This window comes from Malus domestica, chromosome 08 (genome assembly GCF_042453785.1).
Source record: "Malus domestica chromosome 08, GDT2T_hap1".
In the NCBI taxonomy this organism is placed as follows: domain Eukaryota; kingdom Viridiplantae; phylum Streptophyta; class Magnoliopsida; order Rosales; family Rosaceae; genus Malus; species Malus domestica.
Window position 1 is genome coordinate 25,441,704 of NC_091668.1, and position 58,650 is coordinate 25,500,353.

Below are 58,650 nucleotides of genomic sequence, written 5' to 3' on the forward strand. Positions count from 1 at the left end.
CCAATTATAATAATATATTTGATGGGTTGTTTAGGTTAACAAAAACTTAAGCAAAATGGTATAATGTTTTAAATGCAAAAATGCTGATGTGGACAAAGTCAAGAGACTTATGTCAAAAACTGAAAACAAATAAAACAAATAAAGTTTGAATAAAAAAAATGTTGTGAACAAGGGATAGATTGTAATTTTACCTTAAGATAATAATAAGTCAGCATGATGGCATATGAGGTAAATATGGTCAAAACTCAAACCCCATTACCAATCTACATGGCATGTGTTTCAACCTAATGGTTTGTGACTGGAGTTGGAGAGATTTTTCAATTTGTCTGGAATACGAATCGGTACAGCATATATAATTATATAACTAGAGAATTTTCTATTTTTCAAATATTTTCATACTTGTATAATGATATATGACATTGTGTTCGTATTTCAAGCCAACTAAAAATTCTATCATGGAGTTGATCCTAAATGATATGGAGCAGAACCGCATTTCATAGATTATTAAAAGTTGAAAACATCATTTGATGTGGTCTAACTTTATTACATAAGATTAATCAAAGGGTGAACAACACGCAATGTTTGCAAGCCTCGACACTAAAACCCTACCATATGGTTCGAGGCTGAATCATAAAAACAAACCATAATACAGAAGCAAATTTCAAGGGTAAAATGAACTATTGGACCAAATAGCATTAATTTGGCTCTGATCCGCCGCAAACGGCAGCATATTCATCTCGTATCCACCACCAATCCCTACCATTTGCTGCTGCTGATGATCTTGTGGGACGTTCATCATGTCCATGAAAAACGGCTGCTGCTGCCTTTGAACCGCCGTGCCCACATTATTGTTAAGCTCAAAACCCTGCTGCCTCTCCACTCCACACTCCGCCACAGTTGCGGCAGCTACAGGCAGCGCCGTTGGTTGTAGTTGCACTTGGCTCTTAGAATCCTGTTCATTCAGATTCTTCATCCGGTTGTCGATCTCCTTCAAATTCTGGTCAATCAGCCACCCCAAATCGTTCAAATCAACCATGCTCAAACCGTGGAGCTGGGACTTCCCCATCAGACTCTGGAACATCACTCTCGTCATCTCCTTCTCGCGGTTCTCCTTCCTCTGTTTCTTCAATTGCTCGTTGGCCTTGGTAATCCGCTGCCGCAGGAAACTCTCTTGGTTCACCATTTTTTTGCTCTGCTCCATCTCCGGCATGGTCTTGAACTGTGCGAGAACCAGCTGGACTCCCAACGGCGATGGCCAGAGCTCCGGCTGGGAGTCATACGGGCTGTAAATAATCGCGCACGCCTTAACATCACAAAGGGTGCTGAGTTCACTCACCTTCTTCATCAAACCCTTCTTTCTCTTCTTGAACGTGGCCTTTCGCGCCGAGTCGTTGCTGATGTAGGTCAGTTTCACTTTCGTTCTAGTCATGGTTCGTCGGAGATGAGACGAAAGCACAGACTGGAGAAGAAGGAAGCTTTTGAGGGATGTGATATACCACAAACAGCCTATGCTCTATATATATAGCAAGAAAAGAGCTACATACTTACCCAGGAGATACGGTTTTGAACGAGAATTTAATGCAGGAGATTTTCTGTTGTACGGTACATTGGATGCACAATCATCAATCTACTATATCAGACAAGATTTGTTGAGTTATATATATTTGTAGGATAATATCATATCTGGGGCAGATTTTATTGGCAAAAGAAAATTTGTAATTTGATTCAGAAACTTATAACGTGAGTTGGTTGTGATTTTTTATTTTATTTTTGTTAATATTCATGGGACTTGTTCTTTATATGGATTGATATTGTCTGTTAATTTTCATACATGCATGCATGCAAGCGCGCCAAAGATAGGGATATCTCTGTATTTGGTGATAGATTTTTCAGTGTGATCGTCACACGAGGTGATACATCACGTGTTCCTGGTGTTTCTATATAAATGGTGGATTACGTGGGTTAAAAGTTTAATAACTTAAAAATTAAAATTTTTCACCACTTGCATAAAAACACGGTGTATTTGGTAGTCACTTTTAAGGGAATCCAACCTCAGTCTTGTTTTCGAGTTTTCCCATTTTTATTTTTATTTTTTAATTTCCTTTTGTGCAAATTCTTGTTTAGGAGGATAAGATACTATCCTAATAATTCATATTCTATATCTTGAAAAATTTCTTACGATATTAGCACGTTTACTAAAAAAAAAAAACTTTCAGACGAAGTCCTAATGTTAATTCTCGTATTTTCAAAGTTGTAAGTAGCGTTAAATTCGAATCTAAGTTCTCGTTGTTTAAATTGAAAACACTCTCGTATTATGAAATATCCTGATGATTATCATAAACGAAATACCACAAATTTGAAACTACAAAACAAAAATAAAAATGGGAATCCGAAATTAACCCGGGCCGAGCCCACGCGCCTAACTCGAACCGAGTCGTTCGAGAGCGTCCATGGCGGCTTTCAATCTGGGCTGTACCCTCAGCGCCGCCTCGTAAGCCTTCCTGGCCTCCTCCGTCATCTTCTTCCCCTCGTAGCACTCTCCCAACGTACAAAATGCCTTCACATTCTCCGGACTCAGCTCCACAGCCCGATTCAAATCCTCGATCACCGGGTCAACCTGAGCTTTCCGGTTCATCGACAGCATGATCTCCGCCCTCTTGACGACCGCATCGCCGCGCTCCTCGTCGGTCAGGCTTTTGCGGCAGAGAGGGGACAGCGCGACCTCGATGGCGTCGAGTGCGGAGGTCTTGAATCCCTGGGCGTCGAGGGCGAGGGATTTGAGGATGTGGGCTGCGGCGTCCTTGGGGACGAGCGCGATGGCCTTTTCGGCCTCGTCGAGGGCCTGCTGGGAGAGGGAGGCGGAGGAGGCGAGGGAGTCGGCGGATCGGGACTGGGCGAGGAGCTGGGCCCCGAGGACGAAGTGGCGCTTGGCCCGGGCGGCGGTTTTGTTACGGAAGCGGTACCGGAGTTTAGCGAAGAGCTTCTGGGGGATGTTGTGGATGGTGAGGAAGGCGACGACGACGAAGAGGATTAGGCCGGCTTGGAGAAGAATGTCCTTGGCTATTCGGGACTTGTCGATCGGAGCCGATTCCTCTGTTTGGGAATTGATGTATCGGAGTTGGGATTGAAGGAAATCCATGAGTGGGTGTTTGGGAATTGGGTTTAGGGAGGATTGGTAGATATGGGGAAATTGAGAAGGGAGAGAGGGAAGGGGGAGACCGATGACGGGGTCGACTATTTTGACCATCTAGAAATTGCGACTTGGCTTTTGGGATATTAATGAAGCCGCCTTCTTATTGGTGTTTGCATTGCCTGCCTTACTTGCTTCAACCTTTCCACCGACGAATGACTATTCTTTAAATAACTGAAAATTTAACCTTACCCCTCAATACTCCCCTGTTTTTTGCCTATAACACATTATATTATATTTATCCAAATAAAACGCAATGGTTAGAATCTAACTAAGCAACTTATCAAATTAAGTTTGTGTGTTAATTTTTTAATTTTTTGAATTCCTAAAATACCCCCATTTAAGCTAGTATGAAAATGCCTTGTAATTTCGTTTTAATTTACGTGCATTGAATTCGGCAAGGTCTTCTAGCCATGAAATTTCAATTTGAACATACCTAAATTAGTGTTTAGTTTCAACAATATCTATTTTTTAATTTTATGAAAATAATTTACCTGTTGTATAATTATATGAAAATAATTTACCTACTATAAAAATAACTTACCTATGGTTTAATTTCTAATTTCTATGAAAATAATGTACCTATTTTTCAATTTTTACAAAGTTAATGTACCTACTTTTATAATTTTTAACAAAATTAATTTACCTACTTCTTTTTTATGGTACTAGTATACATAATATGTGGAAGATGGTTTTTTTTTTCTTTTTCTTTTTTCTTAAAAATGAGGACAACTAGTGACAAGCCATGGTTTTCTACTTCTTTCGGCCCGAATAGGCTATGGAGAAATTTACCATATCCATGACCACAATCAGGTAGACTCATGACTCACCAGCTCGGAGCATCAAACCCGAGACCTCCCACATTTATTTATTTAGCGAAGAGCCGCAATCCGCACCCTTACCGCTGGGTTACTTGGTGAGAGGTTTGGTGGCATAAAATTAAGTTATATTAAACAAATTAAATGTCCGAAGAAAAAGTATAAGAGGTTTGCTAGCATGATTTTGTAAATAAATACAAATTCATGGACATCTTTTATCCAACATGACAACATATTTAAAATCTGGGTTTTATTTAAAGTTTAAGAGCTCCAAGGGCCTAAATGTAAAGAAACTAAATATAAATAACTCTTTAAGTCATTTGATTACCATGTGAGTAATTTGTAGCTCACATTCTCTTTTTATTTTGACAGGATAACCGTCAGTTTCTTTGATTCATATAAACATAGCTAAAATATGAACCAATAAAAACATGAATAAAAGGAAGGAGGACGGATTAATTTGGATAATAATAATACATCAACAGCACGCTTTGATAATTTATCTAGTAAATCCCTCTTCCTTTCCTTCAGCACAATATACCCTTTGATATTTCGGGTACATTGTTAAACCATATGCTATACTGGCACTAGAAACTCAAATTAACGCGGAAGGAAATGTATTTAACTTCGGCTTATTTGACGGTCATCGGGTTAAGCAAGAAACGCGTATATATAATTGCCAAGAACCAAAGAAGCTCGGTCAGTTGTAGAAATTCGACTGCCGAAGTATAACGGTCTCAGGTATAACGGTCTCAGGTCCGGGCAGAGGGGGATGTTCCGCCCACCGGTACCAACTGCAGAGGAGACTTTAGCAACCTCTTTAGCGACTCAACTATGCTAGCAAAAGACGGGCGCTGGGCTGGATCACTGCGAAGAAAATAGACAAACATCACGAACTAAACATGTAAACGAACAAGATTCCACAGGTGCTACTATTTTGACGTCCCAAAGATCGTTTTTGTTGTATGTCTACATAAGTACGCAAGGAGATGTAAGGGCCAGTTAGTCGCATTCTATGTTCGACACTACGTGTGGAAAAGAGAGTAGTGTCTTGGCTCCCAGCATACACTTTCCGATCAGGTTATCCGTAATGTATATTATGACAACGAGTGGGAAGATATCGGGTAGACTTACTCAGCCCAGCAGGATTCCATAAGCGAAGCCAACACTGGGGGAGTATTAGCCGGGATAGCAAGCCTTCTGTTCTGGAAAGCAACGGCTCCAACTACCTGAGAGATTGAACGACGTCTTTTACCATAGTTAATAGGAGGGAAAACAAAGAAAATAGAGAATGAATGTGCAGGACAAGGCTGGAAGAAAGGAGATGCTGATCACGACATGTACCTGGGCGGGGCTAAGACCGTTCCAAGGTTGTTCCATGGTTACAAGTTCCCATAGGATCACTCCGAAACTGTAAACATCAGACTTCTCATTTGAGGGCTCTCCGCGAAGGAATTCTGGAGCCATCCACTCAGGCTGAAAACTAAATTGAGTGAGTTACATGTTGATTGATGCACTGCGAACTAAAATTTAAACCTGCAGAAATATTGATGGAAATACCCGACTTTACATGGGGGTACATACAAAAGAGTTCAGGGTAACTTGCACACAGCATTCATAACGTATATACCAATCCATCGAAACAACTACAACTAATTTGTGAGACAAAACACCAAACAAACATTTCAAGGCGTACATCTCAATCCTAATTCTTGGAAACAATGAATTCGACTACCAGATTATTCATTCACATAATGAAGATTCATCATTGGCTTTAATAAAAGACGATAATGCCTCGTTTGGCACCAGTACTACATTGGGGGCTAAATGTGCAACTGATATTATGTGAATCTGTGCACGATGACACACTCATGTACATGTAGAGAGAGAGAGAGAGAGAGAGAGAGAGAGAGAGAGAGGGAGACTTACTGTTCCAGCAACGGACTTGGATGATATGAAAGTGTTCGCCTTAAATCTGGACAACCCAAAATCGCATACCTAGGAATAAATGAAACAAATTAAGTCCACAAACACCCAACCGGAGAACTCAAGACACAATGGCAACCTCTTTCTTTATCTAAATATACCTTCGCTGTCCAATTTTTATCAACCAACAAATTTGGAGACTTAAGATCCCAATGGACAATAGGAGGGTTAAGACAATGGAGGTAATTGATACCCTTGGCCTGCAGGGAAGATGACGTATATAGTTAACTAACAGAAAACGTAGTTGCCATGTAAGAAGGAAAATGATGATGCTAAATTGCACAAACCACATCTAGTGCCATTCGCAACCGCCTCCTCTGATCCATAAGTTCCCCGGAAGCTGGCCTGTGAATGAGGCGATAAAGACTACCCCTGCTCCACGAATACCAGGATACCAATGGGTTCAGACATAAAAAGGGCTCCAGTATTTGTACACATTTAATTAACTGTCTATAAATAAAATTGGAAAAAAAAAATAGCCGATTACCTTGGCAGATATTCAGTCACTATAGATAGATGAGGACGCTTTGTAACCGCACCCATGAAAAGAACTACGTTTGGATGACGAACACGTTTCATAATTGCAACCTGAATACAATGTGAAGATCAACTTCAGCTAAGAGGCTTCAATGTAAAATGTACATATTTCTGATACGCATAAAAAGGAAACCTACCTCTCGTAAAAAGTCTTTCAATTGATCATCATGGAAATCCTGAACAGTTAGAACCTTAACAGCAACATCCTGTATTGTACCAAAATTAAACTCAATTAGAAGATGAAAAAAAGAACTAGGTTCAAGTACAGAAAACTACGATGGTATATTGCAAAGACAGATGTTCAGCATCCAACTCAAGACATCATGAGAAGAAGGAACAAATTAAGCAGAAAGTTAAATTCTGTTTGATCATCTAAATTGATAAATTGCTTAAGTTCTTCCCCTGAAACACAAATAGTTACTAGACCTGTCCCGAAGATGGAATGAGAAAAAGAAAAGGCACACGGTCCAAACTTTGCAGCCATATGATATTAAGCAATATACCACTCATCAAATTTGTCCTCGTGATCAGACCACACAGATACAGCATATGAAAAGTATGCACGTCATAACCAGCCCACTATTTCTCACATACACAAACAGTCGCCGCCCAATCACAAAAAAGAAAAAACTTACCGATCCATTCCATTCAGCACGATGCACTGTCCCAAATGAGCCTGGAAAGTAGCGAAGTATGAGATTTCAGGTAGAAGGGAAGAGTAGTGATTGATCAAATAAAACCAAGTAAATTTGCATCTGGTTAAAAATAGGGGAGGATAAATACCAGCACCAACACGCTCTTTGATATTCAACTCGTCCCATGAGATCTCAAGCCAGTCCATTGCGAGAGACGGTTCAAGATTCAAGTACCTTGGGGTAGTCACAGCAGTAATTCTACCTTGTTTCACAAGTTCACTATGAACGCCCTCTAGATCTGATTGGCTGTACAAAGTTACTTTAGGTTGCTCAACACTGTTGCTTATAACCTGATTTCTTGATACAACAATCTCCTTTCTGTAAGCTTGTTGTACAACAACATTTTCTTCGCTAAGTCTAGCACATTCCTCTAATGATGCCACAGCAGCAGTAGCAGTAACATCAAGAGCTTCTGAAGCTTCACCCTGGACACAAGGTGGGATGTCACTCTGAACAAGGCAATGCGGAGCGTTTCCTGTCAATTCCAATCGCATCAGAGAAGATTCCAACCCAAATCTAGTTTGATCACCTGGAAGCAAACTGGTTTCCTTGATGATTTGACCTCCCTCCCCACCGTCTGTAAGAGATTGATCTATAAAGATTGAAGAAGCTATCGAGAAAGGATAAAAACGGTACCACATGGATTATGCAAATCATCAAAAGTACAATCAGGTAGCATAATAAACGTTTTCTTCTCCGTATCAATGCACAAAACAAAACAAAAAAACAAAAATCTAACGGTTGTCAGTTTATAATTAGACAAAAATATAATCGTTGTAGCAATAGCACTGCCTCTACCTTGTAGTTCATTCAGATTCCCTTCAATTTCTAGTACTCCAAAATAATTGGAACATGTATTTTCAAGGCTACAAAACATACCTGCATAAAAGGGATCTTCAGGAGGAGCACCCGTGTGCTTTGAGTTTGTGATTTGGCAATATAATTCACTATCCCTGTAAGGTTGTTTGGATTCTTTTAGATGAGAAATTTGAAGTGGTGAAGGTATAGAAGAAAGAGTTCCTCCGTTAATCGAGGAATCTGGACCATGAAGGTTTCCTGGTTCCCCAACTAGATCAACCACATATTCCCTGTTAAAAAAATATATGTATAACCATCATGAAAAACATACGTTAAATTCTGAATTAAACGAACAGTTGGAAACGATAACGTTCTCTTCAACCATGCATGACATGGTACTCAGAATCAAATGCATATTTACACCATAAAAACAACGGGGTGTGACAGGGGGGTAATGTGAACTTATCTGACAACAATCAAGTTAGTTATGAGCCATGGCTAAATCTTTTCAACACCAAAAGTTAAAAAAACAGTGAGACTGAGAAACGGCAGAGTGTTGACCAAGAATTCAGCAAAGATTTAACGCTGCAGAGTGTATAGATGAAAGAAAAAAGATCGATGCCCTTAGATCAAATGAACATAAACTCTAGAAGTAACATTATGGCTAAATATCCGCTCGGGAAATAGATACTACCAAAGCCTAAACAAGGAACTAATTGTCAATATCTACATTTCAGAATGAATTTATATGCTGGATCATGTTTTTAAAAAATAGGAAATAAAATAAAATCTGCCAGCAACAATACTCCGCAACAATTAAAGTTTCTAACCTCAAAACCTTCCTGTTATCTTCAATTTTAACAAGACAAGAGGACCGGTGATCTGCCACACAATACTTGCAACCACGAGCTATGCGACAAGGCAAACCTATGTGGTCTGCCAATTTCTGCACGTTGGAAATATAGAATTGAGTTATAAAGAATAAGAAAACAATAATATCTCATATGGACTTAAAACACCACCAGTCGACAGCACACAAGCACAAATGAAAACAAATTCTGTATCCATTCATTCCGCTTGAAACGACATAAGCAACCCAGTAGGTTCCGATATAACATTATAAAAAGATCGAATATTATGATTTGTACACGATATGCTCAAAGAGTAGATAATGAAGCAAGAAATAACTGAATTCTCGAATGTGTTGCCTTATTTGCAAAGCATTTAAATAGGTGTATGTGCAAAAGGATAGGAATAGGCATGGTCTTCCCCTATAAACCCCATAAAAATTACATCGCCAAGAATTGTGCTAGTACACCTCAAAAGCTACATATACCTTACCGAATGATCAAAGGACGAAAACTCATAGCTCTATATAGTTTAGTTGCATTCTCATGTAAAACGGATGCACCCTGACCACATATTCATATATGTTGAAATATTTGTTGTACAATTAACATGAGTCCTAAATTTTACAACTAAGAGAGTGCCTTCAGAAAACATTAAGGGTGCGTTTGTTGCACCGGACTGTCTCGGACTGGACTAGTTGCAGGGACTAAGCTGGACTGGCTTAGATTAAACTAAGCTGTACTAGCTTAGTGAACCGTTTGGTGCAGTGTCGGACTAAGAAGCAGATAACTAAAAGATTCAAATATTATATTATTTAATCTATATTTATTAATAATTTATTATTAATTTATCATTTTTTTTTGTTTCTATAATCATCTCTCTGTCTGCCAATATTTTTTCATGTTTTTTCATCTTAACCCATTCCTCTTTTTCTCCGCCAATCTCTCCCTCTCCTCTCTGTATCCTGTTTCACCATTTTTTTAGAATTCTCTTCCTCTCCGTATACCTCTTTCTATTTTCCTCTACCCACTCTCTCCCTCCCCTCTTCCACTTTTCCTCATCCACTCTCCCCCTCTTTTCCTTATGCAGAGATTCGCGCAGAGGATTTATCGGAGCTCTCCACCCAGTGCCTTCACCGACTTTCTAGGAAAATGTCAAAACTTTCTGGTGATTTTGCCTTTATATTTTGAATTTGTGTGGGGGTCTGCAGGTGCTTAAATCTGGGGGTTTTGCATTTTTTTGTTTTGAATTTTAGGTTTTGATTTTGAGATTTAGGTAGTGGGTTTGAGATCTGGGCATGGGTAAGGGAGTCGGAGTTGCAGACGGCAAAGGCGTGCAAACGATGTTGGAGACGGGATTAGGAATCCCATGCTTTTTGAGGGGGTCTCACTAGGACGACCTAGCGAAGCACTTAGTCAGAACGAGTCCGACTTAGTCTCATTCAAGTTTAGTCCAACTTGCATCAAACACGGGATTAGTAGTCTTAGCAAAGTAATCCAGTCCAGTGAACTCTAACGAGGGCAAACAAACACGCCCTAAATAAATAAGATATCAACTAACCGGCCCAATGTAAATGAAACTAATTGACAATAGCTTTCAGACAACACTCGTATTTTCTTTTACAGTCATTCAGAACGAAAAGGAGCAGACTATAAACATAAATAGGCAAAAAATGAGGTACAAGTTGTCACCTTGAAAAGAATGGCACGATGCCTGCAAAGCCCCATTGATAGGCTGCCTATGGGGAGCACAATACACTTGTGAAAATCCCTCAATCGCTTGCTAACCACCTTCCAACGCATGTGTAGATCTCCTTGCTCCGCGGGATAATTACCCCTTCAAGTTTAAGCGACTCAGAAACAATATAATTAACGAACCAAACATTGTTCAAGTTAAAAGGGGGGAAAATTGAAACCCACCCCATATAGATTGCGACAAGCTTGCCAAGTTTCTCCACCAACACTAAAGTACTCTCTGTAGTGCAAGATAGTCGCTGTGCTTTATCTTGAAGCTCCTTGAGGCGAACGTCATCATTTTTATCGACAAGAAGCACCTCCATTGATGTCTCACCAGGTTTAACTTCTTTAAGTGACATCAAGGACGGTATTTTTTTACCTTCCTCAACATCATTGCACATCACCCAAAGATATGGATTCATCCCTAAAATGTTGTAGAAACCATCTGATATCTTGTCATTGTAAGACAAGCAGCCACTGACCTGGAAAATGTATGTGAAATTCATACTCACTAAAAATGATCTACAAGGTTAGAAATGTACAAATTCCTTACAGAAGATTGGAATTTAGAAAAATTTCCAATCAAAGTTCCGACCTTCAAGTTCAGAACCAATTCACCAAGATCTTAGTGGCATAAATCAAAGACATAGGTATATAATTTATTGCGCTTTGACAACATAAGTCCCGCAAGTATGCATTTCTCTCTACATACTCGAGTTTATGTACGAATTTTACAAGCGCAGCTGCGCAGCAGAATTGGAAATACTCTATATATTTTTAATTAACTAATTAAGTGATACAAACATCTATTTTCTCTCCCTGGAGCATACAAAGGCTGATTTTGGAATGGACCACAAAATTCTTGGACATATTAGCAATAGAACCATTTTATCAAACAAAAACAACAACAAAGCTGTATCCCACTAATTAAGTGGGGTTGGCCGTCTGAAAATTGAGCTTAGTTTGCACCAAGTCTTTCGTTAGCTCCAAGTAATATATGTCTATTAATGGCCTTATCCAAGAACAAAAATATACAAATAGGATATCCATCCGCAGTTCATGCAAAATTAACCCACATAGGATAAATAGGGATATATATATATATATATATATAGAGAGAGAGAGAGAGAGAGAGAGAGAGAGAGAGAGAGAGAGAGAGAGTGAGAGAGAGAGAGAGTAAACGTACCCAGAGCCGATACGACACCGTCTCAGCATCAGTAACCTCAAGTTGAGTAGTAGTCTCGTGCAAAAGCATTGTTTCAGCACCAAGAGTAGCTTGAGAACAAAGCCTCTTGGCCAAAAGAAGCTGCAAATAATAACTTTGCTTAGACCTCTGAGACAAGCTCACTTTAGCACTCTCCTGTTCCACCTCCTCTTCCTCCACTTCCAAATGCCTCGTCGTCGCTGACGAGTCCTTAACATCCCCAGAGAAGTTCCCATCCAACGTCGTCGTTCCTGAGAACAAGCTCCCTGCGTAGCTACTCCCGCTCGAAACCCTCGGCAGGGACACCTGCCGGTCAAAGCTCTGGTCAACACTCCGGTCTTTGAGCATAGCAGTCGTGGTGGACTCCGGCGCCATCTGCGGTGGGCCAGCCTCAGCCACATGATTATCGTGATCATCATCATGATGATGATGACGACGAGGCAGCAACAGCTCGCGATCCTCGTCAACAAGGTGGCACGAAGAGGACAACCTCCCTGTTACCCTAACGTGACGAGGACGGTGGCCACTACTCGATGGTTTGGATCGAGTACTGGTCCCCTTCTTGTCATGAAGGAACCAGTTGAGAAAGTCGGCCAACTGCGGTGGCTTCCTTTCATCGATGTGGCCCGTGAAGTACTGAACATCGGAAGACAGAGAAGAAGTGGTAGTGGCTGAGGATTTGTCCAAGTTGCTGGTGGCGGTTTTGGGCACCTTTTGTTGGTAATCATCTCTATCTCTGGCCGCAGTTGTGGTGGTGGTGGTAGTGGCAGTGGCAGTGTCGCTGTCTTTGGTTACTTTCTCGTGATCGTGATGATCTTCTTGCAACAGCTGTTTGGACGACGAATCGAACCTTCGATCCGGGAATTGCCTCGGGAAGAAGTAAGTCGTTCTGTGAGGCATTCTTCACGGACCTCCCGACACCCCAACCCAACCAAACCAAATAAAACTAACACACCCCAGAAGTTCAACAGGTCACGTGCCACCTCACGTGCGCAACGCTGACTTTTCCTCCGTCCACACTTTCCGGGCGGCGTCGTTTCTCAATCTCTCAGAAAACACCGAGAAGCAGAAGAAGGATCACAATATATATAGATAAATAAGTGTGTGTGTATATATATATATATATATATTGCTTAAACAACAAAAACAAAAACCCTTCTGACCGTACAATTTCTGCAAATCGCTTCGCATTCAGCTGATGAAGAAATAGCTAATGCTTCTGAATTGAACTGAGCTTTTACAATTAAAGCTGTGTTTTCTGAATTTTGATGAGAAAGATTTGGAAGAGGAATAGCAATGGTGATTTTAGAGAGAGAGAGAGGATGTTGGAGAGTTGGGTGAGTATTTTGCAGCAAATGAGAGAGCAAGTAGGTGATGATGAAGGGTGGGAAATTGAACAAATAATAACAATGATTTGCGATTCTGAGGAGGAAGGCAGATGCTAAAAAGCGCACTTTGGTTGCTTGCACACCTTTTCTAATATGTCTCCACGTCAAATTACAAGCCAAGGAAATCGCGACACGCGGGCCTGTAGACCAGCGCGCTCACTGCCCACCAAGCGTAAGTTAGCGTGCCGGATCGCGGCTGTAACGTGATTAAATATTGCTTGCAGTGTCCACTGTCCGGAAAGAGGAAGGGTGGTATATCACCTTCGCAAACCTGTATGCTAAAATGACGAAATAGCCCTTGTTTTGTTATTATTTTAAGTAATTGTTAATTACATGTTGCATCTTCCATGTTTTGGTTAATTTTTAAAAGGGGAATCGTTGTCCCAATTTTTTTTCATTAAACCATGGAGTTTTGAAATAGAATAAATTTATGTATTCTATCTATTTAACTGTTTAACTCTTTATTAAATCACGACAATCTTTGAGATTTCAGACGTCTTGTGCAAAATTTATAAAAAGCACCTTCTTAAGATAAGTTTTCAACAAAAAGTAAGACAATATATTGATGCTGGAAAATAATGACTCATTGATCGTAAGTTTACAAATGTTATTAAATAACAAGTAAAAAAGAATTACAAACATAACCTTCACTAAATAGTCAAAAACAAGTCAATCTTAAACAACCAAACAAGAAAAATAAAAGTTTACATACTCTAACTTTGAAGTTTCACTTGAATATATGGCATTATTGTATAATAAATTTAAAAGAGAAAAAAAAACTTTTTTAGGGTGTTGTTCTCTAAATATCTCACTCCAAAATTTTTATCTTTAGAAAGAAAAATGCATACACTTATAAGGAGTGCACAATAAGATTTTAAAGTGTTAATAAAAGCAATAATTTTTAATGTAAAGCATTATTACATATAAATATTAGATGATAAAAATTTCTAGGGGCCCTCCAAAGTTAGGGTTCGGTGTGATTGCACCTTTCGCTCCCTCTAACGCGGCCTTTGCATTAAATTAATAATATAGCTGATGCCAAACCTTTTATGAATTGTGTAGAAGTCATACTTATACCATTAGAACCAAAATGTGTGATGGATTGTCAATTTGGAATACGAAGCATTAGTAGAGGAGATGTCGAAACTCCACCATGATGATTAGTTTTGGTTTAATGTAATGCAAGTGGTCATATACGATCACTTATAATGTCTTCAATTTCACATAGAATTACACAGTTAAAATGATGAAAGACATAAATTGATAAGATCTCAAAACTTATGATACAATTTGAAAACATTAAATCTTATAGTTGATTTTGACAATCAATTCAAACCTTTTAAGTTCAAACAAAATTAGCCCTTATATTTTTTATAGGGGTTTTTGGGATATCAAGGCATGTGAGGGAGAGCTGCGGGCATGACTTTTGGGGAGGTTGTTGTTGGAAGTTAATGTGTTTAGGGTTGGTAATCTTTTTCACTTGGTCTGCGTGATGCCCCTTCACTTTATCATCAACTTTCTTTTGTATTTTTCCTTAAACAATCGTTTGCTTCTATTAGGGTTCTAAATTAAAAAACTTTAACAAAAAGCTTAGGGTACGGTTCATTTTAACGAAAAATCACATTTTTACATTAAAAAAATCAATTTTGGTACTGTTCATTTTACCCTTTATTTTATCCTAATCGTTAAAACTCAAAGTTTTAAAACTATTTTCATTAGTTTTCCTTTTAAATTATGGTTTTCCTAGAGTGTACATTAATTTGCAGCTTAGGCATGTATGACTAGTTTGGAGTTAGGGATAAGATTTGGTCCTAAACCAACCAACTTGTGATGAGGATTCTTTCCGGATCCTCTTTGTGGGGATTCTAAAGATTCTCACATTCTAGTCGTTCATCGTATATCGTGCAGTCAGTTTTTGTTAGATATTATTTGTGTTTAATTTTAAATAATAAAATTCAAATTATTACTAACCGCATGATGTATAATAAATAACTAAGATGTGAGAATTTCTAAGATATTCACAATTTAGTTCTGGATGATCCAAATCCACCAATTTGTATATTATTTTGTGTCAGAGCATGGGGAACTGAATCATGTTAATTAAATGATTTTCTTATTTATTTGTTGTATTAATTAATAAAGTTTAAAGTGCTTCATTTGAGCAGGCAATGTGTTTGATATACATGGGTCACACGAAGCAAGCTGGCTATATGCTAAAAAGGTTTGTTGACATCACATGATATGTGAGTCGATGCATTACTATATAAACCTCACATAAGTTGGGTGGTTAACAAAAAAAACAAGAAGATATAATTAACTCACAATTTCTTAATGGAACGAAATCTTATAGTGGTTAAATGAAGGCTTAAATGTTTCTATGAGTTTTTCTGGTCCACAAAAAAAATAGATTGATGCGGTAAAACCACTAACTGATTTCCTTTTTCAAAATAAAAAATAAATAAAATAAAAATCTTACGCATCTCTCATTTTTTATACGTTTTTTTTCTTTCTATCATTTAATAAAGTGGGAGAGGATCTCACTATATCAAGAGTTCGTACAAACCACATATTCTTTATATAAACTTATTGTTGTAAATATTATGTGGATGGTCCACATGAATAGTTTGTTACTATTTATGCACAATATTTTCACTATTCATTTGTGGAAAATTTGTAAAGTGAATAGTGCTTTCTTTTGTTTATATAAAGGAAGAAGAGGAGATGAAGTGAGAAAGGGTTCACGGGAGAAAAGAAGGAAAAGGAAGAAAGGAAGAGAGAGAGAGAGAGGAAAGAAGAGGAAGAGAGGAAAGAAGAGGAAGAGAGGAAGAAGAGGAAGATGAGGGGGAGATAATAGAGAGAGTTATCTTTGTACTCCTATTATTTCAAATTATAATGAAAGCACCACTGCTGCCCTGAGGATGTACTCCAGTCACACTGACTGTAGAGGAACCTCGTAAATTTTGTGTCTTGTTTCATTTATTCCACTGCACCCACAGTCAATTTTACAACACATTATCAGCACGAAAAGCTCTCATGTCAGTGGAAAGCACAACACCATAAATCCGGTGAAGCATTATCTACCTCTCACCTCGGTCAGCTAAAATCTCACAGAGTAGAGACGGCAAGCCAGACATGTCAAACAGGGAAGATCATCTTGTCACAAAAATCCATCAACCTTTCTTTTATCACTTTTTCTTTTATCACTCTAACTATTTATGTGCTAATCCTTATCCTTGCTAGACCTGCAATCTATTTTTCTCTCGTGGACAAGAAAGATGGAGAGATCTTACAGACAAACAAAGGTGCAGCAAAACAAGCAAAGGTATGTCCATTTTTCATTTCTCCTACCGCGCCAGAAGCGCCCCACCGAATTCCGGTGCGAATTGAAATTTCCAACGACCTGAAGTTGTCACGAGATAAGAAAACTCGTACCTGACAACTGGTTTCCAGAGATCCAGAAGAATCTCATTAGACTTGGAAACCCAGATCGTGTCGTTCTCAATGGATCTCGAGGACCTCCATGAATCCTCAGTTGTCTGAGATGGTGATGGCATGACTGACTCCACACAGGCCTCCCTCTCTTGTGCCTTCGTCAACCTCACTGTCATCTATGTATCTATGGAGAGGTTCTTGCTTTGCGATGCCATGTTCTTTGGGCCATGCAAGAACAACGCCAGTCTCTGGTGGCCTTTTTGGATTGAATTGGTTTAGTGTAACCCCCACAACAACCCAGCTGGTACTGGGTTTCGAGACTGGTAGAGATAGACAAAGAAAAGGGGAAATGGGGCCAATGATTTAGAAAGGTGCGTTGCACCATGTAAAATAAAAGAAATAAAACCAAAAGTTTTTGGAATGTTATAGCATGTGAATGAATAAGAAAAATAATAATAAAGGTAAAGGTTTTTGGATGGTGTTACACCATCTGAAAAGAAAGAAGAAAATATGTATATATTTATTTATGTGCATGGTGTTGGTTTAAAGCCCATGTCACAAGTTCTATTTACTTTAAAGCAATTTATTTATCATGGACGGTTTTACTGCCTACTGCTTTAAGTTTTGATTTATGTGAATGGTGCTGAATTAAAGCCCTTGTCACAAGCTTTAATTTATTTATTGTTCAATTTATTTACTATGGCTGGAATTACCGCCTATTGCTTTAATTTATTTATTGTACTTATCTTTTGTTACAATGAGTATATATAAGACCTAAAGTTCATTGATCAGATCAGAACCTGCAGTTTCTTGATCCTCATCATATACAAATGATTGGACCTGAAGTTCCATCATACAAAAAGATCAGGACATGAAATTCCTTGATGAGTATCGTAAGTTTAAAGTGCCGCAGTGCCTCAACTTAACCATAATAAAGGACATAAGAGTCTCAGTTCACAGACTATTAAACAAGGACCAGAAGTTCCTCATGTCCATACTCAAAATGATTTAGCAGAAGCATTTATTAAGTGGGTGAAATTGATTACCAACGCTCTGCTCATGAAAACGAAATTGCCAGTTTTCTACATGGGGACATGTAAACTTTACATGATGCATTATTAATTTGGTTGAGATATGTTATCAACCATCAATACTTCTCAGTACAACTCGGGTTTGGGAACCAACCAAACATTATACATTTACGAGTTTTTGGTTGTGTTATCTATGTGCCTATTACACTGCCACAACGTACTGAAATGAGGCATCATCGCTGATTGGGCATTGATGCTGAACACCATCTATCATTCAATATTTGGAATTCTTGATTGGGGATATGTTTACCGCATGGTTTGCGGACTGTCATTTTGATAAGACAATTTTCCTGCCATTAGGGGGAGAATATAATATCGTTCCAGAAGAACGATGAGAAAATATCATTCCAAAAGAATGATGAGAAAAGACCGTTCCAGAAGAACGAAGAGAATTTGTCTTATTTTGATTCACGAAGCAATCAATGAGAAAATGAAATATGAATAATTGAATGATGCAACGAAAGTGATGAAATCATATATACTTACTGCAAATGTGCCTACAAGAATTGATGTCTCTGTTGGATAAAATAATGAGACAGTAAATGATTTATCTGTTGCACGCCTGAAGCGTGGCAGATTTTTAGACTCAAAAGGTTCAGTTATTCGAAAGAAGAATAATATGGCACTACTGAACTATTGCATTCCCGAAGCATAACTGTTGCATGCCAGAAGCATGACAGTCGCCACATGGATACACGTCCCAGATAGGACAATCCACAGACATGGGAATGTTGATGTCTCATACATGGAGCATAATAGACATATAGTTTCCAATGACTCAACTCCCGGAAGTGGAGATTAAAATCCAAGCTCTATAACGCTCAAGAGGAGGTTATGATCCACATTCTCTAAATTATGACTATCCTGGAAGAGATAGAGTCATGCCCTTGAAGAGGCAATGGATATCCAAAGAAATGAAAAGCTTTTATGCATGCGCATGCACATGAGAATATGGGATCACGGATTGATGATAACCAATGGTAATTTTGGTTTTTACAAGTAGCTACTAAATTCATCAATGAGCTGTGTTAATATTGAGTCACGTTCTTTTGTTCGTCGACAAAAGAAAAATTATTGGCCAAAATGGAGAAAGGCAATTCCATTACAATTTTGTAAGAACGTGGGCAAATGAACCTATATATATTTGAATACAATACAAATAGCCAAAAGATGTTGAACCAAGGAGGTTACATATGGGCATTTGTAATACAGTGTAATAATACAGTGTAATACACTCACATGATATGACACAAGGTTACTAATTGAAACCTGAAATTATACTCTTGTAAACAAGTTCATATAAATGGAGAATTCTATACGAAGGGTTGTGAGTCGCCCACATTATATCTCCATAAGTAAATCCCTCAAGTATACATGGGAGCAAATTGCTCTGTATAAATTCCAAAGGAAAATGTGTCATGAAGTGTAGAAAACCCTTGAAGGATTCAAATTGCTTGAAGTAAGCCTCTGAAGGGTAAAACATAAAATATGTACTCAATACCAATGGATGATATAAATTGCCTTAGTGAGTACTATCATTATGATATTGTTGCAACATACTAAAATCTCTTGCAAGAGTCAATGACATTAAATTATAACTCTTGAAGAGTTGATGATATTAAATTGGGACTCCTGAAGAGTCTAGAAAAATTATAAAGTGTTGAAGGAATTATTGTCTCGAGCTGCAGATCGAACAATCTACCAACACGAATCTTATCCATGATATTTATGATATTAAAAGAACCATATGGATTGAAGATTATGAGTTGAATACTCATATGATGAAGACACTAAGAATAATCATTTATCTTCGTGAGGGTAAAGATAAATTAATATTTGGTCCAGAAGTACCACATCTTAGTGAAGTATATGCTTTATTGTATTTGGCACAATACATTGAATGAAATAAAGCTTATTTATTAATATCTCCAAGAAATTATAGATATATACATACACATGAGTTAAAACAAACAAACAGGATGGAGCCTTCACAAAGGTTGCTCATGTGAAGCCTCAGTACTCGGAAGTACCCCAGAAGGGGGAGGCACTGGAGATTGATCATGTGGCACCCCAGTACTTAGCAAAACACCAGAAGGGGAAGGCATCAATTGCTTTCAGAATCTAGCAACGAACCTCTGGTGATCACTTTGAATCCGACTTTCGGATTCCTGCAGTTGGACGAGCTTTCTTTTCATGCTCGTAGAGTAATTATTTGCAAGCACGTGTAACACCCTATTCTCGTGCTTGAGCCCTCTGATCTCTTATTTAAGACTTGCCACCTCCGCCATCAATGATTCAACTTGGCGAGTTTGAGCAAGTAGGCGTTGACCCATATTGGAAACAGAGCCAGCACACTGAACACTGAGAGCCAAGAAGTCTTGAACGGCCGACTCTTCAGACCGTTCTGAAAGGATCTTGTTATCCCTTGGAGTGAGAAGATTCCTAGCTACCACAGTAGCAGTTATGTTATTCTTCATCATAGAGTTCCGAACCGTAAGAGGACCATTAGAAGATAAGAAGGACGAGCGCCATATATTATCCTGACGCTGCTCGTTTGTATCACTCTTAAGACTCAAATCTAAGCAAATGTTAGATGGGCAAGTCATTTTTCAGAAATGATGAAGGAAAAACAAAGGTCAAATAAAATTTCAAAGGTGCAAGATAGGGGAAATTTCTACAGGCAGCAACTTTCTGAACATACTCTTGAACACAATTGATGTCTCTATAAAAGAAGAGGCAGCAGAGCCACTTGTTCAAAGATCGATGAGGCACCGCTCTCCGAATTTCAAAAGCCAGATTTTCCTGAATAAAATTCGTTGGCATTTTTCAGACGTAATCTCAGCTTTTTCAGATATCGCGTGCAACTTTGTCAAAGATCTCTGACAAAGTTGAAAACGCGTAAATCTTACTGTTCTATTTACACCACAGTTGCTGACAAGAGTAAAAGCACAGCACCACCACTTGCTATTGAGAAATCTCTATATATGTCGATCTCTGTTCTCCATAACAAGGCAGACCCGCAACACTGCAAGAATACCTAACTCTTCCTCATCTCCGAGAATGCATCTTCAACATAGCAACTCGAAATACTCAGTTTTCTTCCTCTCCGAGAATACCTCTTCAAACATGTCACACCAGAGCAAGATTATCACATATCTTCAGGGACCAGAGCAAGATTATCTCATATCATGCAATTTCCCTGTCCTTTCCTTTGTCCTTGTTCTTGCCTGCAAAGACAAGGATAAAGAAAGCAATATGTCGGAACCTCCACTCAAACTCCCGGTAAGGAACCGACTGCCTGGAACCTTTCCTGATTGCTTACCTAGTATTGCTCTCGAGTAGTCATTTTCAACGGTTGGAGCTGGGTCTCCAGTCACCAAGAAGTGATGAACCATTCAAATGCAAGGGTTTGCATTCCTCTCTTGCATCAGGGGACAAATCCTACAAGAGAAGATGCCACACATGTAGGGGAAAACCAGGGAAAATACCACTTCAGCAAGGGGAGCAAGTAAGACAAGTGAAAATGATACATTGAAGCATGTGGAGACAAGCGCAACAAACACGTGCTGATTCATCCCCGACAAAACCGAAGATCACTTGCCACATGAAACTCTTAACGGTACAATTTCATTCAAGATCAAGCCTCGAAGTCTTTGAAAAAATCATAAGTCCGATTCAAGATCAAGTGTCCACCACTTTTGAATCAAATTCCGCTCTAGATAAAAGGAGTAAATTCAGATCTTCGATGCTAGTCTAGCAGAAAGTCCTACAACCCAGTTCAAGAAAAAGCCTGTGGAAAGTTAACAACAAGTAAAGCAACTCTTTCAGCAACTTTTCTTACTAAGAGACTAAAGCAGAACGATCAACGATCAACCTAAATGATTTGAAATCAGGGGGAGATACTCATCAGGGGGAGCATCCAAGACAGATCAAGATTTTAACGAGTCAATCGAAGACTTGTGGCCATCCAAGGGGGAGTGTTGTAAATATTATGTGGATGGTCCACATGAATAGTTTGTTACTATTTATGCACAGTATTTTCACTATTCATTTGTGGAAAATTTGTAAAGTGAATAGTGCTTTCTTTTGTTTATATAAAGGAAGAAGAGGAGATGAAGTGAGAAAGGGTTCACGGGAGAAAAGAAGGAAAAGGAAGAAAGGAAGAGAGAGAGAGAGAGGAAAGAAGAGGAAGAGAGGAAGAAGAGGAAGATGAGGGGGAGATAATAGAGAGAGTTATCTTTGTACTCATATTATTTCAAATTATAATGAAAGCACCACTGCTGCCCCGAGGACGTACTCCAGTCACACTGACTGTAGAGGAACCTCGTAAATTTTGTGTCTTGTTTCATTTATTCCACTGCACCCACAGTCAATTTTACAACACTTATTTGTTTGTTTAACAATTTTATACTTAAAGACATACTACTGATTAACTATTTTATAAGACTATATATGCAATGTTGAAGAATGTCCTACATCAAAAACTTAATGAAGTTAAATAGCAAAGTAAGACGCAAGTTTGAGATGTTTTCTTAAAAGAAATTGGTACAATGTGAAATAAATATCACATGTTAATTTAGTTAGATTAGTGAATAGTGAACATGAAAAACAAACTTATTGATAAAATTTAGTTTAACTCGTTATATATATCATTAATATTTATATATATATATATATATCATTAATATGTATATATATAAATAGGGGTGGATTTGCAGCAGCACTTTTTTACACAATTTTTGACATAAGCTTTTCTGGTAGCCATTTCGTAATATATTTTAACGATCCAAACTCGTCTGTATTTAATTAGAACATCATTCGTAGATCATCCTTGCAAAAATTAGACAAATCCAAAATCATCAAGACATTCATTTGTAGTGAAGAAAGTGAACGAATATGGTTCTACAAAGAAATCCTAAACCTTTAATTCCTTGGTCATATACTTTCAGATTTGAGAATGATGTTTGAGAGAAGACCTAAACTATAAACGATTTACATAATTAAAATACATTACGGAATGAGTCCACAAAAACGTATGTTGAAAGTTATGTCACGAATCCAGCATATATATATATATATGCATGCTAATGTCTGTTTTCAAACAAATTGTTTGGGATAAAATCTGAACTTTGGGCCAGAGAGAAAGTCGGCCCAAACCCAAGGCCCAGAGGAAAACTTAGGAGGTAGGAAAGAGGCTTTCGGCTGGGCACAAGTTACAAAGGCCACCTGCTTACCTGCTCAAAGACCACAGGGGGTAGGCTATTCAGTCACTACACAGCCCAATAAAGTACTTTATTGGTGGCATTCATGTAAAAAAATTAGTGAGTCATCACCAAACCGCATTCGGGCACCGCTATTGCTACAGGAACCCAAGCTGAAGTCGTCTATAAAAGGAGGAAGAGAAGACAGAATTAAGGACACTCAAACAAACAAACAAAAGCCAAAACTCTGCTCAAGCCAGATTTGCCTTCAACGAAGCTGTAGTCAGCACAAGCCTTCATCCCATTCGGGATAAACCTTCCCAAACCCCTGTAATAGCTCTGCTACCTTGTTCATGGTGGTATCGATTCATTTTGTATCCTCTTCTCCCCCGTCAACCCCTCTAAAAGCCTTCAGACCTCTGACAGAGCCACAAAGATAGATTTTGTAAGAAGTTCAGCCTTGGCCGATAAGGTTCAAACTTACCCGACTATCTTTGCTCTGTCTTTGTCTTTTCTTTCTTTTAAAAGCACAATAACATGTTATATATTCCCAATTATATACAAGTTATTTCTAGCAAAGTCATAATGAAAATGAGTCTTCAGCACTTGAATCCGATCTGAATCGCGTCAGAGTTCAAATCAGATCTGAGTCTTAAGCCCGCGGGCATGTAATTTCAAGATCAGTTTAAAAGTCCTTGGCCTCAAGGCATAAAAAAAGAACTCTATGTGGACTCAACCCATCCACGACAATCCTTGATAAGCGAGAAGTCCGAAGTTACTTGGGGCGCAAGTAATCAATCTATTTCTCCGTTTTGTTGCTATTATATCTTGATTCGTAGAAAAGGCTTAAGCATGGAGTGAATTCTGATAGAAAGCCTCAAGGCCTACATCTAAGGCCCCACGAAGGCATCTATTTAGCTTCATTTCATGTTGCGGTCTAGTTGGTCCGAGTATAAGGATTAACTCTGATGGGAAGCCTCAAGGCCTATACCTAAGGCCCTACAAAGGCACTCATTTGGGTTCGTCCTACCTCTTGGATTCAGATAATCAAAGGTATAATAGTGATAAGACTCTGGCAACCATAAAAGACCAAATATGATACATCCAAGCGCTGATTTAGTTTGACAGGAAGCCTCAAGGCCTATACCTAAGGCCCCACAAAGGCACCTGTTATATCTAACTTAGTTTCTCGGGCGTATACATATTCAATCAAAGCTTAACACCCATTCAACATCTACCATACTGAAGATGGCAGTGGCACGCCTGAGCACGACAAAGTTGATCTTGATTGTGAGCCTTAAGGCCTACACCTAAGGCCCCACAAAGGCACCCTTTCAAATTAACTATGTCCTTCTCTTTCAGAACTGCCCGACGAGCCTTGCCCGAAGTGTGTCTTGCCCGACCAAGATCTGCCCGACAAAGGCTTGCCCGAGCAAGCCCGAGAAGAAAGCAGAAGTACGACAGATACCCTCAACCGACGCCATTCTCCCAGGGGAGCTGTGTGCTCGTCCGCCAGGAGATTCCTACGACGAACACAAATTCTACAATGACTCCAATGTTTGGGTTAACATATTGTCTCATGTGTCTCGACTATAAAAACGATAAGTTATCAACTTGTCTTTGTATCCTAATTACACAAACTCCTAAGAAGGGCAGCTACCAAGGTAATGTATATATCCTTCATATTGTGATATGTGTCAATACAAATGCAACCTTCACTATAGTCCATAAGGGCATGATTGACATTTCAGTATGACATCTAACAAAGATGGTCTGATTCAATTAGACTTTAACATTACACATACGTTGTAATTGGCACTCTAAAATTTTTATTTTGCATCTTTATATTTAAAAAGAAAAATGCACTTGTTAGAAGTGCTAAATGAGAATTTTAGAGTGTCAAAAACAGTTTCCTTATGTACAGTAGAGAACAATAATCTCATATTGATAAAGTAAAGTTATTTCTAATGCAATGAAAAATTCGGCGTTATATATGACTTTGGTAATATTTGTTTGGAGAATAGGATAGCACATTGTGCATATGACAAAGTTATATACAATTAATATATTAGAGTTTTCATATGGCAAAATAATATACAATGAACATATAAAAGTTTTCATATGGCTTAAGGAATTGAATCACTGGGCCTTCGAAAAATTATATTGGCCTTGATGACTGAACTTGTGAAAATTGCGTTAGCTCCAACGTGAGAGTTTTCACCTTAATATCATCGAGGCCTGTGGTAATAAATTTTTTTTATATCAATTGTACATTACTTTGTCATATGCAAGTGAGATACTATTCTCCAACATGATCCACCACCAATCCGGTCCGCCACCAAATATGCAAAGATATATTTTAGATATAACTCAGAGTCAAAAGTGAGACCTCCTCTATTTTTAGAATATAAAAATTTATATTTTACTGTAAATTTAATCTAATCTCTTTAATGCGCAAAAATTAAAAGTTAAAAGTCAAATTCACATTTTATAAATGCACGAAGACGGTAAAACTTGCAAGTTACTGTAATATTCGTCTTTCAAATTTGAGATAGCCTAAAGACAAGAATAATAAAAAATCTGATGGCATATTGAGAAGTTGGTATACCTTGACCCATTGACGGGAATATCATATTTGTTGGGCTGTTTATTGGTGGAAAATACAACGCATTATCCAAATGCAAAGGTCATTAGGGTTAAATAAACAAATTGGAGAATGTTGTCCTAATCTAAAAGCAACACCAGAATCAACAACCATTAGTAGATTGTAGAACAAAAAATTACTTAAATATTACCAAAAGAAACATTAGTTAAAATATAAATAAAATCTAGTAATTATGACTCATTGTTCACTTTTGAGAAAATTTTCAGTACAAAAAACGGAAGGATAAGTGTTAATGAGACTCTCGTAATAGTAGAACTCTTTGATACCTTATATTTTTTGTACAGTATTTTATAACATTAGTATGAGAATTGATGTTAAACTATGAAGTGGTAGAGAGTCTATGAAAAGTTCTACTCTTGAGAGAGTTCCGTGCCAGCCAACATTATAAGACATTATACTAAAAATATGTTGTGGTAGCGAATCCATGCAGAGTTTCACTTTTTAGAGAGTACCTTTAGTATTACTCAAAAATAAGTTATAACAATAACTTGCCACTAGTTGTCCATCTTTTAAAAAAGAATAAAAAAGTTTTAAAACCAATTATTTTTTAGGAAAATTAACGAAAAATCGAAAAATAAAACTTTAGTTTTAATTAAAAAAGACAAATACATGTGTAGTGAATAGTACCATGAAAAGGTAAAAATATGATTTTTCGTTAAAAATGAACATTACCAGGAGTGTTTCGTTAAAACTCTCTTTCTTTTTCTAATTTTAGATAAAACTCTTTCACTATTAATCTTTGACGTAAGCAAGCTTTCTTCTTAGATAAAACTCTTTCACTATTAATCTTTGACGTAACCAAGCTTTCTTCTTTCAGCTGTTGAGGTGATGAGTCACTCAACATTTATTAATTTAAATTTTCTTTCTAGTGACACATGATTTAATATTCTAGTTGATAAGGTGTTATAAATAATATGCCTCACTTCTAAAGTATTATTAATAAAGAGAAATACTAAGGAGACTCTTGCAAAAATTGAAATCTTCATAGACTCCTTAGTCTCTACCGCCTTATATTTTTTTCATAGTATTTATAATGTTAGCACAAAAATTTACGTTAAACTCTAAAGTGATGAATAATGCATTAAGAATCTCACTTTAAAAGAATCCTCTAACATTTCTCAATAATAAATATATATGTTATCACGTTAGCGTGCTTTTGGATGCACTGAAAACCATTCAATATGATAAAGTCACAACTCACGACGAACCCAAGTGACCAACCAAAGTGGAGTTGATCATATTCTTAGTTTTCAATTGGTGGAATTTATGAGTTAAATAATCCACACTTGCACATGAAATGATTGTCTTTGGGAGACAAAAGATGCCTTGGAGAAACACATTTTTCTACTTAAAGAAATGGGCAGCAGAGAAAATTAGATCTCAAATTCTCCATCCCTGCCTCTTTAGTCTTAACCACAAAAGAAGAAAAGCATGGCATATAATAAAAATAAAAATAATTGTAAATAAATAAATAATTAATTAATTAACCCCACTGACTTTCTTGAAATGCAAGGCTTGAGGATTATAATTTAATCTTGTTTCTCTGAGAACCACTGACATTTCGGTTCCAAAATTGTGCAAAAGTTTGTGATGTGAAGGTTCGTTAGCAAGTCACAGGTTATGCATTATTGGTCATGATGCACAGTTTTGTGACCAATAAGATTTGTCCAAAATAATATGAAATCAAAATAAACAAATCCAACCCCATCTAGAAAGGCCACAAGAAATTACATAGCCCAAGCTATAGAACATGAACGGCCCGCAATTGGGCCAAACTGGCCCAGCCAGGATTCGAGGAGTAGCGGCCTTGGTCTTACTCAAGCCTACATTTTTTGGCCCAATGAGTAAAATGGGCCCGGCTGACCCTTTCTGAAGCATATAAGGACCAAGTTCTTGGGAGGGTCAGGAATCCATCAATCAATTTATTGCTGAAGTTTTTTTTTTTTTATTTTTTTTATTTTTTTATAACCAAATGTAGAGGATCACTAGTTAGTAGTACCCGCGTGTTGCCGCGGGTTTGAAAATTGTATGAAATATTGTATTAAAAAAATGTAAGACGGTGGGATAAAACATCAACATTGTTTATGCCACAAAGGTTTCAAAATTTTAGTAAGCAAAAGTTTTAATTTATGTATTCTACATAGGCAACATATAAACAATGTAATCCAATGAATTACATTAACCTCAACTAAATCATACCGGCACAGATTGAAAATTAGTTTACAGTGAACAACACAACACACTAAATCATACAATCTACTATCCCTAATTATAAATATAATCGAACTACATTTGCATCATCCGACTTCTTTCTAAGCAAACCAAAAATACTCATCTTGCTCTTCTAGCTGTTATAATTAAACCACTGAAAACAACACCCAAAAAATAGAAAAAATTAAACAAAAGCAATCCCCCCACATAAAATTACGTGTTTTTCTAGTCCAGTATAGCAACACCAACTCACATGTACTGCAATCATTGTTAAAGAATCACTCTTTAAATTTATACATCTTCATATTAACAGAAGCAAATAAAATTTGAAAAAAAGAAGACATGAATTAAGCAATGATAGCAAGTAACAATCAATAAGCAAAAAATTCATCCCTGCAAAGAAAAACCCCAAATCTAAATAACCATTCACAACAACAAAATTTAAACCAAAGAGGTATCACAAATTAAAATTAAGACTCCTAAGCACACAACATTGAAAGAAGATAATCACTCACTCTCAACTAAACAGCACAAAACACTATATTTTATAGGACTTCAAAATTTCTTGGAATGATAAGCGAAGAACAGGCAGAAAAATGGAGATCAGAAAAGCAGAAAACGCAAGATTCCAGAAAACCAAAATTAAAACGTAGCTGCAAATACAAAATCACAAAAAAATAATAATAATAATAATTTAAACACCCATACCATCAGGAGATGAGCGACGGAAGTTACCTTTTGCAAGAAAAATGAAGGTAGGTTAGAGCACAACTGAGGCTGAGAATCCTGACCAAGAAAAATACAGAGGTAAAAAAAAAAGCAAAGAAAAAAAGGAAGAAAGAGATATGCGAAAGAGTAAAGTGAAAAGCAAAGGAAATATGGAAACAAAATGCATCGATGATTAACAGGTGGACAGAAGGCGTGGTTTTACAGTGCAAAAAAAAAAAAGAAAAAAAAAAGCAACATGGGGGAAAGGAGGGAGAAATGGGATGACCGACAGGTGGAGAGAAAGGCTGCTTTTACTGTGCAAAAAAGAAAGATAAGCGAAAAGAAGAAGAAACGAGAGTGAACGTGTCCACAGCAGGGCAACGGGTGCACATCAAGGGTAAATCAGCCATTCTATTGTAGTTAAAATGGGAAAGAGTGGGGATGAGTAAACAAACGGAGGGCATTAAATGAGGCAACAAAAAAGGAAAGTAAGCAAAAATGAAGGTCATTTCTGACATTTTACTGTTAATGAACATTAAAGTTATCAGATGTTAAACCCAGCACATGGTTTGTGGCACAAAAAAAATATAAAAAATTACAAAGACCCACAGATGATAGACAAAGGATGATCAACACATGGCAATCAGAGGCATAATAGATGTTTAACTGTGCAAACCAGCAGCAAAATGGCTAAGCAAACGAAAAATCAGGAGCATTTCCGCCCTTTTACTATTGCTGAACAGTGCCGGATTCAACTGGCTTTTAGTATATATAACTAGTTAGTAGTACCCACAAGTTGCCGCGGGTTTGAAAATTGTATGAAATATTGTATTCAAAAAATGTAAGACGGTAGGATAAAACATCAACATTGTTTATGCCACAAAGGTTTCAAATTTTTAGTAAGCAAAAGTTTTAATTTATGTATTCTACATAGGAAAGATTGGGGCATTCTTGTTTATGCACTTGTTAAATTCAGTACAGTCATCCATTCCATTCCGGAAGCTACATATAGTGTTCCATTGGGACCATCATTTGAACAGAAAAAATTACAAAATGCTGGTATATGTACATGCAAAAAATGTTACGGTTATCGATTCTATTCTAGCAGTTCTATCTAGCCTTTGATTAGGACCAGCATCTGGACACAAAATCTAACCAAATGCTGAAGAATGTACATGCAAAAAAATACCAGAGTTTAGCCCATAATGAACTATTTGCATCCCAAAAAATATTAGAAACATTGTCTGATACGCACTAAAAAGGCAAGAAATTTTTTTATCCGAAACAGCTAAAGTTTTGAAGCAGCATTCTTGAATGCCAACAAAGCAACCTAAGCAAAAGGAAAAAAAGTTGTCACATTTAGATAAGTGTTAAATTTATCTTTTAATAATTAAGTGAGAAGGGAAAGCAATGATAAAGTATTGTGACCTATTCCTTTTTTGCAGTGCTGGAATCCACCTTCGCACCAGTTGGAGATGATTTTTTCTTCAACAATTTGATCGGAATTTGATTGATATCTTCTCCACTTGGTTCAAACATCTCTTCCACATCACTGTTTTAAAATGGGACAGATATGAGGAAGAAGAAATAAATCATAGTTTAAAAGCTTGATACAGGATAAAAGGTAGGAAACATGCCTTTGTTCAGTGCCAGTAAAAAGAGGCCTCCTCACTGCTTCCCTTTTTCGTTTGTATGATTACGCAGTTGTTTCTGGTGTCGATGTAGAGTATGACACTATTGTTGAAGACAAAGTAATTTCTGTTAGCAATGCCTGCGGTGTTTTTGGTTCCATGTCTATATCATCGGAGAGATTGTAGATGAGAACATTAGTCGAATTAAAGGTGTTCTTTCTATTTCCAAAACGCAGGTGAAATTTTTTCGTCTGGGCAATCAATCTGAGGAATTCATTTGGCAATTGTCGCTGATCCACCAATCTTTGATTCATAACCAAATCTTTGCAAGCCGCACCAAAAAGTTTTTCGCCAGATTTACCAATCACCAAAGCACTGATTTCATTGGTTTGATCTTCAAGAACCAAATTGACTTTATACCTAATTTGAAAGTCGGGGTCACTTATATCTGGTACAATTATTACTCAAATATGAAACTTGTTGTAATAATGTATTAAACGTCAAATCATATGTATGTTAAACCGGAAAAGCATAATTCCTTAATTGTATTATGTTAAAGCACAGGGAAAAAAAATAGATGGATTCTCTTTGAAATTGTAAGATAGAAAATTGAAACAACACATGTTAAGTATTACCAAGGTGTTGGAATTTGAGTGGAGTGTTTTTGACAAACCAGTTGCCCACTTGCAGGATCCTTCTGCATCTGCTTGACAAAATTTGGGTAGGCATTGTACCACCAGTCATATCGTGTGTCAAAGCGCTTGATGGATGCTCTACACAAAAATGTCTCATCCTGTAAAATATTTTTAAACCATTTGTATAAGGATAAACCATCATGTATATGGGTTTCACTAAAGATGTAAAAATTGCGGTTGTAAATTTTGACCCAAATATAAGAAGTTCTAATAAAGCTTCCTACCTTATTGTTGAGCAAAAATTGTAGACAATATGTAAACAAATAATTCACTCGACACAATTTCACTCTCGTTATTCTTTGAAGGTGGTTTTATTAATTTGAGTTCAACCCATTCTAGGCTACGCGCCTATTAATTACAACCCTTCTTTTGGAAAAGGAATACCCTTTGATTCTAATATGAATAAATCGTAACTTGAGGATTTAGGTGTTTATTTGATTTTGTGGTTGTATCTAGGTAGAGCCCTAGATTGCCTACGTACCCTCGTTGAGGGATCAAGTCACTCGTAGTTCCTTATGGGTTTGTTGAGATTTAATGCCTTGTGCAGGGCTAGTACTTTGAGCCATTAGAGCGTTTAATACCTTGTGCAGTTTTAGCTCATGCGGGCGAGGACAGTTTTAGCTCATGCGGGTGAGGACTTTAAACCATTTGAGGGTTTCGTGGCTTCGTGCCATTTGAGTCTTGTTGCGGCTTCGTGCCATTTGTGTCTTGTAAATTTAATGGGAATATTTGTGAACCCACTGTTACTTTGGTATTTGACTTTGTCTTGGTGCCGTGCATCTCAGACTTCTTGAATAAATTTAACTTTGATGGATGCCATATTCATAAAGCCCACATGAGTAATATGGAAGAGTTACACTTTTTTCCTCTCTGAGTTCCACGTGGATAGTATTCCCATTTAATCTGAGGGAATTGTATTGCAACCAGTAAAAAAAATGACTAGTCATAATCATGACTAAAGTTTGAAGGCCACGTGTTTGAAAGGATTTGTGTTGTCATTGTCTTCATGCTTAAGTTGCAAGTTTTGTTGACTTGGTCTAATTTAATGGGTGTTGAAGTTTACAAAGTCCACCTTGGTGAAAAATGGAGGGTCCCCGGGCTTACCTTGCATTAGCTTTTTGAAAAGCTTCCCTCATATTTTAATCCCTAGTAAATTAGGACTCTATTGCATGACTTTTCCACAGTTTTATAGGATTTCAATCCTATTTGAAATAGGACTTTGAAAGCATGAAAAACCGGCCCCCTTTTTTTATTGTGAAATGGACTTTATTTTACTTGTCTTCCCACGTGAGGTGTAGGCTCCTTTAGCATTCATTCCTTTTTTATATATATATATTTTTTTTTGAACTTTCACCTCCGTTTAAACATAGGACTATGAACCAATTTGACCCAACTTTTCTAATAGCAAGCTTCACTCTTTTTTATGTGACTTTAAGGGTTTCCAAGTTTTAATAGGACTTGTCTTCCAATTTCAACAACTTGACTTCCAGTTTCAATAACCTCACTTCTTCTTCATGTGAGGTGTGGGGTGCAGACTTCATTCACACCCCCTTTTTGCGAGATGGCTTTCAGCAGAAATTCCTCATTTTTTCTTGGCTCCAATACACATGGTTTTCCTCCAGCAAGAATCAATTCCGATATACTTGGGCTTCCGTGGATTCCGTATATTTCGAACCTTCATTTGGATTGCGTAACCGTTAATTTCCAAGTGAGAATGGGTAAGGTTTGTTGGAGCTCAGATCCTTTTCAAATTTCTTCAATTTACCATTATTTCCCCCATTAAATCGCAAAGGCTTCTTCTTGTGCAGGTCATAAACTTTTTCATTTTTCTGCTGCATTGTTTTCTTGCTCTTACTACCCGGCTTGTGATTCTTTTGTGGAGCAAAAAAAAAAAAAATTCAAAGCAAAAAGGAGGAGAAAATAACCAGCAGGTCACCCCATTTTTGTTTTTTTTTTTTAATGTTCTGGGTTTGATTCGGAGTGGGTTGAAACTTTGAACTGCAACGGATTGGTTTAATTATTTCGCACAGGCGTTATTCGCATTATCATCTCTTCAATTTGGTTGTTGTTGTGTCCTTTAGGTAATGAACTTGATTGGGTTGTAAAAACCCCTTCTTCTTCTTTATTTATTTATTTATTTATTTTTGCAATGGTAGGTGATAAGCCTAATTTGATGTTGGTAGTTTATGTAGTAGAAATTTTTAACTTTTCCTTTATCATCAGTAGCTTTCAATCAAGGTTCTAAAAAACGTTAGGCATTAGTCGGGCGGCGGGTTGGCACCTAGCGCCTAGACGGCTAGGCGGGATCTAGGCGGGCTAGGCAGATTTAGGTAAATTTCCTATATATCTTGTAAATAAGTGTATATTGACACTTACAAAAAAAATTATAATTGAATGAAATTCATGGATAAGAATTTTTAGGTACATAATAAAAATATGGTATGATCTTTAAAAAATAATAATAAAACATTACAACAAAAAATTAAAAAAAAAGAATGAAAAGTAATAAAAAATAAAAAATAATAAGAAAACGTAATGAAAACATTGAAAAGTAAAAGAAATGGTGGGGACCATTTCAAAGAAAACGTTGCAGCATACAAGATGGTGGGACCATCTTAATTGAATCGTGCAAAAAGGGAATAGTCTGGGAACAGTCTTCTTCTTTTTCACAGAGCCGTCTCTGTAACAAAAAAAATTGCAGATTCCGGCGTCTTCATATAAGCCCTATTAGTTTTCACCCAGCTCCGCCCAACCCGCTGAGCTCCGCCTAGCCCCGCCTAGACTTGCATATCTCCGCCTAGTCCTGCCTAATCCCTTCCAATGCCCGCCTAATCTACTTTCCGATTTTGTAGCCGATTAGGAGTTAAGCGCGGCGGTTGGCTGCCTTCTAGAGCTTAGGCGTCGCCTAGGCCGATTTTTAGAACACTGCTTTCAGTACCACTTTGACTTGGTTTTTGACATGGCTGTTGGACAACTATTTTGCAGTATCGAGTTTGTTGAAGACAATTGTTGATTCATGGCTCCAAAAGTGAGAATTGCACTCTAAAGTTTGCAGGATGCCCTTATTTCTTTTTGCTTCTATTTGTATGCTGCCTTCTTTTGCTTAATCAGAATAGGCACTATACTTTTCCATTTGAATGTTATGTGAGTGATTTTATAATAGCCGTGCTTATGGTAGTTTTGTCTTGCTTGCTTTTCTTTCTCATCAACATTAGTCATCCATAACATTTTGTCCTCGGTATCCATGAGTAAATATAGTTGATATTGAAGTGTTTTACACGACATGTTTCAAACATAGCTGCACCATTTTTCCAAACACAGTAGCTACTTGTCCCATGCTTTAACTTTTCTTTTGGTGAAGTCTCATGCTTTGACTTTTCTTTTGGTGAAGTCCCATGCTTTAATTGTTGTCCACCTTTGAAATACTTGAGCAAACACCATCCCATTATATTTTGCTGGAGCTTTACGAGTATAAAGGGGGACTTCCTCTTTTCCAATTTCTCCTTTTCCTTGGACTCTTATCCTCAATGGGTTTTCATAGAATTTTTAGCCAAAGTCATCTTCCATATCTTTGTACCCGTGAGTAGTAAAGAAAATGCCAAACGGAATAATTTCTTTCCTCTTGAGTTGCATCTTTGTATATGTTGCTTTCTTGTTGTCTTACTTCACAAAGACTTAGGCTTGGAATTTTGAAACTGCACTCAACATACTGGCGGGGGTATAGACCATTTAGACTTGGTTAGAGCTTCACGGGATGGTTTAGACCACCCTGAAGAAACTCGTGGAATTGACGGCAGCGGTGGGGAGCGGAACTCTTGTGTATTTTTTTGTTCTCTTCAAATTTAGGCAGAAAGAAAACATATGACTGCTGCTCTTTTTTTTTTGGACTGCTTTGTGTTGTTGTTGCAAGTATAGAAGAGTAGTCGGGCTACCATTTAAGAACCCCTCCTTGCACATAAACCTTTTATGGTGGCTTGTTGGCAATTTTCTTGCATAAACTGAAGATTACAGGTTCTAGGTAGTTGATTATGCCCCCATTTTTTCATTTTTGTCTGCAACACAACATTAAACAAGAGAGATAAATAAATTAACAGAACTTGATTCATACCTGGTGATGAATGTGCTTCTTTGGATCTTGATTCGAAAGCACGAATGGTTGAACTTCATTTTTCCGGCAGCACTTCGTTGCTTTTAGTATTTTCTCTCAAAGTTTTTTCTATTTTTTTTGCAGAGTTTCCCCTCTCTTTTTCTGTGTTTCTCTTGTTGTAGCTAATGCCTATTTATAGGCATCCCAAGAAGGCTCTAGAGTTTGTTACGTGGAGGGAGATGAAGACCATGACCTCCTATCACTTTCCCTTAACCTCTCCCACCAAATGTGCAGTTTTTTTCCATGCCTTGCAGAAAAATAGGAGACCCTGTTTTGCACAGTTTCTTCCCCCTTTTGTAGGAAGAAATTCACATTTTATGTTTTTATTTTATTTATTTATGGATGTTAATTTGTATGTAAAACTCATCCTCATCTTTTGGGCTGGATTACATTTTTGTTTTGCCTTGTAGTTTGACCCAATTTGTATGGACTCTATTTTTTTATGTTGTATATTTTTGTTGTTCAACCCTTATATAAATCTGGATAAAAAAAAGAAGCTAATTCATCAACAGTCACTCTGCTGGCAGTCTACAAAATTTGAGCTTCATTCACTTGTCTCAAAGGCGGTGTCAATAGTTTTACAACTTCTGTGTTATTAGAAACCCTGTAGGATTTAAAACATAATATTATTTGAATAGCTTTAAAAAATCTGTTTTATTGTAAAAATAATAAAAATATCTTTTTTTTTAATAATTGTCAATGCACTCACACTTATTTGTACGCATTTAGTTTTGGGATGTCTGGATCAAGAAAGAAAAGCAATGAGGCAGTGCTGCTCAACACAATCTTGCCTATGGATAAAAAAATAACGGAAATAACATAAGCAAAATATTAATAAACAATTCAAATAATTGGATGTAAGTTTAAAAATAACATCCAAACGTGATTCACAGGATTCCATGTTTGCCTAAATAATCTTAACATGTTGTGCAAGGATTTGTTTGTTCACAAAGATTCCAATTTAAATAAGCAATTTTACAAAAAGGAAACCAAATTATGAAAATAATGAAACACACTTACTGAGCATCACTACATTTAAACAGTTGCAAGGCAATGCTTTAAAAAGAAAGGAAGCATGAGATTTCAAATTAGAACAATACTTCTATTCAAAAGCAGCTAAAAATTAATAAACAAACAAACAATTGTATTTCCAAATGTGAATAGAAAACAGAAACACTCATTTTATCATTGATAATAAATTATGTGAAAAACTCATTAGAGGCAGCAAATATTTCGAAATGTTGTGTTAATAGCTATTTAACATAATTTATAGGAGGAAACAGAACAATAAAGATACCAAATAGGTTAATTTTTTTATTGAGTTAGGTACCAAGGTACAACTTCACTTTTAGACTTGTGAAAACAGCAATTGTTGGTGCAGATAATGTCTCCATTGACAAAGAAGAAAAAGTCTCCGCAACATCTTCCCATAATGTAATCTTCATCTCTTCTTTTCTATTGAAAAATAAAATTTGAAATGGATATTCAAAAGCCAGGAAGAAATTTGTTTAATTTGTTATGAATAAAGTAAGCACTCAACATGATAAGTATCATATAATGGTTTAACAATATTGATTTGTGAGATAACATTTAAAATTTTTGTAACGTGGATATAATAGATACATAAAATAATTTAGAATCACAAAATGCACAAAGAAGCAACCTGATGTTTTCAATAGCTATATCACACTTATGTTCAATTCTCTAATTAATTTGCTTTGGTTCCAACTCTTGCACACCAATTACATGACCAATGACATCTTGCAATTTAACAAACAAATATAGTGGAAGTGTTAAAATTCATTTTACAAAATAAAGACAAAAGTTTTTTAATGCATATATATACATATAGATATACATATATTGTTACCTATAAGGATATCAACCGTGTTGAGGAGATGATAAAGTGGGTTATAATCTTGCAAAAAGAACCGGTATTGAGGGATAGGCGAAAACACACTGGACAATTTTTTGAAAATTGTTTTCCCAGTGAACACAACTTGGTTATCATGTGGCACAACTCTATATTTACCCCTCATTCTATTCGTACGGAAACCCATAATTTCATAACAGCTTCCAGCTTCTATTTTCAAAGCAACAATTTCATAGTCCATCTTTGTTGTGCAAGCTTCAATCTCATGTTGATTTGCAATCGATCATGGTGAAAAAACGGAAAAAAAAAAACGTTACAAATGCAATTGACAAACAAAATCAAAATATGGATTATATTTTGTACAAGATAAATAGATAGGTATGCAGTTACAACACACTCTATTCACACGAACAAAATTAAAGTTTATTATCTAACATGTAAAAAAAATTAGAATAAAAAATAATATATTTGTTGTTAATTATCTTTGTAAGCAGTTGTAATTAAATTACTAAAATAGTCGTTTCTCACCATTTCATCAAGTAATATAGAATGAAAACTATATATTTTTTAAGAGCTGTTAATTATCTTTGCAAACAGTTGTAATTAAAATATTGAAATAATGCTCTCTCACCATTTCATCAAGTAATATACAATGCAGAGCTATATATTTCTGAACAGTTTTAGGGATTGTCGACTTCCATATCCTGCAAATCCGAACTTTTATCTTTGCTGCCTTTACATATGGTTGCAATTTATCAATAAGAGTTGGAGCTACGCTTTCCATTTGACCTACTCAAATAAAGCATAAATTTTATAAATTTAGAAATTCTTACGATGCAAAGCTTAAACATAAGAAGGAAAAAAAAAAATGAGGCAATGACAAAATTCTTAAAAAAATTATCTTGTACTGAGAGTGAAACAATCGTGGGCACAAAATTGTCGACCATTGCCAAATATCTATTTGTCTCTATTTACAATGCATAGTCATTGGTTAATCCCATAATGAAAACGATAACGTACACTAATTTTAGCAAAACAAGTAAGACTTTTGTCAACTATGTTTAACAACACCAAACCAAGCCTTAAAATTTCACACAGCCTAAAGCATAAAATATATTTCCACCTATTTCAAAAAGGGATAATGTTTTAACATGAAATTCAATAGAAAAACTTTAAAAGCAATCAAACAAATTTTAACTTGACTATAGACAGAACATGTACAAACTAAACCGACAATGTTAAAAATAGAAAAAAACAAAGAAAGAAAAACATACAACACATCAAAATGCTATTAATAATATATGTTAACCATGAAAAGCACAACCTTATCTCTTTACATCACTGCATGACACTCTATTTATAAATATTTACAAAGCTCTATTACTGAGAAAGACCCACACCCTTTTTTTTTCTGCACCATGATCAGTTTGAATGTTCACATTTATAAAGATCGCAGCTTTTTGTTCCAATCTTTCTCCCTCTGCCTATTTCAATTAAACTTATTTTTTCACTTGGTTCAAATGATAGAAACTTACTAAAAGACACAAAATTTAGTTCAACTATAAACAATGTCATCCAATGAATTACATTAACCTCAACTAAATCATACTGGCACAGATTGAAAATTAGTTTATAGTGAACAACACAACACACTAAATCATACAATCTAATATCCCTATTTATAAATATAATCAAACTACATTTGCATCATCCGACTTCTTTCTAAGCAAACCAAAAAAACTCATCTTGCTCTTCCAACAGTTATAATTAAACCACTGAAAACAACACCCAAAAAATAGAAAAAATTAAACAAAAGCAATCCCTCCTATAAAATTATGTGTTTTTCTAGTCCAGTATAGCAACACCAACTCACATGTACTGCAATCATTGTTAAAGAATCATTCTTTAAATTTATACATCTTCAAAATTGACAGAAGCAGATAAAATTTGAAAAAAAAACATGAATTAAGCCATGATAGCAATTAACAATCAATAAGCAAAAAATCCACCCCTGCAAAGAAAAACCCCAAATCTAAACAACCATTCACAACAACAAAATTTAAACCAAAGAGGTATCACAAATTAAAATTAACACTCCTAAGCACACAACATTGAAAAAAGATAATCACTCACTCTCAACTAAACAGCACAAAACACTATCTTTTAGAAGACTTCAAAATTTCTTGGAATGATAAGCGAAGAACAGGCAGAAAAATGGAGATCAGAAAAGCAGAAAACGTAAGATTCCAGAAAACCAAAATTAAAATGCAGCTGCAAATACAAAATCAAAATATATATATATATATATATATATATATATGCGAAAGAGTAAAGTGAAAAGCAAAGGAAATATGGAAACAAAATGCATTGATGATTGACAGGTGGAGAGAATGCGTAGTTTTATAGTGCAAAAAAAAAGCAACATAGGGGAAAGGAAGGAGAAATGGGATGATCGACAGGTGGAGAGAAATGCTGCTTTTACAGTGCAAAAAAGCAAGATAAGCTAAAAGAAGAAGAAACAGGATAAACGTGTCCACAGCAGGGCAACGGGTGCACATCAAGGGTAAATTAGCCATTTTACTGTAGTTAAAAGGGGAAAGAGTGGGGATGAGAAAACAAACAGAGGGTATTAAATGAGGCAACAAAAAAGGAAAGTAAGCAAAAATGAAGGTCATTTTTGACATTTTACTGTTAATAAATAGTAAAGTTGTCAGGAGTTAAACCCGGCACATAGTTTGTGGCACAAAAAAATATAAAAAATTACAAAGACCCATAGATGATAGACAAAGGATGATCAACACGTGGCAATCAGGGGCATAACAAATATTTAACTGTGTAAACCAACAGCAAAACGGCTAAGCAAACAAAAAATCAGGGGCATTTTCGCCCTTTTACTATTGCTGAACAGTGACGGGTTCAACTGGCTTTTAGTATATATAATGTAAAGGATGCAATTATATATAATGTAAAGGATGCAACTATATATAATGTAAAGGATGCAACTTACATGTGGAACTTGCACTGATAACTTCAATCAATGAAGATGGTGATATGCTTAATGCAAAAATAATAAATATGTTTCCAGGTTCACATAAATTGACATTGAAGAGAAATGCTCCAATCATGCTGTTGAGAAACATTGATCCAAAATTGAGATTGTGTAATCGTACAGATTATTGTGTCCTGGTTGTCACCAAAACCTTATTAATGTTGAAATCCAAATTTGAGTGATATATGTGGTTACTCACAGCTCTTTCTTGTCAACTTCTAAGTTCCCTTTGCCAAAGAGAGATTTCATGACCACCATCCATTATCAATCACATTCCACATCCCACTTAAAACTTTTAGATTCCTCAAGTAGCCTCATCTATAAAAGCATTCCAGTTTCAGAGGCGAGTGGGCCATGTCAGGAAGGAGTTTTATTGCTGTTATGGGGCCATATCCTACTCAAAGCATTCAGACGGTCCAGTCGGAGTCGGAGAATGCAAAGAATGTCGTTAACGGTCCAGGAGCAATGGTTAGGCTAAGGCCAAGAGAACCCTTCTAATACCCAATACACATGAAATAAAATGTTTTTACCAAGGATCCATTAAAGACTCCCAATAGTGCCAAACACTTATTTGAACTTACAAGAAAGCAGTTTCCAATCGAGTTTTTCTCTCACCATAAACAAATATCCCATGTAAAGATTTACCTTCCAGATCATGTGTTCAGACTCCAGTGATCAATTATGTGTTGGTCTATCTATGGGGTCTCAAACAAGTACAAAGATTTTGTGTTAATGTCGTGATCTTTAATTGTGTAGGTTAGCAGTTTCTACCTAATCATTTTCATTCTTACTATTTTGATGTATTACACACCTGCTCCTCCACATGCGAGATGCCTTTTTTAATCACAGCCACTTACATATTTTTAATTATGTGCCTAGACGCGACTTACAAGTTTCTAGTTTATTTTTGGTATTTTTATTTGCGAATATACCTTTACTGTGCACAAGGGTTAAAAACCCTTTCTCGCGTGCGTAAGCACTTGCGGAAAAGCTAATGTGTTATAATACGTGTGAATAATAAGGCTCCTGTAGACATCGAAATTTCGGTGAAATAAATGTTGATCAATAATTAAAATTTCAACGTTCACGTGTCACATAAATTTTACACATAACATATGACTCAACGAAAAATCGAGAATCATCAGAAAAGTCATCAATCATGACACGTGTCAACACTTGGTAGAAATGATTTATTTCATCTGATTATTTAAATAAAAAAATCAAGTTTTGGAATTCTATAAATAGGAAGTCAAGGCATTCATTTTGGGGACACCAATTGATAACCAATTCACATCACACCAAAAACTTGAAGCTTTGAAACTCCAAAGCTCCCAAGCAAATCCCGAAGGATCAAGAAAGCTCTCTTCGTTTTTCGTCAAATCCTTTTTCAAGATCAAACCCCAACGGCCCTTGAAGAACTTCCACCAATTCAAGATCCACCCCCAACGGCCCTTGAAGAAAGTGTTCATCATTCATCACCATTCATCCTAAGATCAAGCCCTTAACGGCCCTTTGGATCAACAACATCAACAAATCCACACATCTATTCTGCAAGATCAAGCCCAAAAGCCCTTGAAGATCCGTATACCACTGTTCATCCTAAAGATCAAGCCCCGACGACCCTTTGGATCAACAGCCCATCCACAAATCAACACCTTACGGAGATCGAATCAGAGGTTAAATTTGAGAGAGATTGTAACCCCAAAATCATTAATACAAAATATTATTTTGTACATGTGTTCTTGTCTCATTCATCACATGAATTTCTGTGTTTATAAATTTGGCACGCCTGGTGGGATAATCTTTACCTCTCATCTCTTTCTCCGTTCAAGGAAATCAAAGCACACATTCGAAAATCAAATGGCATCAAAGAAGGTTTAAGCTGTTCTTGCAACCAATGCAAAGAACAATAGCGTCATCACCACAGGTGGTGTCACTTCGGGCGTCACAACTCGAAGCAAGGCAAAAGCTCTTTTTGCAGCCTCTTCCACCTCTGCATCAACTCCGCTGAAGGAACAAGAACACCTGAGGCACGAGCCCATGACCACCCTAGCCTCGCTAAGGGTGCCAAGAGAGGAAAGCCCGAGGAAGTACTCAGAGCTCTTACTTTTCGATGCCGACTTAAGCAGCAACATAGCCATACAAGTCATGACTACCGGAGCACTTCAATCGAGAAGTAGCTGGCCCAAATGAATGAAGCGATCGTAAAACTCACACGAACTGTGGAGGAGAAAGACTTGTAAATCGTCGCACTCGTCAACTAACTAGATGCGAAGCCCGACGTGAAAGTCGAGCCAGGGGTTAATCCACTAAAGAAGGAAAACAACGAGGATGAGGAGTCTTCTGCGGAGAAAGTTAAAGAGAAGCTAGAGCCAGACCAAACAGCGGCACTCATAGGATCTCTTTCTATCCAGCAGTTACAAGAGATGATCGCCAGCACCATTAAGACGCAGTACGAAGGAAGCTCACATGACTCCGTACTATACTCAAAGCCTTACTCCAAGAAGATTGAAGCTTTGAAGATATTAAGGAGTTATCAGCGGCCAAAATTCATGCAGTTCGATGGAAAGAGAAACCCAAAACAACATGTCGCCCATTTCATTGAAACCTATAACAATGCCAGGGCAAAGGGAGACTACCTCATCAAGCAGTTCGTGCACTCGCTGAAAGGTAACGCATTTGACTGGTACACTGACCTCGAGCCCAGTCTATCAACAGTTAGGATCAACTAGAGAGGGAATTCCTCAACTGCTTCTACAACACGTGTTGCATTGTAAACATGATGAAGCTGACCAGTACGAAATAGTGGAAGGATGAATCTGTCGTCGATTACATCAATAGATGGCGTTCGTTAAGTCTGGATTGCAAAGATCGACTTTCCAAAACCTCTGCCATTGAGATGTGCATTCAATGCATACACTAGGGTTACATTACATCCTTCAAGGCATAAAACCGAGAACATTTGAAGAGCTAGCAACTCGTTCCCACGACATGGAGTTGAGTATCGCCAACCATGGGGAAGAGAGAGCTGATCACCGACTTCAAGAAGGATAATGTGTTATCTCCAAATGTAGACAAGACTGGGAAGAAGCCCCCCAAGGAAGCGTTCACCGTCAACACTGCGCCCATCAAGACCTTTTCCGCACCCATCAAGACTTCATCTGCGCCTATCAAGATCTCCTCTAAGACCAAAGAAAATGAGATAAAGAAAGGTGAGCCTCATCACACCCAAGACAGGTACAAAAACACCTTGAGGGAATTGGAGCAGAAGGTGTACCTTTTTCCTAACTCGGACATGGATGCAATGTTAGATGACTTGCTGAAAAAGAAGGTGATCGAGTTACCGGAATGTAAGCGACCTGAAGAGATGAATCACGCAAACGATCCTAGGTATTGCAAATACCATCGTATCGTGAGCCATTCTGTTGGCAAGTACTTCGTCCTCAAAGAACTCATTATGAAGCTAGCGCAACAAGGGCAAATCGAGCTCGACCTTGAAGACAGGGCCGCAACACATACTACTAAAATTTCATTTGGATCCTTCGATCTCGTGCCTCTCCAAGTGACACCTGACCATTTCCGTCAATGCTCAAGTTGCATAGCACATTCTGCACAACCATCACTGGGGGCAAGCGACCAAGATGTACATACCGATGATGAAGAAGGATGGACATTGGTAACTTACAAAAAAAAACAAGGAAACCAAAACCATAAGCCACAAGGCCAAATGTGGAACAAGAGAGAAAGCACCGTCGCTGCAACAGTAGGAAGCCCAAAAAAAACGTAAAAGCTACTAAGCCAATATATGCTGGGGAACCTATGGAGCAAGAGCCACGCATTTCTGTCTCCTTACACGAGTATTTCCCGAAGGACTTCTTCTAACAGTGCAATATCGCTGCATGTCACATGGTCGAAGTAGAAATAGAAGAACCTTCATAAGGAAAAGTCATCGCCATCAAGGGAGAAATTGCCCTCACACCCAAATAAGGTCTACCGATACACTTTAACATCGAGGAAGCACTACGATTGCCAAAAAAGATGCGAAGAGCATTAGCAGCGGTCTTGGCGAGTCCCAATGACCACGAAGCGCAAGAAAGCAAGGACGAAGGCTTGAAACTTCGACCACATGAGTATGCCACTTATTGTGCTGCTCAATACGCAATCCACTTCACCGACGAAGACTTGCTGCTAGAATCCAAGCCCCACAATCGTCATCTCTTCATCTCTGGGTACGTAAGGGAGCATAAAGTCAACCGCATACTTGTGGATGATGGATCAGTCATAATCATGCCAAAGTCAACAATGACCACAATCGGCATCAAGGTGGATGAACTCTGCTAATCCAGGGTTTTAACCAATGAGGACAAAGAACGATGGGCATGATCCGAGTGGAGATGACTATTGGTGAACTCAAATCAAGCACGATATTCCACGTAATTGATGCAAGAATTTCCTACAGCTTGCTCTTAGGAAGGCCTTGGATACACGGGAATGGAGTGATAAGAGCATATTTATGCGACTTGATTACCTTGTTTTCTTCCATTTATGTTGTTAGTTCATAGTTATTTTAGTATTTTAAGCTAATTTCGTATGTTTGTAGGTCTTAATAACAAAGCTAGCAAGAAAGTGCATTTTGGAGCAATTTTGGGCTGAAATGGATTGCATGCATATGAAGCAAGTTACTTGGATGTTTTTGGTGTTTTAAAAAGAATTTCAACATATGCAAAAATCTGAATAATGAAGTTGAAGTGTGGAAATGTGCAGATACATACACTTAAGGAACAATTTGAAATGAAATGAAGTGAAATATGTCATTTGTTGGATTGCTTTACAAGTTGTATTCATATTTCCAGCAACTACAAACATAATTGCAAGCTGAAATGATGCATAGCATGTGTGTGAAAATGTCTAGCAGCTGGTGCATGTGTGGAGAGGTGTAAAGTGGCCAAAAGTTGGTGTTTGTAAGATGAAATGATGCAAAACATGTGTGTGAAATTTGTCTAACAGCTAGTACATAATGGAAGTGAACTGGAACGCATGGCAAAGAGTGCAGAAAATCAAGTTTGAAGGCACACCATTACTCCATTTTCCTTTCCCATGCCGTGCACACCATCCTTGTCCACTTCATGCACTCATTTGCTGCACCATTCCACTTATTTTCCTTTGTCTACCATGTGCACAATATTCTTGTCCACTCATTGCACTCATTGATGCACCACTCATTCTCCTTTTCCACCCATGCCATGCACATTTATTGTCTCATCCATCATTTCAGATTTCATGCACCATTTCATCACTTTAACCTCCACTCCATGCACTCATTGCTGCACCATTCTTTGTCCCCTTCATCATATCAGATTTCATGCACCATTTCATCACTTTAACCACCATTCCATGCACTCATTGCTGCACCATTCCATGTCCCCTTCAATGAATCATTTTAGTACCACTCCATTGAATCATTACTGCACACACCACTCCATTTTACCCCACATGCCGTGCACTCCTCTATAAAAGGAAGTGTGTGTAATAGCCAAGGGAGTTCAGATTTTGTTAGATCATTCACCACCATTTCAACACTACACTACATCACAAACACATTCAGCCATTCTTCCGTACAACTTACCACCCAAACCGTACAACAAACCTTATGCCGTGAGTGAAGAAAGAATGAAGAACTCTTGGATGTTCAAGCTTGATTGTTAAAGCATTCGAGGTGTAATTCGTTCTATACTTACAATGTTTAAATTCATTTTCTTTCGTTTTGTTATGAACATGAGTGGCTAAACCCCTCTTGGCTATGGGTGATTTCAAAGCCATGATTATGTGTGCAATATGATTTGATAAATTCCAGTTATGACTTCTTGAATCGTGAATGCAATTGGCTTAACTATTTGATTGATAACTTATTTGTATTTGTTGATTAAGGGTCGACACTTAATTGGCATGCATAAATCCGTTGCTAGAATATAAGAAAGTTTCACATAATCATTACAAAATTATATTTACAAGTAGTGGAGGTCGCTTATAAACGATCGCGTTAAGTTTAATTCCTAGCATGAGTGACATGATGTCATAGTTGCAAGTGCTTTGTCAATGCTTATGATTTTCATTAAACGTAATGATCTTTGATTGTATCTCTATTATGATTTCATGTAGGGAACTTTTGAAGAATGTTTTGGGTTGTCGAATGATGTCATCCAATCCAATAAAACAAGGAAAATCTGAGGGTTAACTAGTGATGTCACGATTAATTTAGGGCATTGTCGTTCATAATTCAATGAAGTAGTAACTGGAAATCGAGTTGTTTGCATACATGTCATGTGTGGAGAAAAAGCCTTTAGCTATCCCATCATCCATCTAATTTCCTAAATTTGTTTTCAAACCTGTTTTTAAATTACAATTTGTTTTGTTATTCTAAGTTTGTCCAAAATACAACCCCCTGTTAGTTTCTTGTTTCAAATTGTTTTAAACTTGTTTTGTTTGTGTTCTAAGTATTTTGAGTCAAGCCCAAACCTTATTTTCGTCTAAAATTGTGTTTAGTGTCAGAAACTGCCTAGTTGGTGTTTTTAGGCAGTTTTGAGTGTTTTTATCTTATTTTGAGTCTTATGAACTAGTTTTGAGTCTTTTGAATAGTTTTGAGTCTTTTGAATCTATCATATCGTTTTTAAGTTTGTTTTTGTGTCTTTAAGTCAGTTTAGAATCAATTAGCAATCCTTCCTAATCCCTGGCCTAGAACGATCCCTACTTATACATATACTACAATTGTCAAAAGAAGGTTTAATTTATGTGTTAAGTTAATTTTCGCATTAAGTTTTTGGCGTCGTTGCCGGGGATTAGCAATTTTGCTAATCCCTTGTTATTTCTTTTTGTTTATTTTCATGTGTTTTTGTTCTTAGTTGCTGACTTTACTTGTTTTCTTGTTTTAGGTGGTTTATGATTCGAAGTTCTCAACCTGTTCATAAGCACATCCTTGACTTTGATGACGATTTTGAACAAACTTTGAGACAAGCAAGGAATCAACAAGAACCCCAACCACCTCAACTTGCACCAGATCTTGAAGAAGACAAAGTAGAAGAGCAAGATGAGGCCACGGCAGGGACTTTTGAAGAAGTCCAAGATATGGCAGTAGACAATCGAACAATCAAAGAGCTTTCCGCTTCGGGATTGGACAATGCTATGCCCTTATGCATTCAATATCCAAGGGTGGCCCAAAACAAAACCGACGAGTTCGAATTAAAGTCCAGTTTATTGCACCATATTCCTAAGTTTCATGGGTTGTCCATGGAAGATCTTAATAAACATTTGAAGGAGTTCAAGGTTGTTTGTTCGAGCATGACCCCTGTGAATGTTGATGGGAGCATTCTGAAAATGAAGGCTTTTCCCTTTTCTCTCTTGGAAAAGGCTAAAGATTGGTTGTATGAACTAGCCCCCGGAACTGTCACATCATGGAAGAGTATGAAACGAGCATTTTTTGAGAAATTTTTCCCAACTTCTTGAGTCATTCTACTACGCAAAAAGGTTAGTGACATTCAGCAAAACCAAGGTGAATCATTTCCAACTTATTATGAACGTTTTAAAACTCTTGTTGCTTCATGTCTATAGCACCAAATGAAGGATGAGCTTTTTCTTCAATATTTCTACAAAGGGCTTCTACCAATTGAAGGCCAAATGCTAGATGCCTCAGCAGGAGGAGCTTTGGTGGACAAAACACCCATGGCTGCCAAGACCTTAATTGCTAACCGAGCATTGAATGCTCAACAATATGAAGGCGTCGGTCAAAGAGAAAACCCACGACAGCAACAAGTTAACGAGGTACGTGCTGTTTTCGAACTTCAAAATCAAATAGCTAACCTTACTACTCTTCTTTCGTAGGTGGTTGAAATATCGAAGGTACAAAGTGTGGCTGCTTGTGGTGTGTGCTCAATGAATAGACATCTCATGGATAAGCGCCCTAAATTGATCAAGAACGGAGGGTGGGAATCTGCCAATGCCGTGGGTTTTGGGAGTCAAAACCAACCAAGGAATGATCCTTTCTCTAATACATACAATCCAGGTTGGAAAGATCATCCAAATTTCAAATGGAGGAAGCCCCAACAAACCCAACAACAAAGTGCATTTAGACAGCAACCTTCGAGATTCTACCAAAGGCCGTATGCACCCACACAACCCCAAACACAACCTGCCCAAAATAACTTAGGTTCGTCTTTTGATAATGCTCAAGTCATTCAATTACTAACTACGTTAGCGAAGGGTCAGGAAAATCAAGCCAAAGATATGCACAATTACGCCAAAAAAGTGCAAAATCAAGCTTGAGAGGTGACTGAATTGAAGAGACAAGTGGGACAAATGGCTGAATTCATAGGGCAATTTAGTAGAGAACAAGGTAAGTTACCTAGTTCGACTGATGTGAATCCAAATGGAGGTTTCGAATCTGCCAAAGCCATCACCTTACAAAGTGGAAAAGAAGTTGGATCTGATCCCAACTCATCTAAATCCAATCAAAAGGAGGAGGAAATGATGCAATCTGAGGAGAAGGAACAAGGCCTGCCCAAGGCAAGGATTGAGCAATCTTTGCCGCAGCCACCTACACACCCTAATTCGACCACCAAAGGTAAGTTAGGTTCAAATTCCATGACTTCTAATTCCATTCCACCCAATGCACCATTTCCTCACAGTTTTGTGCAATCAAAGAAGGATGAGAGTGACAAAGACATCCTTGACACATTCAGAAAGGTGCAAGTCAACATTCCACTTCTAGATGCAATTAAACAAGTTTCCAACTATGCTAAGTTCATGAAGGAGCTGTGTACTACAAGGAAGAGGGCTTCGAACAAAGAGGTGGTAAGGGTAAGTGAGAATGTCTCAGCCGTGTTGCAACGAAAATTACCTTCTAAGTACAAAGATCCCGATAGTTACAATTCCTTGTGTTATAGGAAATACTCACTTTGAATCTGCCACGTTAGATCTAAGTGCATCAATAAATGTCATGCCTTATTCAATATATGCATCTATGAACTTGGGATAATTAAAAAAATGATGGAGTGATCATTCAATTGGCCGATAGATCTAATGCGTATCCAAAAGGTGTTTTGGAGGATGTTTTAGTGCAGGTAAATCACCTAGTCTTTCCGGCAGACTTCTACGTGCTTGAAATGGAAGACTATAACTGTTTCCCTCAATTACCAATCTTACTTGGCTGACCATTCATGAAGACTGGCCATACAAAGATAGACGTATTCAAGGGGACATTGACTATGGAATTTGATGGGGAAGTTATTGATTTCAATATTTCTGATGCTATGAGATATCCTCATGATGATCATTCTTGTTTCTTTATTGATGTGATTGACTCTTTGGCGTAGGAATTCCTTGATGATTTGAGTGAGGATGCACTTGAAAAAACTCTTACGCAAAGCATTGGACTAAAAAACGAAGGGTTAGCACTTAGGCATGCCCACGGCAACAACAAGGAACACCTTGATGTGCCTATTTAAGAAGAATTGGTGGAGATGGTTGCTTCCCTAGAGTCAAATCCAAAGCATATTGGTAAGTCTCCTAACCTAATTTCAATTCCCATTTCAACTAACAAGTTGCTTCCTTCTGTAATCCAGCCATCTTCCCTATAGCTTAAACCATTGCCTAGCCATTTGAAATATGTGTTTTTGGGAGAAAAAGAGACGCTACCCGTCATCATCTCTTCTTCACTCACTGCACAAAAGGAGGACAAGTTGGTGAGGGTGCTTCGGGAATACAAAACTGCCATTGGGTGGACATTGGCAGATATAAAGGGAATTAGCCCTACCACTTGCATGCATCGAGTACTCTTGGAAGAATGAGCCAAACCATCTAGAGAAGCACAACGCCGACTGAATCCACCTATGATAGACGTTGTGAAGAAGGAAATCATCAAGCTACTAGATTGTGGAGTGATTTACCCAATTTCTGATAGTCATTGGGTTTCTTCGGTCCAAGTTGTTCATAAGAAATCCGGAGTCACTCTGGTAAAAAACGAAGATAATGAGCTTGTGCCCACCCAAATCCAAACCGGATGGAGAGTTTGTATTGAGTATTAGAAGCTCAACGCTACAACAAGAAAAGATCAATTCCCGCTGCCCTTTATTGATCAAATGCTTGAAAGGTTAGCCGGTTATCCTTTTTGTTGTTTTCTTGATGGCTATTCGAGTTATAATCAGATTGTGATAGCTTCCGATGACCAAGAAAAGACTACCTTCACATGTCCCTTTGGTACATTTGCTTATTGACGCATGCCATTTGGGCTATGCAATGCACCAGCCACATTCTAAAAGTGTATGGTAAATATTTTCTTAGAATTTGTGGAAAAGATCATTGAAGTGTTTATGGATGACTTTAGTGTTTTTGGTGACTCATTTGATGCATGCTTGAATAATCTAACTTTGATCTTACAACGATGCATCGAAACTAATCTTGTCTTGAATTGGGAAAAGTGCCATTTTATGGTAAAACAAGGTATAGTTTTGGGGCATATGATATCAGAAAAAGGGATTGAGGTTGATAAATTCAAAATAGATCTTGTGCGTCACTTAACCTCTCCCACTTCGGTGAGGGAGATTCGTTATTTTCTTGGCCATGCAGGATTTTATAAGAGATTCATCAAGGATTTCTCAAAAATCTCCCAACCCCTTTGTCGTTTACTCCAAAAGGAAGTAACCTTCGAGTTCAACAAAGAGTGTGAGACAGCTTTCAAAACCTTCAAGGACATGTTGACTTTGGCCCCCATCATCATGCCACCAGATTGGAGCCTTCCATTTGAGCTAATGTTTGATGCATCCGACTATGCCATTGGTGCTGTTTTAGGCCGAATGAGGAACAAACAGCCCCACGTCATTCATTACGCCTCTCGGACCCTAAATGATGCTCAATTGAATTATTCTACCACTGAGAAAGAACTTCTTGCAGTTGTCTTTGCTTTAGATAAATTTCGTTCATACTTACTTGGCACTAAAGTGATTGTATATTCTGACCATGCAGTGTTGAAATATATTCTCACCAAGAAGGAGGCCAAACCAAGGCTGATTCGTTGGATGCTCCTACTTCAAGAGTTCAACATTGAAATAAGAGACAAAAAGGGGAGTGAAAATGTGGTGGCTAACCACCTTAGCCGTTTGGTGCACATCGAAGACTCTTTAACCATTATAGAGACATTTCCTGACGAGCAATTGTTGTCCCTAGAGGTAAGTGAGCCCTAGTATGCTGGTCATAAAAGCACTCTAGATAAATACAAGCGTGATAAACTCAAAAATGATGCACGATTTTATGTGTGGGATGATCCATATTTATGGAAATATTGTCCTGACCAGATTATTCGTAGATGTGTGCACAATTCTGAGTTTAATTTAGTTCTTGCATTCTGCCATAGTTATGCATGTGGGGGTCATTTTGGCACCCAAAGGACGGCCCTTAAGGTTTTAGAGAGTGATTTCTATTGGCCTACATTGTTTAAGGATGTTAGAACGTTTTGCATAACTTGTGATAGATGCCAAAGAACAGGTACAATAGGTGCCAAAGACCAAATGCCTTTAATGTGGAGATCTTTGATGTATGGGGGTATGGATTTCATGGGACCCTTTCCGCCCTTATATGGTTTTACTTGTATTTTGCTAGCCGTTGATTATGTGTCGAAATGGGTGGAAGCCAAAGCCACCCGTACTAACGATTCTAAAGTGGTGGCAGATTTTATCAAGGCTAACATCTTTTCCAAATTTGGCATGCGAGGGTGTTCATAAGCGATGGAGGCTCCCACTTTTGTAATCGCACCATTGAGGTGCTGTTTAAAAAGTACAATGTCAAGCATTGGGTTTCCACGCCATACCACCCTCAAACAAGTGGCCAAGCCGAAATTTCGAATAGAGAAATCAAGCAAATCTTGGAGAAGACTATTGGGCCAACCCGGAAGGATTGGAGCTTGTGTTTAGACGATGCACTGTGGGCATATCGCACTGCCTACAAAACACCTCTAAGGATGTCTCCATTTTGACTAATCTATGGCAAGCCGTGTCACCTACCTGTGGAACTAGAGCACAAGGTGCATTGGGCTGTGAAAACATTCAATTTGGACTTAGATGCTGCTGGAATAAATAGAAAGCTCCAATTGAATGAACTTAAGGAGATAAGGAATGAAGCATATGAGAATGCACGAATTTACAAGGAGAAAACTAAGGCGTTTCATGACAAAATGATTCGGGGAAAAACATTCTCAATTGGACAGAAAGTGCTGCTATTCAATTCCTGTCTACATTTGTTCCCTGGTAAGTTACATTCTAAGTGGATTGGGCCGTTTGTTGTTACTAATGTTTTTCCCCATGGTGCAGTCCAAGTTAAAAGCTTAAGGAACGGTGACAAATTCAAGGTGAACGGGCATCGTCTGAAGCTATACTATGAGAGTGATATGGGGCAGATTGTGGAAGAAATCCCACTCAATGCCGTGGGCCCTATCCAAGCTTAGAAGGAAGTTTCGTCCAGCTACAAGACGTTAAAGCAAGAGCTTCTTGGGAGACAACCCATGTATTCAAATAAGGAAGATCTTTGAATCGCTCCACAATTAGTTTTGTGTTCCTAAAAACTTTCCCTTTACTGCATTTATTTTGCCATGTTTGTCATATTTATTTGTTTCTTGTTTGATTTTTTTTTTGTGGGTTTATGTTTGAAACATTGACAGGTAAACAAGGTCTTTTTACATTAATTTTCAGGAAAAAAAAAGGAACATTAGGTAGAAAGATAGAAAAATACAAGAAAATGCAAACAAGCAGGAATGAGCGTTCATTGGTCAGGTAGTGTCTCAGCATTCGACGGAGCTCCAGAAAGAGGAAGCACTAGAGTTTGATTTTCCGGAGCCTCAACACTTGGTGAAGCGCCAAATGACGAAGGTAGAAGTTGTCGTTGGAGTAACGCCACAAACCTTTGATGATCACTCTAAATCCGAACTTCCGACTCCTGCAGCTGGTCAAGCTTCCTCTTCATACTGGTTGAGTAATTAGTTGCGAGCATGTGCAACTTCTTATTCTCGTGCCTGAGCCCTCTGATCTCTTGCCGAAAACTAGCCACTTCAGTCATCAAAGACTCAACCTGACGAGATCGAGCAAGAAGGCGTTGGCCCATGTTTGATACTGAGCTTGCACATCGAACGCTGAGGGCCAGAGAGTCCTGAACAGCCACCTCGTCGGACCGCCTAGAAAGTATCCTACTGTCTCTTGGAGTGAGAAGATTTCTAGCCACTATCGAAGCGGTTGTATCATTCTTCATCACAGAATCCCCAACTGTAAGAGGACCATTGGGAGATATGAAGGAAGGATGCCAAATGTTTTCTGGAGAAGATATGTCAGTATCGTCCCTAATATTCAAGTTAATACAACGGTCAGATGGGCAAGACATTTCTGAAGGTGTTGAAGAAAAAGAAGAGATCGGACAAATCAAGATCTTAGAATGGAGCTTTTACAGGCGGTAATTCAAGTGTGCTTTGAAACATAATGCGTGCCTCTATAAAAATCAGCACTCGACGGAGCTTCAGAAATCGAAGAGGCGCCTACTCAGAAATCGAAGAGACGCATGTTTTCTCAAAAGCTGGGCTACTTAGAAACCACGGGCCAATCTCGGAAATCGAATAGACGCCTCATTTCTCAAAAGCTGGGCTGCTCAGAAACCACTGGCCGATATCAGAAATTGAAGAGGCGTTTGCTTTTTCAAACGTGTCAGCACCTGTCACATGCACAGCCAGCTTTGCGGAAATCACGGGCAATTTGTCGAAGTGCCGATCATAGACATCAAAGAAGCACTTGCTTTTCCAAAGTGTCAGCACCTGTCACATTCACACTCAGCTTTGCGAAAATTACGAGTAATCTGTCGAAGATTTCTGGTGAAGTAGAAAGCGCGTAAATCTTATTGTTCAATCACCCAACAGTTGCTGACAAGAGTGAAATAATAGTACCTCTACTGGTTATGAAGAAATTCTTATAAATGTCGACCCTCGTTCTCCATAGCAAGGCAGACTTACTCAACCTTTCTTCATCTCTGAGAATGCATTCCCAACGAAGCATCTCGAGTTATTCAGTGTTCCTAATCCCCTAGGGTACCTCTGCAAACTACTTATCAAAAGCAAAAGTATTTCATATCATGAAGGTTAAAAGCAAGAGTATCCCATATCATGCTTTCTCCCTGTCATTTTCCTTGTGTTTGTGACAAGGAGAAAGAGAACAATTAGCCAGTACTTGGTATCAATCTTTCGACCTAAGAACCGACTGCCTGGAACCCCTTCCCAATTGCTTACCTAGCATTGCTCTCGAGTACCCATTTTTTTAACATCTTATGCTTCCAGAAAAGATACCACATATGCCTGGAGAATAGATAAGGAAAGTGAAAATGATACCTCGAAGCATGTGGAGACAACGTGATGATTCATCTTCAACTAAGAATAAGGAGAAAGAAAGCAATCGGTCGACACTTGGAAAGATTAAAAAAGGAAACAGACCATCACCTCTACCTCGTGCCTGCCTATCGTTCAGAAGAAACAAGCAGAAAAGAATGCAGCCTACACAGTCAATCTACCTCCATAATCAGATTTGCGTTCCTAAACTCTACTCTTTCTTGTTTTTACTTTGCCATACTTGTCATGTTTGATTAGTTATGTTGTTTGCTTGTTTTAGTGTAATTCTATGTGTGAAACATTGAGGACAGTGTTTGATTTAAGTGTGGGGGGGTAAACAAGCTGTTTTGCATGATTTTTGTGGGTTTTATTCACCTATCACTTACAATGTTGTTTTCACTGTTTTTAAGTGTTTGTAATGTGTTTTGTCATAAAAATCCGAAAATTTGATAAAAATTTGAAAAATTGTTTTGACAACCCAAAAAGAGCTGTTTTTGAGTTGTTTTTTTTTTTTTTTTTGTTTGTGTCTTAGGGTACCTTCCAACACAATAATGAGGATTTGATTTTAAAGTGCATGACTGTTAAAGAAAGTTACAAACATGGATGGAAGTTTGATATGCTCTTTGGTTTATGCTTGGTTGTAGTTATAGTTTATGAATTCACATGTAATCACAAAGGATAAAATCAGTTTTTGTAACATGCTTGAAGGAATGAACTCAAACTAACGCTACATCCCTGAGAGACTTGAGCCTAAACGTTTATTTAGAGAGTTATTAATCTATAAATTCTTGTTTTCTAAAGTCGTTGCATGATCTCATTATTCTTTGCTTGGTTGCTACTTAGAATGCGTTTCATCATTATAGATCTAAATGCTAGAACTCATGCCCGTTCCATTCAAAGCATGACATTGATTTGCAAAACACATATTCAAGATGAAGTTGTTTAGTAGTCACCATCATAGCCAAATAGCCGAACCCACCTTTGTTATTTGATGTGTAGGTTTAAACCCCTTGGAGCCCTGTTTAGCCTATTTTCTTTGTTAAACCACATCATCTCTACCTAACCTAGAATAGGACTATCCATACCCTTGTTCTTGAAGTATAGTGGAGCATAACTTAGAAAGAATTCATTTTGATCAACATTATTGCAAAAAACAAGTGTAGGGGAATTTGGATTTCGAAGTTGTGTTTTTGTGTGCCAAAGAAATTGGGCATGGCAGAGAGAAAAATTTGTGGAAAAAGAAAAATAAATGCATGAAAAGAATGAAAAACAGTTGAAAATAAGTGAGAATGAACTCACATGTGTTGGTTGTTGAAGAAAGGGTCCAAAAGTTTGAAATTGACCCTAAGGTATTGCATGAATCCTCCCTTGTGTTTTAAAGTAGATTTCTGCATTCTAAAGAGAATTCTAAGTGCCTAAATCATTACTTTGCTCACTTTTGCTTTAAGAACGTTTGTTTACCCTTACCTTTCTTCGTTAGCCAACACACTTAACCCCGTTACAACCCTTGACTTCCATCTTGAGTGGTGTGCGTTTCAATATGTGGAGTTTGAAATTGGTATGAGCATATGATATCACTAGTTCTCGCTTCTAAGTAGTGGCATTCTATTCATGAAATCATATATATACATGCATTAATAATTCCAGAAATTGCTTTCTTTGTTTAAAACATATGTGAGTACTAGTTTTCATGTTTACATCAATCTTCTCACAAAAGCTAAGTGTGGGGGAATTTGATATGAGCATATTTATGCGACTTGATTAGATTGTTTTCTTGCATTTATGTTGTTAGTTCATAGTTATTTTAGTATTTTAAGCTAATTTCGTGAGTTTGTAGGTCCTAATAACAAAGTTGGCAAGAAAGTGCATTTTGGTGCGTTTTGGAGCAATTTTGAGCTGAAATGGATTGCATGCATATGGAGCAAGTTACTTGGACATTTTTGGTGTTTTAAAAAGAATTTCAACATATGCAAAAATCTGAATAATGAAGTTGAAGTGTGGAAGTGTGCAGATACATACACTTAAGGAACAATTTGAAAGGAAAATAAGTGAAAGATGTCATTTGTTGGATTGCTTTACAAGTTGTATTCACATTTCCATCAACTACAAACATAATTCCAAGCTAAAATAATGCATAGCATGTGAGTGAAAGTGTCTAGCAGCTGGTGCATGTGTGGAGAGGTGTAAAGTGGCCAAAAGTTGGTGTTTGTAAGATGAAATGATGCAAAACATATGTGTGAAATTTGTCTAACAACTAGTACATGTGGAAGTGAGCTGGAACACATGGCAAAGAGTGCAGAAAATCAAGTTTGAAGGCACACCATCACTCCATTTTCCTTTCCCATGCCGTGCACACCATCCTTATCCACTTCATGCACTTATTTGCTGCACCATTCCACTTCCTTTCCTTTGTCTATCATGTGCACAATATTCTTGTCCACTCCTTGCAATCATTGATGCACCACTCCTTTTCCTTTCCACCCATGCCGTGCACATTCATTGTCCCCTCCATCATTTCAGATTTCATGCACCATTTCATCACTTTAACCTTCACTCCATGCACTCATTGCTGCACCATTCCTTGTTCCCTCCATCATATCAGATTTCATGCACCATTTCATCACTTTAACCTCCACTCCATGCACTCATTGCTGCACCATTCCATGTCCCATTCAATGAATCATTTCAGCACCACTCTATGGAATCATTTCTACACACATCACTCCATTTTACCCCCATGCCGTGCACTCCTCTATAAAAGGAAGTGTGTGTAACAGCCAAGGGAGTTCAGATTTTGTTAGATCATTCACCACCATTTCAACACTACACTACATCACAAACCTTGTGTTGTGAGTGAAGAAAGAATGAAGAACTCTTAGATGTTTAAGCTTGATTGTTAAAGCATTCAAGGTGTAATTCGTTCTGTACTTACAATGTTCTAAGCTTGATTGATAACTTATTTGTATTTGTTAATTAAGGGTCGACACTTAATTGGCATGCATAAATCCGTTGCTAGAATATAAGAAAATTTCACATAATCGTTACAAACTTATATTTACAAGTAGTGGATGTCGCTTATAAACGATCACGTGAAGTTTAATTCCTAGCATGAGTGACATGATGTCATAGTTGCAAGTGCTTTGTCAATGTTTATGATTTTCATTAAACGTAATGATCTTTGATTGTATCTCTATTATGATTTCATGTAGGGAACTTTTGAAGAATGTTTTGGGTTGTCGAATGATATCATCCAATCCAATAAAATAAGGAAAATCTGAAGGTTAACTTGTGATGTCACGATTAATTTGAGGCATTGTCGTTCATAATTCAATGAAGTAGTAACTGGAAATCGAGTTGTTTGCATACATGTCATGTGTGGAGAAAAAGCCTCTAGCTATCCCATCATCCATCTAATTTCCTAAGTTTGTTTTCAAACCTGTTTTTAAATTACAATTTGTTTTGTTATTCTAAGTTCGTCCAAAATACAACCCCTCATTACTTTCTTGTTTCAAATTGTTTTAAACTTGTTTTGTTTGTGTTCTAAGTGTTTTGAGTCAAGCTCAAACCTTATTTCGTCCAAAATTGTGTTTAGTGTCAGAAACTGCCTAGTTGGTGTTTTTAGGTAGTTTTGAGTGTTTTTATCTTATTTTGAGTCTTGTGAACTAGTTTTGAGTCTTTTGAATCTATCGTGTCGTTTTTAAGTTTATTTTTGTGTCTTTAAGTTAGTTTAGAATCAATTAGCAATCCCTCCTAATCCCCGGCCTAGAACGATCCCTACTTATACATATACTACAATTGTCAAAAGAGGGTTTAATTTGTGTGTGAAGTTAATTTTCGCATTATGGAGTAGTGCCATCCACCCTTCATCGATGATTAAAATTCTACAGGGAAGGAGTAAAGGTTATCCAAGGTGATACCAAGCCATTCACCGAAGCCAAATTACACTTCGCAGATACCAAGTTCTACATGGATGAAGACATGGTGCCCGAAGTTTTTCCAGAAGAGATCAAATCCACGGGTAAAGCAGCACCTAAAAAGCATAAATGGCAAGCCGTGCCATCTTCAAGCAAAAACAATGACAAGCTTGCTAAACCTGCAACAACCAAAGGGAGTAGGACGTATTCAAAAAGATCGAACACACCCATCTTCCGATATATCCCAATGTCGAGAAGAAAGAATGGTTAATCTCTATTCGAAACTGGAGCAAGCAAAGCCGACACACAGTGGCACAAGGATAATGTGAAGTTGCTCAAGACAAATGCAGTTTTGCCTCTGACACATCTAGGCGACACTAAGGTTGCAAGACTACCACAAGGCTTCATAAAAGCTCTGCCAAAGAGGGAGG

At 37.6% G+C, this 58,650-nt stretch overlaps 3 protein-coding genes and 2 long non-coding RNA genes across 5 annotated transcripts; 1 reads left to right on the forward strand and 4 right to left on the reverse strand.

Moving 5' to 3' along the window:
• Positions 1-501: 501 nt before the first annotated feature.
• LOC103441722 (agamous-like MADS-box protein AGL80) lies at positions 502-1,685 on the reverse strand. Its single transcript, XM_008380421.4, has 2 exons — positions 1,549-1,685; positions 502-1,459 (listed from the first exon to the last, which is right to left on the reverse strand). The coding sequence occupies exon 2, from the start codon at positions 1,427-1,429 to the stop codon at positions 662-664; it is 768 nt and encodes a 255-aa protein (XP_008378643.1). The 5' UTR covers positions 1,430-1,459; positions 1,549-1,685; the 3' UTR covers positions 502-661.
• A 734-nt stretch (positions 1,686-2,419) lies between these two features.
• On the reverse strand, positions 2,420-3,139 carry LOC103441677 (uncharacterized). The gene has a single exon (XM_008380376.4). The coding sequence runs from the start codon at positions 3,137-3,139 to the stop codon at positions 2,420-2,422; it is 720 nt and encodes a 239-aa protein (XP_008378598.2).
• A 1,187-nt stretch (positions 3,140-4,326) lies between these two features.
• Positions 4,327-13,265, reverse strand: LOC103441678 (serine/threonine-protein kinase CTR1). The gene is made up of 15 exons (XM_070825935.1): positions 11,796-13,265; positions 10,793-11,091; positions 10,565-10,709; positions 8,855-8,970; positions 8,106-8,314; positions 7,315-7,803; positions 7,167-7,207; positions 6,669-6,737; positions 6,482-6,582; positions 6,282-6,366; positions 6,096-6,194; positions 5,938-6,006; positions 5,353-5,484; positions 5,143-5,237; positions 4,327-4,875 (listed from the first exon to the last, which is right to left on the reverse strand). Exons 1-15 carry the CDS (start codon positions 12,711-12,713, stop codon positions 4,761-4,763), a joined length of 2,982 nt encoding a protein of 993 aa, XP_070682036.1. The 5' UTR covers positions 12,714-13,265; the 3' UTR covers positions 4,327-4,760.
• Positions 13,266-15,794: 2,529 nt separating this feature from the next.
• Positions 15,795-17,054, forward strand: LOC139198248 (uncharacterized). The gene is made up of 2 exons (XR_011583603.1): positions 15,795-16,523; positions 16,652-17,054. It is a non-coding gene; the product is annotated as an uncharacterized lncRNA (long non-coding RNA).
• A 10,688-nt stretch (positions 17,055-27,742) lies between these two features.
• LOC139198373 (uncharacterized) lies at positions 27,743-28,677 on the reverse strand. Its single transcript, XR_011583822.1, has 2 exons — positions 28,537-28,677; positions 27,743-27,955 (listed from the first exon to the last, which is right to left on the reverse strand). It is a non-coding gene; the product is annotated as an uncharacterized lncRNA (long non-coding RNA).
• Between the last annotated feature and the right edge of the window lie 29,973 nt (positions 28,678-58,650).

Bases quoted from the DNA above. Each gene is read 5' to 3' on its own strand.
- LOC103441722 (XM_008380421.4), bottom strand. From the start codon at position 1,429: ATGACTAGAACGAAAGTGAAACTGACCTACATCAGCAACGACTCGGCG.
- LOC103441677 (XM_008380376.4), bottom strand. From the start codon at position 3,139: ATGGATTTCCTTCAATCCCAACTCCGATACATCAATTCCCAAACAGAG.
- LOC103441678 (XM_070825935.1), bottom strand. From the start codon at position 12,713: ATGCCTCACAGAACGACTTACTTCTTCCCGAGGCAATTCCCGGATCGA. The intron at 8,971-10,564 runs GTGACAACTTGT...TCCAACGTGCAG, and splicing joins ATCGTGCCATTCTTTTCAAG to AAATTGGCAGACCACATAGG. The intron at 8,315-8,854 runs GTTAGAAACTTT...TTTTTTTAACAG, and splicing joins GATAACAGGAAGGTTTTGAG to GGAATATGTGGTTGATCTAG.